At 36.7% G+C, this 72089-nt stretch overlaps 1 protein-coding gene across 1 annotated transcript; it reads right to left on the bottom strand.

The window, feature by feature from the left end:
* Positions 1 to 42458: 42458 nt before the first annotated feature.
* LOC121423020 lies at positions 42459 to 60434 on the bottom strand. Its single transcript, XM_041618291.1, has 2 exons — positions 60242 to 60434; positions 42459 to 44472 (listed from the first exon to the last, which is right to left on the bottom strand). Exons 1-2 carry the CDS (start codon positions 60322 to 60324, stop codon positions 43095 to 43097), a joined length of 1461 nt encoding a protein of 486 aa, XP_041474225.1. The 5' UTR covers positions 60325 to 60434; the 3' UTR covers positions 42459 to 43094.
* Positions 60435 to 72089: the final 11655 nt, after the last annotated feature.

Below are 72089 nucleotides of genomic sequence, written 5' to 3'. Positions count from 1 at the left end.
CCACACCAGTTATTTTACACCAGTGTTAAATTGGTGGTGTTAGTTTTACACCTATAGGTGTTATTACAACACCTATGGTTGTTACATTTACACTCTTTGGTGTTATGTTCAATCTCTAGGGTGTTATTTTAACACCTCAGGGTGTGGTCCCCTATTAACACCAATTGGTGTCAGTTTTAATACCACAGTTTTTACAGTGTACTGGCATCTAATGATCCCTGTGCAAAGCCTATGGGAGTCACAGCATTTAGTCTTCAACAAGTTAAAAGGGATGGTCTGGCCTGAAAATATATCTAAATAAAAAGAGCAAAATGCTGACAATGTCATCAAAATCGGATAACAAATAACAAAGTTATTGAATCTTAAAGTTTATTGTGTGAAAACAGTTATATGCATATAGTCATGAATATTAATTAGGTGGGCTGATGATGTCACATCCCCACTTTCTTTTTTTCTAATGTTGCTACATGAAATCATAAATCTTTTATTTTTTCACACATGTGTAAATGATGTGTCTCTGTTGTGATGAAATAAGTTGAGGCATTAAATAACTATTGCACCTACTCAGTTATCAATCCAATTGTTTTAGTTCTTGGTAGACATAATTTAATAAACATAATTTCATGTAATAAAATACAAAAGAACAAGTGGGGATACGACCTCATCAGCTCACTTAATTCATGAAGACATACATGCCTAGAACTGTTTCACTGGAATAATGCAATTCTTTAAAATTCAATTACTTTGATACTTGCTATCCGATTTTGATCAAATTTTCAGCATATTGCTCGGTGAATTTTACTCTATTTAATGTTAATGAGATTGAAATATCTCCAGCCTGGATCATCCCTTTAAGTAAAATGATGCAACATTTTTTTCCTGAAAGAGACATCTTCAGAAGATGACACCAATTTCCATCATTAATTCCATTATTCAAGCATCGAATCTCTCACAAGACCGCAATTCTCGACCAACATTACATGTGTTTTGGTGATTTATCAGCAACTACAAGGTAAAAGATATTCATCTTCTCATCATCAATACCTACTTCATAAAATTCTTCACATTCGCGATTGAAATTTAATCTATATTTGGTCGACCACAAATCATTCCCATCCTGCATTCTCGGGAGGTATTCGGTCTCAAGCATGTGGGTGAATATTCAATGCATAAACCACCAAGTTGTAGCCTCTAACGACGATAAGTCTTTTCTGATATTTCAGGAACCACAATGTCTTCCTCCAACTATGAATTGTTCTTTTCAAGAACATCTAACATATATCTTCTTTCACTTCATTATTTCAAGCTGTGAAATATTCACTGAAGTCAAGGCCTATGTGACTCTATCCAATTTTTCTTCTCCATATCTATTTCTTTTTGCCCCCCTCCCCCTTCCTTGAAAGAACAGTGTCTTAAAGTGCATTCACAGTGTGGAACACAACATGGAATGATATATCTTCATGTTTTTTCAATTGAGCATATAAAAAGTGTGAACCACACAATACCACAGTCAAGTACATAACCCACTGTGAGCACTCACACTGCATAGGTGTCCACAGTGCAAAAATTTCTTCATACAGTTAAATCTGATCACATCAACAGTGTAAATCACATCTTCACATTAGTCTACAAAGTTAAAACACTGTGTTGAACACCGACGCTGGAGAGGTGTTCAGTTTGAAATATCACACTGTTCAACATATGCACATTTACAGTGTCAATCACATTTTCTCATAGTTTACCATATGAACACACACAGTAAACACACTATGAACACACTGTTAACACTTACACTTTATAGGTGTTCACACTATGAAACTATCTTCACACTGTTGAATCCAATCATATTAACACTGTGAATACCAGCTTTGCATAGTCAACTAAGTGAGTACACTATGACTACCCACACTGTCGAGGTGTCCATAGTGAGAAATTATCTTAACACAGTTAAATTTGAGTATATTAAGAGAGTAAATCACATCTTCACATTAACCAACAAAGTGAACACACTGTAAACACATTACAAACACACTGTAAATACTCACACTGTATAGCCTGTGAAACTTTCTTCACAGTTAAATCTAATCATACTAACAGTGTTAATACTATCTTCACATAGTCAACTAAGAGAACACACTGTGACTGAATACCTTCACTGGAGAGGTGTTCAGTGTGAAATTATTTTACACTGTGTTCAACATGCACACATTTACAGTGTCAATCACATTTTCCATAGTTAACTATGATTTACAGTGTCAATCACATTTTCCATAGTTAACTATGTGAATACTGAGTAAACACACTACTGTGAACACTCATCCTATAGAGGTGTCTACAGTGTGAAATTATTTTCACACAGTTAATGCAAATCCCATTTTCACCTAGTCCACTGGTGACCGCACTGTGAATATACTGTGTTCATTTCCCCTTCCTTCTCTCCCTCTTTCCTTCCTCTGTAACTGTTATTCTCCTTTTCAATACAAAAAATATGAAAAACATACTTCAATTATTCAAGAAGGGACATTTATCAGGTAAATTTAATGGTTTAATGAAACCCAGCTCTGAAAATCAATTGCAGCTTTATTTTCAACCAATCGAAAGCAGGTATTCCATACTTCCACTTGATTCTTTGTTAAAGTTTTAGGACACTGATAGCTTAGGGTCCCATGGCACAAAACTTAGCGACGGATCATATAATTGATTTTAACAATTGCCTGTACATTGTGGTCAATGCAATAAAAATAAACACTTTTTTTTCTAAAATCAATTGCTAAGCATTGTGTTAAGGAGACCTGATGGGTGTTTCATAAAGCTGTTCATAATTTAAGAGCAACTTTAAGAACGACTGTTAAACCTTTCTTATCCGCTAAATAATCACCAAAGAACATTAAATGGTGAATATCATTTACCACAAAAAAGGATCACCACTCGCTCTTAAAATCACTCTTAACATACTTATAACAGCTTTATATCTAGAGTAGATGTTAACATACTAGGAAAATTTTCATGTTAGCCAAGTAGGTCTTTATGATGTTCAACTTTGGCAGTGCATTAGTAAGTTGTTGCATTATATTTTGGATAAACATTTACATACAGAAAAAAAACTCTACCAGGGAGCTGTTTCATAAAGCTGTTTGTAAGTTAGGAGCGACTTTAAGAACAACTGGTGATCCTTTCTTACGCGCTAAACCATCGCCGATGAATATTTCATTTACCACAAGAAAGGATCACCAGTCTTTCTTAAAGTCGCTCTTAACTTACAAACAGCTTTATGAAACACCCACCAGGAGTACAATTGATCATAAACAAAAAGAGCTGAAAATTAGAAAAAAAAGGCTGAAGAGTGTTGAGAAAAGATGAAATTAAAAGAGCTCAATTTAATACTTTTGTATACAAAGGAAAGCTAAAATAAGCTGAAATTGAACAGAAATTCAGAACACCTAAAAAAACTGAAATCAGCAACAACAAAAAACAGAAACAAAAAGGCTGATCTCTCACACCCCTAAACCATAACACAGGTGTATTTCACGGTGGTATATTGCTAAATAAGATGTATAAGCTTCAGACAAAGAATGATTTTATAAGAAAATCAAGACCACTTGTCACCACATCATTACAGATATATATCTAGTTCAATACCTATAACCTATTAAACTCTGTGAAGTCATGAAATCAACGCTGAAAATTATCATACTTGAGAATATCAACACATGATAATCATGGTGGACAATGCATAAGAATGGATTGGAAATAGACACAACACCCCGCTACAAAACCACACTATTTTTTTTCCATTTCTCAAGAATTACACATTTTCTACCAGAATTATTTGGCACATATTCAGTTAAGTTACACATATTTTTCTTCATTGAATCTGTTCAGCTCTACCCATTTAATTGCATAGTTCCAGGCTCCATGTCAATACTATTGAATTGAACATGTGTTTAGATTTGATGTCTGTGCCAGCTTTTCTTGAAATGAAGAAAAATAAAACACTACTGTTAAAATATGTAGTGCTTGGATGGTCATTTAATTGGATTCCATCCAATCTCATTTTTAGATTGTTCCCAAAGCTGATATTCATGTTTAACCTGCCGTTGTGCTGCAGTGACTTATTCACTACATGGACCGCCTCAGGGCACATCCAATAGCGATGACCGATGAGTATAAGGCCGTGTTTATGCTTCAACTTTTCAGGCCAGAATCAGCGTTTCCAAACGTGATTAGTCCAAAACACGGTTGCGTCCATGCTTACTTTCATTTAAACGCTGTTTCAAAACGACAATCGTAAACTCACAAATAGGTGTGTTTGTAAACGTCGTTTGACCAGAATCAGGCTTTCTGGGGAAGTATAAACAGAACCACGATCGTAAACGTGTTTAAATGACGTCATTAAGGTACATGCTTCCGGTGAGATGAAAATCCGCGGGCAAATACAGTCGTATTGCTCCATGTTATCTCCACGCAATAACAACAATCGGAAAAAAAACTTTTGAAAAAAGGCGCGCCCAATTTGACCTCCCTTTACGATGCAAAGCCAGCTGGAGATCATGATTTGCTCTGTAAAGTTAAACATAAACAGCACTCCCAGAACCACGTTTACGATCGGCGTTTTGAATCGACGTTTGAAATCGCTGATTCTGTCCTCGCAATGGAAGCATAAACACACCCTAAGGCAGCAAAGACATGGAATAGGATAATGTCAATCAGCCCGATGGATATGTCAACACAGTAAACCATCCCATTCATTATGCCTGCTAGCGCTATGCTACATCCAATTTCCTGTCCTAAAATATTATCCACTTTAATTTCATCAGATTTGGACCTGAAAGTCAATGATGCGAGGAAGTCGTAACCGCTGCATGAGCAGGGCAAAGTATTCTCTCTACTCTCCCTATTCTCCTCGCTATCCGTTCCCCCCCCCCATATTTCGCTTTCCTGCCTGCCCCCTTCTTTCTTTCTCTTACACTTTTTCTCTTCTCCCCTCCCCCTATTTCACTTTTCTGCCCCCATCTCTCACTCACTTATTCTTTATCCATTTATCCCCCTGCCCTAATTAATATTTCCTGTGACCCCCACCATATACCATAACATTTTTACTTCCCTCGTTTTTAAGTACTTGCATTCTTTTAAAAAATGAAAATATAAATAATAATAATTCATTTTATTGTCAATCAATAATTACAAGGAACCTATTATCTTGAGTCATTTTTTCCTGATCCTGCAAAACTGTCCCCCCCAACAAAAAAATAAACAAATAAATAATAACAAAAAAATATAAAAACATGTAGGATCTTTAAAAACAAATTTAAATCTCTTCGAGTAAATTGTTAGATTCCATTTTTTTTCCTGGCTAGTTGAAACAAACTAGTAAATATGAAATGCAATTAGGCACTAATGATAATGATAATCACGGAAGAACTCCCTAATAACTAGTAATTTCCTTTATGAATACAAATTAGAAATTGAAATATTCAGATTCCTTGTTTAATGAATGGTATTTACAAAAGAGGACGACAAATTGCTTGGATCCAAATCAACATCTTCTAATCTGTATACAAATCATGCACTGCTTTCTAAGACCTTAAGTTCGGTCAAAAAAATTATGTCTTAAAAAATTTAAATGTACAGTGGCTGGTCTTGTTTTTTTTTATCACTTGATATTCCTGAAGGCAAGAAATGATCTAATATCCACCAACAGGGGAGATCATGACATAGAGACTACATAATCACTCTTTCTCACTCCTCTTCTATTCTTTCTTCCTGTCCACCCCCTTTTCCTTTTCTTCTTCTATATCATTATTCAGATACCCCCCTCTCTGTCTCTCTCTCATCATCATCCCCTCCACCAACCCCTTTTCCCCACCCCCCCTTGCTCGCTCTCTCTCTCTCTTTCCCCCAACACTCTTGTCTTTCTGTGTGCATCTGTCTGTATGTGTCTGTCTTTGTGTCTTTTTACCCCTGTAGGACTGTGTCTTTCTTTCTCTGCCCCCCCCCCCACTCTCTGTGCCTATCTTTCTGTGTGTGTCTGTCTGTATGTGTCTATGTCTCTCTTGGTCTCTTTATATCTCTATATGACTCTGTCTCTCTTACTCTGTCTTTCCATCATACTGTCTTTCTGTGTGTCCATCTGTGTGTACGTGTCTATGTCTCTTTATATCTCTGTATGTCTATGCCTCTCTCTCTCTTTCTCTCTTACTCCCTCCCTCCTTTCAAGTTGCCATTTTGAGCGCATTGACAATACAGTGCTTTTTTTTACTGGTGTATATAGGCTAACGAGGGTCCATCCCCTATATTGGTCTCTTGTCCTGTCCTCTAATCTTGTTAAGGGTCTCCCAAGCTAGAAACTGCACAGTAACAAATCCTCATTCTCAATAATGGCTGACTCAGCCCAAATGGGGAAACATTATATTAAGCTAAACGGGGCTTCCATTCACCATTCCCGTATCAAACTACATCTTACCCGGTAATTATGGTTGATGTTTCATATGGAATTCTACAGAATTGTTTGTTTCAGGATATGAAGTGAATTACATTAAGGAAAAAGGAATACGATTCCATTTATTGTCATTTGTAGCAAAACCAAAAAGACAAAGTTTCCGAAGATGAGTCTCCAATCGAATATCAAACCGATGTACGATGCAAAGGCTATTGCACAGTAAAAACGCTGTTTAAATTTTTTATACAATGCTGTTTACTATATGAACCTTACAGTAATTGTTTGAAAAGTTTAAACAAGTGTTTAAAGTTTAAACAACAAAGTTTAATTTTCAATATCTAATCTTCAATAAATTAAACATGATTGTTTAAACTGTTAAACAACTACTGTAAGGTTCATATAGTAAACAGCATTGTATAAAGTCATAAACGTTTTTATTGTGTAGAAAGCCATGCCCATGTTTTTTCAAAAGTTGAAGCAATTGTGTAAATATTACATCATGGAATGTAAAGCATTCATATAGAAAATCATTAACTATCACTTTTCAATGCTGCAAGAGATGACATGACTGGATGGACACTCAATCATTATTCTATACTCTTACAAAACCTACAAAATTAATAACGAAATTTAATAGCTATGGCAGCTGGCCCAAGTAATTGCTTTTAACAGTTTAGTGTGTTATGTACGAATGCCAAACGCTAGCTATAGCATATACTGTATGGGAATGAGAAAGTGAAAGGAGAAAGGAAGGAAGAAAGTAAAACACTAGGAAAAAAGGAGAGATATTTTTTAAAGGGGGATGAAACCTTTGGAACAAGATAGCTTGTGTGAAAACAGAAAAATCAAAGAAACAGATCAACAAATGTTTTAGAAAAATCAGACAAATAATGAGAAAGTTATGAGCATTTGAATATTGCAATCACTAATGCTATGGAGATCCTCCCATTGGCAAAGCGACAAGGATGTGTGATGTCACATGTGAACAACTTTCCCTTTGATGGACTATAAAATACCCCTAAATGTCTCTTTCTGCTTTTTCTTGTGGTGATACAAACTCTTTATCCATGATGTATTCTTTAAAAATCTGTATTACATGCCCTCCTATAGAAATAACACATGATCTACTGATAGATGTGATAAGAAGCAATTTAAGTGAAATATATACAAAAGTAATAGGGAGAGTTGTTCACAAGTGACATCACACATCTCTGTTGCATTGCCAATTTGAGGATCTCCATAGCATTAGTGATCACAATATTCAAATGCTCATAACTTTCTCATTATTTGTCTGATTTTTCTAAAACATTCGTTGATCTGTTTCTTTGATTTTTCTGTTTTCACACAAGCTTGTTCCAAAGGTTACATTCTCCTTTAAGTTGAGGAGAGAAGCGATGGGGAACGTTGGATAATCGTAAAAAGAAATAGAGTATGAATAGAGAAATAGATATAGATAAATCAAAAAGAAAAGGACAAAGAAAATAATAATCAGAAACATAACGTTTGGATCATTAATGGATATAAACTGTTCCCACTGTTACAAACAACAGAATAATACATAGTATGGAAGCAAGTCTCTAGAGCATATATTGTATGGGAGTGAGAAAGTGAAAGGAGAATGGAAGAAAGATAGTAAAGGCCTGGTCACATCGCCCGAGCGTTGTTGGAGCGGTCGTGGAGCGGTAGGGAAAGAGGGTCGAACTTCGCTCTCAAAATTGGGGAAAAAAACGATAACAAAAATCAAACAAAAAAAAACAATCGAAATAAAAAATGATGAACGGTAGCGAGCGGTGATGATTTTTTTTCTCTCCGCTCCACGACCGCTCCAACAACGCTCGGGCGGTGTGACCATGCCTTAAAGCACTAGGAAAAATAGACAGACATTTTTTTAAGTTGACGAGAGGAAGGATGGGGAATGTTGGACCAAAAAATGATAATCAGAATCATAATTGTTGGATCATTAATGGATATCATTACAGAATTACTTATTTCTTTTTGAGCAAGCAGAGGTAAAGGGAAACCATAACACTTATAGAAATCAAACGGACATTGGGATAAGAAAGGAGATATATAATATTATCAGTATCAGTGTAAGCTTCATAAAAGGATGCCCAAATAGGTGCAAATGGTTCTTACTACTTTTTAAAGGTCAAGTCCACCTCAGATAAAATGTTGATTTGAATCAATAGAGAAAAATCAGACAAGCACAATGCTGAAAATTTCATCAAATTTGGATGTAAAATAAGAAAGTTATGACATTTAAAAGTTTCGCTTATTTTTTAACAAAATAGTAAATATGAACGAGCCAGTTACATCCAAATGAGAGAGTCAATGTCATTCACTCACTATTTCTTTTGTTTTTTATTGTTTGAATTATACAATATTTCAATTTTTACGAATTTGACAATTAGGACCTCCTTGCCTGAAGCACAAGATATTGAAATAATGGAATTCCACGTGTTCAAGGAGGAATGAAACTTTATTTCACATGACAATGACGATAAAATCAAAATATTTCATATTCATATCATAAAATACAAAAGAAATAGTGAGTGAGTGATGTCATCAGTTCTCTCATTTGCATACCGACCGAGATGTACATATAACTGTTTTGTGAAATGAAGCGAAACTCTAAAATGTCATAACTTTCTTATTTTACATCCGATTTTGATGAAATTTTCATTGTTATACTTGTTGGATTTTTCTCTTTTTATTAAAATCAAGTTTTTGTTGGGGTGGACTTGTCTTTTAACCAGGGAATTCCCTGCTTTAACGACCAAACCCACGTGATTCCGGGAAACACAGCTAAATCCTGTCCTTACCATGATCCCAGATTTCCATGTAATCCTATCAAGATTGATGTTAGATGGGTTAATGTATTCCAGTCAGACTCCATCCTGGACACAAACTCATCCGTTCCACTTCACCCTTCGGTCGTGAACGCATGTTTAGCCCCCACTTACTGTACCGATATGCTTTTAGGCAAATACTGGCGAAATAAGGAACCTTCCCCCACTATCTTCTTCTATACACGTCTCCAAAACTAGAGGTGCTGGAAGAGCATTATGCACGTGTCGTAAAGCACCATTTATAAGTAGCCATCAGGTTCTGTATACTGCTGAAAGGACAAAGTAGTTGACAGCAAAATTTTGGTCCCTTACTTCTACTCACTAACTTTAAAGATATATTAATAAAATTTTCCTCATTGCTATTCAGTAAAAGTATATACATGTAAGACATAAAAATAACAGATACAAATTATCTAGTACTTGTCATATTAAAAGGTGTCAGATCTGAGGACTTTCAGAGAGTGACGTTGGCTCAGTCGGTAAAGGGTCTGCCCGTCAAACCAAAGATCGTGGGTTCGAATCCACCACAGGCGGATGACTGAAGCCAGTGCATTGTGTGTAGACGTCTCTCCCCTGTTCCATAGATCTAGGCTATGTTACAGTGGAAAACACTCCATCCCTCGGATAGGACATTAAATGGAGGCCCCGTGTATAGGAGAATCACCACCTTTGCACGTTAAAAACCCACTGCACTATTCAAATAAAAGTAGGGGGAAACCCCAGTATAGTGGTCCACCTGCATTCCCCCAACCAGTTATATCGGGAGGAGAGACCTGTGGGTCACAGTTCTGTGTGCCCGGCCTCCTAGGCGACCCAGATTGGCTGACTCCTCTGATGCGCCTTTGAATGTCTTTGACAGATATATGGTGCTGTACAAATGCTGTGCATCATCATCATCATCAGCTACGACAACTTTCCCTGATTTTTATTAGCTGAGAGGCACAGTTCCAATGGTACAGTAACTATTAGATAAAACATATTTTGTCAGGTAAAACAGCCGACAAGTCCTCTCCCATAAACTCCCCCCACACACACACACATATGAATTGATGATTTTCATTTATATATTTCATTATTAGAGGAAATAGTCACCTCCAAAATCGTTTCTAAAATAATACCTGAATCACATGATGACATCTTGCTCGACACATAAAGCCTGTTTGACAATGTACACGACATGAAGCAAGTCGAGAGGTAACTGCTAAATACAACACAAAGCCTTTTACTTCTCAACGAGCATTACACATACAACCTTGTAGCACTACTCTGGAGAAGGTTCAACGCTTCGTTTGAGTGAAGACTAGCAATTCACTATTACATACACAAAGACTATAACTCTGATGAATGAATTTACAGAGTAACTTTGACAGAACATGTTTGGTGCGCCAACCTCTAATGACTGATCTGTCTGGTCATGTGACATACAAACCCCAACAATCGATATGTCAGGTGGCTCGGCTGAAAACATATAGGGAAGGGGGAGGCAGTTCCTCTTGTGGACATTGTTGGATTTAAGGATTTTAAGAAGCAATTGGGGAGTGCAAAGTAAATATTTTGGAGTTGTAATACAAACGACTATGAAAATTGAAATGTATAGTTTTAATCACCATATTTATGAATTTGATAACCTGCATTTTTTTTCCATTCAGATATTCAAACAAAATCTTTTTCTTTTTGCTTGTTTAATCTTTTTCTTTTTCCTTGTTCTCTGCATACTTTTCCAGATAAATCAAAAGTCATTTTAAGAAGCAATTCGACAGATGAAAGATATTTATTTATTTTTGGGGCTAATTTTTCAAAAAGCTACTGCCTAAATCTGGAACATCGATTTAACACTGCAGGAAATGGGGATTTCCTAGGGATTCAGGAGCCCCCTTTTGAGCATTTCGGGGACAAATTTGCCCGAACCCCTGTGTATTCCCCCCCTTTCTTCACACCATATCCTCTTCATTTAAGTTCTCTCATCAGCGCCATCCATTTGACAGTTACTGCAGGTGTTACTATTCAACTTCCTTTGTAGTATTAGCACCATGCAACCATTAAGTGAGGTTATCTTGTAAACAATCATCCCTTTTAATAAGGAGCCATCTACAAAATAAATCAAACTACCTTGTCTTTTGACGAGATAAAGTACACTGCGAGATGTGTGATTAAAGTAGATGGATTCTTGATAGCACTCGGTGAAAATTTATGCCTTTGCCATCTCCAGATCAGAAACATTATATCAAGCACAGAGGGAACTTCTAAAATTTTCAAATAATGACCAATGACCAATAATTGACCTTGCAACCCCCCCCCAACCTATCCAAACCATCATCATTCCAATATGCAAACTTGGACCGAGTTTTAAGTTGATCCCTAAAACATTTCAATAGTTTACTTCACATGAAAATAAAAACAGGATAGACTGATAGGTGGGTGTATAGACAAGTGGACGGACAGATAGACGACTCAAAAACATAGGCCTCCACTGCCCTCCAGCAGCTACTACAGTGGGTGAAGGTACAGAAATGATTTGCGTCATAAATAAATCCATTCAGATCCACCTAGATCAACACAGTTTTCATCAATCTGTCTTCCAGTTTTTTTTTTTTATTGTTTTTCTTAAACTCCGTTCACTTTTCAGTACAGGGGCCAGTTTTCAAAAAGATTTACAATTATTGCAAGTTTGCCATTTATTGCAACTACCATGGTAACCTTGATTTTGATTGGCTGCTGAGCCCTGTTACCATGGTAGTTGCTACAATACAATAGTCCTAACTCTTCATGAAAACCAACCCCAGATCTCATCAAAACATGACCCCATCTAGACAATAATTTCATCAGACTGACATTCATTCAATTTTTATCAAAAAATAATCTAATAATGAACAGTTTCATGATACTGAAGGCAAACACTAGCCATTTTGTTACAAAATATCACTTTTAAGCGGAATACTGCAAAACAAGAAAGGTGGGTTTGTTTAATATGTAGAAAATAGGAAAAGTAAAAAAAAATATATTGAGAGAGTGGTATATATGATTTTCTAAAGTTGAAACCCTTCATACATGAAATGCTACAGTCACAAATACCTTTACAAATGCCATATGAAAAATTTCATACCATTTATTGCTATGTATGAAAATTTTGTTTGTGCGGTGTTCGTAAGGGAATTTGTGACCGAAGCATAACTCTCATACAATAGGCCAGAGTACTTACAGCATTAGTTCCATGTTGAAACAAATACATTGGAAAAATTACAAGAACTTTGAGGGACACAGCAAATAGTTTATAGCATTTTTGCTTAAACAATCAATAATGATGATATTGAACTCTTATGGTAACATCTAAACTAATCAAACAGCAAAATTAATTGAGATGTCATTAACAAATCTGCATAATGGGTACATTTTCCTGAACATAAATATTTACCACCCTACAGGCCCCTTAAAGGTCAAGTCTACCTCAGAAAAATGTTGTTTTGAATCAAAAGAGAAAAATCAGACAAGCACAATGCTGAAGATTTCATCATAATCGGATGTAAAATAAGAAAGTTATGACTTTTCAAAGTTTCGCTTATTTGAACAAAATAGTTATATGAACGAGCCAGCTACATCCAAATGAGATAGTTGATGATCTCATTCACTATTTATTTTGTTTTTTATTGTTTGAATTATACAATATTTCAATTTTTACGAATTTGACGATTAGGACCTCCTTGCCGGAAGCACAAAATGTTAAAATAATGGAATTCCATGTGTTCATGGAGGAATGAAACTTCATTTCACATGACAATGACGAGAAAATCAAAATATTTCATATTTCAAACAATAAAAAACAAAAGAAATAGTGAGTGAATGACATCATCGACTCTCTCATTTGGATGTAGCTGGCTCGTTCATGTAACTGATTTTGTGAAATGAAGCGAAATTCTGAAATGTCATAACTTTCTTATTTTACATCCGATTTGATGAAATTTTCAGTGTTATGCTTGTTGAATTTTTTCTTTTTATTCAAATCAAGTTTTTGTTGGGGTGGACTTGTCCTTTAACATCCATGAAACATTTGGCATAATAAGGACATAAGCCATTTAAACGAATTAGGTTTCAGAGCAAATCGTTTATTTATTGATGTTTCTTCACTTCGGCTTCATGGCAGCTGATCCAAGCCCTAGTTCGTTATTGATGCACATCCACGGATGGGTTAACCGGATGAGTGCAGTGCACATCGTGATTGCAAAATTCAAATGTAACAAGTTACCCCAAAACCAACAATATGCGGTGCTGCACTAGCCCAAGTTTGCTCGATCTCGAGATTTTAGCCCAATCGGCCCTCTTTGCGATTAATCAAGAAACCCCATCTCCACCACTGCGAGAAGAGCGAGGCATCGATGCATTATGGTGTGACGCCATGAATGAACAATGCCGAGTGCGTCTGCACCTGTGAATTAGCGGGATAATTCATGATTTAGCGCGCTAGTTTGCAAATAATCCCAGGTTGACATGGAATTAAGCTCAGAATGAGCTATTAAGCTCAATCAAAATCTCAGAATTCTTTTAAGGTAACTTAAAATTGGTTTGTGGGTGACAGGTCACAAGTGGCATTTAAATTCAACTACTGGTATCCTATCAGTAAACACCATGCATAGAATTTGATATCCAACAACTAATTAGCAATGATAAGATAAAACAAGCCTATACAGATGTCGTGTATGGGAAATAATAAACTGATATTGACTGCTTGAGGGGGCATAGTTAAACAAGCCTATATATATGTGTAGTACAGTCTGGGAAATGATAAACTTATATTGACCACGAGAGGGGGGATAGTTAGAACTATTGCCCACTGTGATTTCAAAACTTACATTAAAACCATAGAGATGAAGTCACATGACAGAGTTCATGGTTACGAACTCCTGCTTCATCCTCGTTTTCCTTTTAATATGTCCTCGTAGGGTATACACCAAGCTAATGTAACCTTGAGTGACTTTGAAATTGAATCAACCAATTGAATTATAGATTGCAACAAGGAATGGTAAGTAAGAGAACAGAGTGAATGTTGATGTTTAGCTCCAGGCGAAGTGCTCCATTCTATCCACAGATCCTTCTGGTTCATTGCTCTAACTGTCCTTTTAACAGGTGTCTGTACCCATGCAGTATGTACTTTTGAGGTCCATCTCAAGTTTTGAGAAAGGGTCAATAGTGTGAATTATATACCCCCGTATCGTCCAATGTTCCAATTTTTGGATAGTGTGGTGGTCATTGGATTTTTCACCCTTTAGAATTCAATTTTTTTTGCTCTCAGAATTTAATTTTGGTTTTCTGTATTCACAGTGTGTTCATAATTATAGTAGACCATGTGAAGTCATTATCCACTTTGTCAAAATGCTCAAATGTAACAGTGTGAAGATATTTTCACACTGTGGACATCTCAACAGTGTGACTGATCACAGCGTGTTCACGCTGTCGACTATGTGAATGCGTGATTCACAATGTTGAAATGCTAAAATTTAACAGTGTGTAGGTTACTTCACATTGTGCTCCACACTGTGAACACACTGTGGCAGTGTAAAGATGTTTTCACACTGTGGACACCTAAACAGCGTGACTGATCACAGTATGTTCACATGGTCGGCTATTTTAATGTGTGATTCACAGTTGAAATGCTGAAATTTAACAGTGCGTAGGTGATTTCACATTGTGCTCCATAATGCACACTGTGAACACACTGGGTGATTTCAAGTACGGTGTTGAAATCTGGTGTTGGTGTTGTGACGACACCAGCACCAGCCACAACACCATACTTGAAATCAGGCTGGCGTTGGGATTGAACTCTAAAATATGACGTATTTCCGGCAGTTCGTGTTGAAAAATGGTGTTGAATGTCGTCTGCTAAACCCAGCACTGCGGCTTGTGTAGACGATCTACGTGCAATTTCCCCATTCAGCAACACCAACCCCCAGGGATTGGGAAAATCATGATTTCAAGTTCAGTGTTGGAGTTGGTATTGGCAATCTCAAGCTCGTAAACAGGCGGTGAACACGATGAAATATCCCTGTAAAATTAGCTTTTACAGTTAAGATGAGTACAAATCATTAGAGCTTCACATATTTTGATGAAGAATAATGTCCACTCTTTCGAATCTTTGAATTAATTAAAGTATTGGTATTCTGTACAATGAGAATTTAATGCATTTCTCTCCGATTTCATTTTCATCGTCGAGACTTCTCGCGTGAAGTTGAGATGATTTAGCAGCGCAGCGGTGTGATGTCATGTGCTATCGATAAACGCAACCGGTATCGTTCCTCTGAACCCAGCTCGGTGTTGGAGCTCGGTTCAGCAGAATTTTTACACTCTCAACACCAACACCGTACTTAAAATCACCCATTGTGGCACACACTGAGGGACACTGCATTCTTTCCAGTAGGGAAATCTTCTACACCAAAAATATTTTTCTCACTAATTATTTCTTTTCAAATCCTGAATGAATATCAATTTCTAATCCTGTGAATGTAGAAATTCAAAGAAGCTCACTATCTATGCACTCAAAAAAAATAATCAGCATAAATCAAGTACACTAGCAATCTGTCTGGCAGAAAGAAAAATGACTGGTATTCGCATGAATAAAAGATGCACTGTGCCACCCACCATTATTATCACTTCATGTATACTGTATGATATTGTGAATCGGGCAAAAAAGGACAATAAATAATACAAACATTTCATGCATATATGATTTAATTAAAACAAGTGGAGCGCCTGCATTATGCAATTCAATACAGCAGCAGTGCTAACTTTGAAATTTACCAAAAAACAAGTATTCACAAAAAAACATTCATATAATGATATAATACTATGTTCATTGACCCTAAATGACTTTTGACTTTGATGTGACTAACTTGAAATTTTGCTTGCAAACTGAAATCTTCTCACAAAATTCTTCCAACAAGCCATACTCTGGTGAAAAATGACTACAACAATGCTCATTCATGGGCTTGAAATTTCTCAAGTTACATGTAAGTAGAATATGGAAATTAAGATGATATCATATTTCACGACACCTTGCTATCTTGGAGTCAGTGCCCTTTTCAATTGGGCAATCATTATTTTAAATACTGTTTTGTATTACAGTTTAGGTGCATCACATTTCTGCAAGGACATAATATATTTTGAATTTAGACTACAATGGCCGACACCATCTTCACAGAAGGGTCATAATAATCCAAACTCAATTAAAAATAAAATTAGATGATTCAATTTTTATCATATATAAAGTCATAATATGTTAAGAACTGACATTTGATTTTAAAAAAATCATATAGAAAGGAGTCATCCTTGTCAAGCTTCTGGCTTTAATACTTCTTCCCCCCAAAGAAATGTTATTGAATTTTGATATGTATTTTTTATGATCTGTTTTTTAATGTAATTCAAACAAATAAATAAATTTCTGCCTTGGTGTGAGGCTGAGTGCACTACACTCTGCAATTATCTATAGATTCACAGAATGCTATCATTTTTTTCAATCTGATAGCGATTGCCTTACAGTTGTCAACAGGGTTAGGTGCTAGAGGGGATGTCCACAGTAAAATCATCAAACAATTTCTCCTCATCTGATGGCATCGACGTACCCTACGCACGCTCTGCACCTTAACTAGTTCTTTCCTTTAAAACCTAAAAATACTCCCCAAGATATAGAAAGATTGATAGCCATCTCTTCCCCACACCTATTCCTGCAGCAAGTGTCTCAGGGATGGAATATATACACAACAAAAAAGTATAAAAAAAAAAATAAGTGGAACCGTCACAGATCTCTGAAACCCTACCGACCATGCCAATCTTAATGTAATAGAAATGAAACCCAATCACGTATTGCCGTGGCCAGCCCGGAGTCTTGGGAGCACCCAGCGATGTCCACCTTGGCACAAGAATCATGCACGGCCTCTGCGATTGCAACTTTATGCGATGCCTGGAGATAAAGCTCGCACGGTCCCTAATCCCGCTCTAACTGGAAGCGCTGCTCGTCTAGGATTCCATTGCCTTGGAAGGTAGGGTGGATCACAACAAAAAGCTTTCCTGTTTGGGGGACATTTTCCACAAGCAGGTAGGTGTATGAATGTGATCACCACACTGCAAAAATTCCGGTGTTGATTTAACACATGCCCGGAATCTATATATGTCCACACCAGATAAGAATTGAAACAACACCAGTTTGAAATCAAACCGATGCTGTTTTAATATTAATTGGTGTTGTATAAACACCTTTCTGGGGTTAGACCAAAACGAAACTGGTGTTGTTTAACACGTCTGTGGTGTGGAAATATATAGATAGATTCCGGATGGTGTTAAATAAACACCCAAGGTTTCGCTGTGCATACAATTTACACTTTGCTGCATGCATGACCCCTAGGAAGGAACACTGTTTCTGTTTTATCACAACACTTTGCTCAAGATAATCGATATCCGATTTGCTTGAATTTACTTGCAATCTGTCCATCAGTCATGATTACAGGCCATGAATGTTGTTCTTGAACATAATTTCTCTTCTCTAGAATTCGTCGCACAGCTGGCAGAAGGGTGCAAATTGCTCGCCAACCCGAAGGGCGCACACACTAAATCCCATCTAACCTATAGAAATATCAACTTTATATTTCAGACCAAATTTACTATGCATGTTCTATTTCATCCTTTTATTAATTCAAAGTTCGGGCTGAAATAAGTTGGGAAAATGTAACTTACAAGGGGAATATAATGTTTTATATATATAGTATGGTCCGAAAAATTGCTTCGGCTGTGTTATTATGTATTGGTCTTGCAGCTCCCATCAATTGATTACATCTAACTTGGTGTAAAATAGCATGGTGAATGCACAGGAGAACTAAAACCAAATTAATTTCCCCTCAAGAGAAGTAAAGGTATCAAACACAAATGAAGGCATCTTATAAAGGACAATGCCCCCATCAATACAAATTACATTTCCCATTTCCTCCATGGAAAACCTTTCACACTGAGAAATTAAGTTGCTATTTTTCAGTTTGATGTTTTGCGTTGAGGTGTGAACTGGGTTGAGCTTTCCCATTAAAAGGGTGCAAACATTTATTTTCAGCTACATGTAACTCCAGAACACTGCCAACTGTAAGAAGGTCAATGATGAAAATATATTTTAAAAAAAGGTAATTGAAGAGTATCTTGAATTATTTTCTATTTCAAATTCTTATTTCTACATTCCTGACAATAGGGGAAAAAGTAATATTTCTGTCTTAGGAAATTCCCTGGCTCAGTACAAGCATTCTGATTTGTATCATTGGGAACTGTTCACATGGAAAATGTTAAGCAAAGTCATTTGCTTCTTTGAAATTTTATTCAAGATTTTTTTTCAATTTTAAACAATACAGCAACCATACAATGCGAAATGAAGTTTACATATGAGTAAAAATTTACCGGGCTATTATAGGATTTTTGTATATTTGAATCAATAATCACAATCTTTACAGATTAATCAATCTATGAAATATTGTCCACCGAATATATGTGTATAGCTTCGCTGAATCGTCATAGAAACAATACAGCTGTGGACTGGAGTCTGATAAAAAAAATCTTCTAATGTGAGAGGGAAAAGTGAACCACAGTTTCTATCCATCCAACCACAGCAAAACACTGTGGCCTGTTCCTAGTCTTGAACAAATTTTGATTTGATCTTTGATAACACTGTACTTTTGATTTGTCACCGAAATGCCCCCCTCCCCTCCCAAAGGGTACACGATGAGGGTGAACATTCATCTAAGCGTGCCTATATACTCTGATAATTTGCAATCTAGTTTCTACTGTACACAGATCAATGAAGATCTCGTTGGACATGCTCATTACCATTCGTTACTCTTCAGGTCAGTGAGCAAGTCAAGTTTAGTCAGGTATACGGCGAGTCGTTCACACTTACAAAGAAAAAGTGTGCAGACGTAAAATAAACTGGTTGAAGAGTTTGCTTTTAAATGGGAATCAATGAATTCTTAGCTCAGGAGTTTGAATGTGCGATCAAATCAGACGCTGATGTAGCTTCCCTTGGCAAGGCATCAACCACACTTTGCCGTTCTCTACCCAGGTGCTAAATGAGTACCCAGTTTGGATACGAAAGCATGTGTGGTATACCTCGCAACTGAGTGTGGAAACTCTTCCTTGGATGCTACCCAGGAAGTGGAGAAGGGGGTGAATATCTGATACAAATATTACTAAGCGCTGCATACTATTGCCCTGGCTTTAGCACAACTACCCTAATCGGGCGCACAAGCATTCAGCGAATTCCTTCCTACCGGGTACCCATTTACCACACCTGGGAGAAGAGTGGCAAATGTAGATAAACGCCTTGCCAAAGGACGCAGGTGTTGCAGCGGGATTTGAACCTCAGACCTTGTGGTTCAAAGTCTGTTGACTTATATCCACTGAGCCACATCACCTCTACGATACATATGAATTTGAACACTCCAAAATACCTTTGATTTGCTAGTCTGAATGAGTTTTAATTTCAATTTCAAGTTTGACCTGAGAAAAGGAATCACTTGGGTCAACGTGTCTCTCTACTTCATCAAAAATAGCCATGACACTGTTCCCAGACTGTCGACCCCAAGGTAACTGTCATACTGTCTTTTTCAACAGACTGGATTAAGACATCCACCAGGTGTCGAAACAAGATTTCAGCTATAAAGTTCAAATCAAAATTGAAAGCTGAAGCCTGCAATGCTAAATTTAGCATCATATCATATAAGTAGCAAACATGATTCATCACATACAACGCAAAAATTATGTTTAAATTTTCAACGACACTGTTTGAACTTTACAGTAGTTAAACAGTCTAAACAAGTGTTTAAAATCTTAAACAACAAAGTTTGATTTTTGTAACTTAATATTCAATAAATTGAGAATAGTTGTTAAACAACTACAGTAAAATTCATATGATAAAGAATGTTTTATAAAAATTTAAACAATATGGTTTACTGTGCATTACATATACCATTTATTGGAGTAAATCTTTTTCGACACAAACAAGAATGTCACTTTGTCAATGATACGGGACAAATCATACAAGATTTGATCACTTACAAGATAGCAAACAAAATTGGGTAATTACACATTTTTCCAAAGTCATTTAGCACATATTTTTTTATACAAACACATGTATGGTCATTATATTTGATTTTGTTCGAACTTATTTTGATATGAATGAATGAATTTATTTATTATCCAATGCAATGATAATACCAATTTACAAGTTTACAGACAATAATTTATGAATACATAAAAAAGCAAGGATAATAGGAACCAGAAAACAGCATGAATGCTAGTCAAGTCTGGCCCCTTCTAGTCTAGATAGTACAAGTTCAATTTAACAGCTTATTAAACATTCAAATAATTCAGAACTATCTGGATAAAGTTACTTTTCTTTATCATTATAATAACAAAAGAGGCAGTTAATACTGAAAATATACAAAGTAAACAAAGTTATGACATTTTTGGCTTTCCATAATTTAGCACAGATTGGATTTCTTTTGTGGTATATGATTGCACTTGTCTGACTCTTCAATATTCAAATGACTGAATAATGCGATATATATCTGATATACCACTCCGGTGCTTTCAGTATCATATAAATGTCAATCACAAACTGATATATTATTCAAGATGAATATATTCACATTATAAACACTCTCATTTCTGCGAGGGTGATATATATATACTCACATATCAACACAGCTATTAATCGGGTGTATAAATCCAGATGGGATTACATTTTACTTCTTGAAATTATTCTCAATCATAGACCTAGAAGCGATATTATCTCTAAATCTGTTCTGCCCTAAAAACTTCGGACATTTTGAACCTGTGCTACCTACTTTTTATAACCCCAGCCCAGCTCTGCCAACCTCAGAACATATAAGGATTCTCTATCTCCAAAATAACATATATTTCATGATTTATCAGCCATTTTCATGCAGCACCAATCGTTGTCTCGGTGCAAGAACACCCTTTGCAAAACAATTCACGGCACGCACCACATCACTGCAGAAAGAAATGCCCTTGCACAATGCAGAAAGAAATGCCCTTGCACAATGCAGTTACCATGCTTACTAAAGGTGCTGCTAAAGGTGTTTATGCACACGTGGGATACACGCAAGTGTGGTGTTAAGGGCGTTCTTGCACTGACACGATGAAAAGCACTATCAAATTGCTTTACAATCAACAACATAATTAACATCTATTACTATAACAGATTCTAACTAATTAGTATATTCTCGGATTGAAGTAAATGATAATAAATTCAATTCAATTCAAAATTCTATTATACCCATACAGAAAATGCCTTTTCTCTCTCTCTCTCTCTCTTTTTTCTCATTTTCGTCTCATATTTTTCATTACAATTGCTTATTTTTTCCCTTATGGTTGGCGTTCATAGAATATTGTGGTTTAATAGACACCCCCAAAAATGCACCTGTTGACAAGGTGTATTATCTTGTCATTGTTTTAAAAGGATTTACATAGATTATTCATATTTCATTTACATTTTAGAAGCCCTGACAAATTTCAAATCAGTGTGCCACTAAATGCTATAATAACCCCGAAGCCTGGCTTAACAGACATAGATTTGCCATAAAAAAAATCAAAGAAAATACAACATTTACCTGTGAATTAAAGGACAAGTCAACCCCAACAAAAAGTTGATTTGAATAAAATTAGAAAAATCCAATGAGCATAATAACACTGAATATTTCATCAAAATCAGATGTAAAATAAGAAAGTTCTGACATTTTAAAGTTTCGCTTTAATAATTTCACAAAACAGTTATATGCACATCCTGGTCGGTATGCAAATGAGGAGACTGATGACATCATCCACTCACTATTTCTTTTGTATTTTATTATATGAAATGTGAAATATTCTAATTTTCCCCTCATTGTCAAGTGAAACAATGATTAATTTCTCCCTGAACATGTGGAATTAGCATTGTTTAATAGTATATGGTTCATTCAAGTTGATCTTTATTGCCAAATCTGCAAAAAAATGAAATATTGTATTTATAATTCAAAGTTTCAAACAATAGAAAATAAAATAAATAGTGAGTGATGGACATCATCTGCATGTCACTGAGTTGTGCATATCACTGTTTTGTGAAAAATAAGGGAAATTTTAACATGCAATAACTTTCTTATTCTACATCCGATTTTAATGAAATTTTCAGTGTTCTGCTAGTTTAATTTTTCTATATTTATACAAATCAACATTTTTCAAGGGTGGACTTGACCTTTAAGTGCCATGCAAGGGAGCAGGAGGTACCCCCCCCCCCGAAGCATATGATAGGTAGGAGAGCATTACACAACTTTGGTTCTAGACAACTAATTGGTAAAAAAAATCATATAATTTCATAATCCTTAGCACTATTCATTACTTTAAACTAATATTTAGTGCTTTAAGTCAGGATAATGAATGAAGTTACTATGCCTGTGGTCAGCTGTATAGGCCTTTAATTTGAACCTACTATCACTCAATATTTATGAAAGACCTAACATGTATACTGCAACATTGCACCCACCGCCTTAAAGCCCCCTCACACCTGACCGAATGTAGGTGGACGAAGGGGAAAAATGAATGAAATGCAAGCGAATTCAACGAATTCAAATAAAATTTCATTCAAATCATAGCGATCAGTATCTACTGTTAAACTTTATCAACGAACGGTAAGCAAAGGATAAATATGACATGCATAGGATATCGATTTTTGGGTTCACCTCTTTGACAAAATTGCAGCCGAAGGCGAGCAAAGGGTTGATATAACCGAATAAGACGAACGAACAGTGAGCAATGGTTTTATATGGCGTACGATTAGAAACGAAGACGAGGGAATAGATCGGGCAATCTTGTTTGTTGTGTCATCGTGTTGCTTCATTACAGGTTCTTTCGAGATCGGTTCACTTTGGCAAGAGCGCGATGAGGGACTATGCGCAACAATAAAACACGAACGATAGACCAACTTTTACCGCAGACTAAAGAAGAGATGCGAATTCAAACAGACAACAGATTTCTCAATTCGTCGTGAAATTTTAAACATGTTCAAAGTTTTTGCGCAAATTTGAATAATTGCAGGGTAGGGTAAATATGATTTACTATCAGTTACCATTGAAAGCGATTTCTTACACAATGCCTTTCGCCAGCCATCGCAAGGCATATTTCAGGCAATTCGTTTAGGTGTGAGGGGGCCTTTACACTAATTCTACATTGACAAAGAAACAAAATAGTACAATTTTGACCAACAAACAAGTAATCTTGGTTTAAGGGAGATATTCCAAACATTTTAACCCTGAAAATCAACTAGTTTTAGTCCCCCCAGATGCTCATAGTAATTGGTATTACTAGAAAGATTTGGGTTACAAAATGCCTGTGTCTAAAAACCCATGAATGTTACGATTTATCCAGTAAATTTGAAATAGTAATCGGTTAGGAATCTTTTACTGAAATTTGTGAATTGTGAGTTTTTACTTTGCATTTTTCACAAATATCCAGTAAAAGATTACTCACTATGCCTGTGTCTATAGCATTCTAGAAAAAAAAAATGAAGTCATGTAACTGCTAAATGACAATAGACTGTTATAATAATAAACAGTACCAAAACAAACAATATTATATGTGTACTTGACCTGTTAGCAGTGATGTCATATTTGAATGCATTGATGCAGTATGTTTATCTTCACCACCTACAGTATATGTGATTCATTAAACTGTACTCAAAACGCCCCCAAGAAATAGATGCCATGCGTTTCTCACTGAATTGACTAGTAGGCCTATACAATAAGATATTTTTAATGCTACATACATCCTTTTATTTTCATTATAAGAAATCAATGAAGATCGATTGATTATTTTATGATTTCCACGGGTAATAGACAATGACATCATGATTATTTTTTACGAGAGCGAAGGTAGTCATAGAACTAGATGTTTTGCAAGATCTCAAAGAGAAAATAATTGTGTTTCTCGTTTGGCTGGTAAATTGGACCCAACGGACATAGCTAAGATATTGAAGGTGCCAAGGTCGGAGTATACAATATGCCAAAAATGGCAACCTGAAGACAGTCTCCTAATCAGGGATGTAGAAATGGAGGGATGATTTGACCCCACCCTCTTTCTCTCTCCTTTGTCACTAACCATACAGAAACATAAAAATGGCCATCAAGTTGTGATTTCATGAATGCTCAGCCCCCCCCCCCACGTATTACTCCCCACTTTTGGCTCAGCCCCCCCCCCCCCTTACATTCAAAAGAACTCCACATTCCCTGCCCAATTCCTACAGAGAAATTGTTCTGGGCAAATGAAAGTTGCTACTTTTGTCATTACTCTAAAATCCAGCTTTTTCTGAGCTGACTCAAAATCTTTAAATGTTGAGATAAACAAGTTTTCCAAACAGAGTACATTGATGATATTATATACATTGCAAACCATCAAGCAGGGGTGATACCAACACAATATCTAAACGCTTGAAGCATTTGGTATATACTCTCTATGACTTTATGTATCATAGAGACCTTTAAGGAACATAAGTGTTGAAAACCAAGACCTTTTCAAGAAATTAATTAAGTTAAATAGAAATTATTTTCTTTAATTACCTGAGTCTGTTCCTCGGTGATAGCCTTAATGGGAACATCTTCCATTAGAGGAGAAATGTATATACACAATCCACAAGATAATAAAGTTCATATCACAAGCAAAACACCTGAAATATCCATAACATAATGTCCAGGAGAGGTGCGAGAGCGTCAGAGAGAGAGAGAGAGAGGGAGGGAGAGAGTGGGAGGTATGAAAGGTTCAACAACAAGGCTCATGAATGAGAGTGAGGGGAGGTGTGCCAAGTGACGCTGAGCGATAAACTGTCCTGCTTTTCGACTTGCCGCTTGTCTTATTTCTATGGGTTCGTCAGCTGATTGTAGGCACCGTGAGGGGGGGGGTGTTAGTAGGGGATGGTGGAAAGGTTGGGCAGAGGGAGAGGGAAGAGAGATGGTGAAGGAGAGGGATAAATGGAGGGCAGGGGGGAGGGGTTAGGAAGGAGGGATTGATGGAGGATGGGAGGGGAGGGCAGGGAAAGGGGAGAGAGAGGGGAGGGGTATCAAATTACCTGGTTTCAAATTTTGAAAGGGTATTTCAATCAGACATCTTAATCCAATGTCTTTCTGATATCAAAAATTACGATGATTGCAAAAAGTATGTGATCAAACAGAACATTCCATCAACTAAATAATTGACCTGCCCATGAGCTTTCAGACTGTCTCTTTCTTCTATACATTAATTTCGATCAGTGTGATAGCATATGACAAAATATTACTAGTTTCACATCAGCAATAGATTTCAAGGGTTGATAAAGAAAAAGAAGGGAATAGACATAATTTACACTTTTAGTATAAGTATGGATATCAAAGGGAATATTTAAATGAGATGAACACTACAGCCTACAAAGAACGTGATCAAGATTAGTCTCAAGCAAGACCTATGTTCCCAATGATAGTCTTTACACAAACCTTTTTGAAAAAAATTGAAATATATTGTGACTTCTGTAAAGAGAAAACTATGATAGTCATTTGATCTTCATTGAAAAGAGGGAATGCTTGAAGCTAATCATTTTGCTCCTTGGCAAAATATTGTGATACAAGTGTTGTTACGAAAAGCAGAAAATAATGTCCTTGTTGTATCGGGGCATATATCAACAGGATTTCATTGTCAGAGTGTTGCATGGGGGGGGGGGGGCAGTCAGTTCTGTTTGCAAATCAGCTGAAGCAATGACAATTCAGCGTAGTAAACTTTGAGAATGCAATTCCAAAGCAAAATAAAAGATAAGGGATCTTTAGATAATAGACCACCCTCTTGAGTCTAATCAACACTGGAACAATATGCAAAGGATTATTACGGACAACTGAAATTACAGCCCCAAATTAGAGCCTTAAATCTCATAAATTTCCATTAGCGATGTTATCCCTTTTAGGATGGTTTATGATTAAATTGCACGGAATCGAGATCCTTTTCCTTTGCCGTCTTGAATTGATAATGATATGGGAGATATCAAAAGATTTCCGCTTGGATCAGTCAGTGTGTGTTTGAAAAAACAAACATCGCTTCAAAGTTCAAACTCAATGTCACTGTTTCTTTTTTTTATAATATTAATTAAATTCCATCTTCGAGCACACAATCACATACTTTACTAATATTGAAGCTCGTTTGGAAAATCAACCAACTCAAAATATAAAAGAGGAGGTATTCGGAGATATATAACAATAATCATAGTGCACAAATCATATAGTTCATTTCGAAAATCAACTCTATCAAAATGGGAATGAGAAGGGGTGTTTTGACAGGGATTCTTTCTTTAGCTAAGGTATGCAACTTTTTTTCTTTAAAATGTTTCCTTTAAATGAATATTTGTGGAGCATTGTGGCCCAGTGGATAAGTCTCCGCACCTTAAAACATAGATTCGTTGGTTCGTATCCCAGCCATGGCACAATTCCCTCCCGCAAGAAATCAATCAACATTGTGCTGCAATCAACCCAGGTGAGGTAACTGGGTACCTGATAGGAATCAATTCCTTTAAAATGCATACTTGTGCATTGTAAATTATTACTGCTGCCAGGCTTAAGCTTTGGTAATAGTATCCAAGTCCTTTGGAAGTGCATAAAGATGTTACATCACAATTGGATAGAACCCATAACCTTCCATTCCGGCAGTAGGGGCTCTACCTTGCCCCTACCACTGAGCCACTATGTCAGCATATGAATATTTTGATGAATATAAAAGTTTTATATTGTGAGTAAATTTAAACCGCAATTCAAAATCGATGAGTCAAAATAAAACATTTAAATGAAGAGACACAACTGTCTTGGGGTGGTGCAAAAAAATATTTTCAATCAATTCCAATTTCTATTGCTAATTTACAATTGATTTATCAATTATAGAGGTGGTATGGCTCAGTGGATAAGTCTCCGGATTTTGAACCACAAGGTCAGGGGTTCAAATCCCACCGCAGCACTTGCATCCTTTGGCAAGGCGTTTATCTACATTTGCCACTCTCCACCCAGGTGTAGTAAATGGGCACCTGGTAGGAAGGAATTCCTTCCAAGGTCGAGCGTCCAATTAGGATAGCCTTGCTAAAGCCAGGGTAATAGTATGCAGTGCTTAGAAACATTTGTCTTAAGCGCTGTATAAATGTTGCATATCATCATTATCATTAATTGTTACTACAGCAAAACTGATTTTCATTTCTTCTTTCAAGAAGCAGTGCAATCAGGTGCAAATTTACTATTGACTTAATATTGATTTCCAACTGATTGCAAATTTCTTGCAACATCCCCTTATAGTGTGCATTCAACATTCTGGATTTGCAATCATATAAATTGAATTTTCCCAATCGGCGTATTAGTTTGAATCTAGTGAACATCTCTCATCCAGAGTAAAATGGCATTTCATCGTGTTCCTAGTGGATCCATGTCAATGATAAAACTACTAATTCAATTAGAATATAATTCAATTTGAATCCATGTCTCGGTGAATGACCGATTATGATGCCGATCTATTAACTGTGAGATTTTGGGAACACTTTGACAGATAATCAGTTTAATTTGATGATTACACTCTGAGTTTTGACAAAATGTGGTATTTATCAGAGAAAACAGAAATGAAAATGTTAAAAAAGTTATCCTAAAAATATCTTTTCTGCAACGGGCCTAGGTTGGAATAGGCAGGGTAAGTTTTTGTGTAAAATTGATTTTTCTTGACCTCATTAGGATGAATATAATCCTTCTTTTCTTTAATGATCGATACAATCCAGGTCAATGGGAAGAGATAGCCCTTGAGAAATCTTGACCAAACTCTCTTACATTGTTGACCTTCCTGCAACCCGAGAACCCTTGACGGGATCTGGAAAGATTCACTTCCAACTTGAAAAACACTCGCAGGAAGCACCAAGAATGACTTAAACCCTCATCTCTCCTATATTTCATTTTCAAATATTATTCTATCACTAAACTGTTGTTACAATGTCAAAGGTGTGATAAAATGGAAACTATCTGGGTATATTTTACAATTTCTTTCAGGGTTTTGGAAACCTCCGGCAATGTCATACCCCTGACTCTTGAAACAAGAATACAGTGACATAGGGTTTCTCTTAATAGGTCTTCAAGAAAATGTGAATTATGCTTCTAGTCGTCATAAAAATAATATGCAAATTTTATATATTCCTCAGCAATAAATTTTTAATCACTTTTGAAGATAGGGAAACTACTGGTGAAAACTAAGATAAGACGAGTTTCGAGATCTAAACCACTATTTTCTTCTTATTCTTTGAAGCTCTCACTGAAATTCTTGTACATTGAATAAAGTGTTTTTGTCTGTGATTGTACATCAATTTTGACAAGTTTGTGTATTTATGATTTCATTTTTTACAATGAATAAAGGATTAAAATGTGTCATGTTTTGTTTGTTTGTATTTCTTTTTTTATCTCAATGTATATTAGTGATAAAATTACCAAATGATGCGTTATGTCTTCTGCTCATTTTTTTAATTCTAAAATTTAATTTATGTGTAATACATTGCCTTATGTTTTAATGATCTTTCATCTTTTTTAATGTTTTTTAAAATATAATCACAGAGCCCTGAGGAAGACCAGCTTTTAATGTTAATATTTTGCATATTTATATCATGTATCTTGCCATCTGTATCTCGTAGCATATTCTTGTATTTTTACTTTGTATTTCTTCCTTTTTTCTCTAACTCATAATGTCATGTTACTATATTTTTTGTATATTGTATGTTTTTATGCTGATCAGGCCACCCAGTTTAAATATTCAAGAATAAATAAATAGATGAATAAATAATTGATTAAATAAACAAACACACAAATAAATAAATAAAAATAAATATGGTGTTGTAGATTAATTTTGACAAGTTATGTGTGATTTTTATAATTAAGATCTGCCTTTTTCATGCTCAATGGAAAATCTGATTACTTCTGACCGACTTGATTGTGGGTTTGGAGGTAGACAATCAGTTATGTATATTCATTTTTGTGTTCTCCTTTAATACAGCCCACTGATTCTGAACGTAAAAATGTCCTATTACTTTGCTGCATCAGTCTGCTGCAGTATTTGCATGAGTTTAATCAACAAGAGTCACTCATCATCACCTTTAAAAAATCATTGCCAGTGATCTATAGTGCTGCAACATATATCTAGTTGACATTCATAATCATAATGCACAGAAATAAGCTATTTTTGATCTTTTTTATCTTCCACGATAGATTTATAATGACTATCTTGTCTGAGTAGATGACAGCTGGAAGAACTATCAAGCTATGGACCAGAATACAGTGATTGTCTTTTCATCATCGTTGAATGATCCCTGGTAAATGTACTACTGGTAAATTCACCAACATTGTCAAACCTGGGGAGTTAATGGTGGTAATGATGGTGATGATGGTGGTAATGATGGTGATGATGGTGATGGTGATGAGGGGATGATGAGGGGACTGAACGTTGCGTTAACAAAGTTTGTCTCTTCAACAACATATCTTCAGCCAAATTTCTGCTAATTCTCTGTTTTATCTACAACTACATACTGCTTGATTTTGTAAGAAAGCATGCCTGTTTCTTCCTGTAAGTACTGTAGCTGCTCTAGTGTCATCCTTGTTGGAGTAAACTCATTAAAACCACTATTTATGAGGAATGATCTGTGCTGACTTTCACCATCAGTTTGCCTACGGTCCCACGCCTACACTTTTATGGTGGATGCATTCTGTATTCTACAGTAGCCTATATGTATGTGACATAGGCCTCTTAATCTTGATCTTGCTCGTGTTCAGCTATCAATGCCAATGGAGATCATGTTTAAGCTGTTTTTGTTGGCCCTCCTTTTCGTCGGGACAACAGACTGCATTATTAGTGCCTGTAACATGATGCACTTGAAAGGAATTTGTTTGACTCAAAATAAACTTCGACCAGCTGGTAAGCCTATGCCATATTATTCAAATAGTTATTCAACATTTCGCTGCTTGTTATACACTGCTGGTGACATCGAATGCAATCCTGGACCTGATCCGATGCTTACTGGAGTGTGTGATGACAACATAAACATTAATAGAGGAAGAAACAAACTGTTGTCTTGTACATTATTTAATGCAAGGAGTATAAGTAGCAAACTAGCTGAGCTGATAGTTTTTCTTCAGACCTCGAAACCAGATTTCCTATGCATAACCGAAACTTGGTTGGGGGCTGACACTGATGACTGTGCACTTGGTTTCCCAGATGATTATTTGATACTGCGTCGTGATCGAGGTGGTAGACGTCGGGGTGGCGGTGTTCTCCTTGCTGCAAAACTTTCCCTCAAGCCGCAAGTCATTACTTCTGTTATTCAAGGTGACAGAGCAGAACTTTTATGGGTATCGTTATCCTTTACCCCAGGATCCTCTTGGCTAGTTGGATTGTTGTACAGGCCTCCGAACAGTTCAAGTTCCTACTGGAATATCTTGAGAGCTGAGATTGAAGCTGTAGGTGTTGACAATTATGATGGTTGCCTACTGTTGGGTGATTTTAATGTCAACATGTCCGCCGGTAACTTCTCTTCTAATCGGAACCAACTGTCAGAGCTTATGGAGGAGTTCAACTTTGATCAGATGGTGAAGCAGTCTACTAGAATCATGGTCAATGGAGATGTCGCTTCTTCGTCTGCAGAGAAATAAGTCTCCTGGACCTGACGGCATTCTTCCCAGTATACTTCTTGAACTTGCAGAAGAAATTTCACTTCCTATTTCTATTCTTTTCAATACATCCTTAGGTTGTGGGAAAGTTCCATTTTCCTGGAAACGGGCACATATTACACCCGTTTTCAAGGGTGGGGACAAATCACTTGTCACGAACTATCGTCCTGTTGCTCTAACCTCGGTTCTTTGTAAACTCCTTGAGGGTTTCATCGTTAAGAACATCCAGGAACATATTTATGCAAATGGCCTTCTCAACCCTGGGCAGCATGGTTTTGTCTCTGGTAAGAGCTGTGTAACACAATTGACAAATGTTTATCACCAGTGGAGTTGTACCTTGGACAAAACCCGTGCACCCAGGATTGATGCAGTCTTCTTGGATATGTCGAAGGCATTCGACAGAATGCCACACACACAGCTTTTGTATAAACTTGCCAAATCATTTAACATTCAAGGTAGTTTATGGAACTGGATTCACTCTTTTCTCTCCAACAGATCTCAGCGAGTTTTTGTTTTTAGGCTCTTCATCGGACTGGATTGATGTCCCAAGCGGCGTTCCCCAAGGGAGTGTCCTGGGCCCACACTTTTTAACTTGTTTGTCAATGATATCTCCTATAATGCTCTATCTCCTTGTGTTCTGTTTGCAGATGATGTTCTTATTTTTAGGAACATCTATTCATCTGCAGATGAACATCAACTTCAATCAGATCTTGTTGCTTTGAATTCTTGGTGTGCAATAAATGGAATGACTTTTAACACCTCGAAGACAAAGGTGATGCATATCACAAGAAGTAGACAAGTTAACCCACCTACATATTACTTAAGCAATACTGCTCTAAGTTCTGATTCTTCCATCAGATACCTGGGACTGATCCTCTCTTCCGATCTCTCCTGGAAAACCCACATTGACTCTGTTGTATCACGTGCTAATCGTCTGTTGGGATTCATAAGACTGGTGGCACGTGGTGCTTCTGCATCCTCTATATTCTGCTTATACAAGTCAATAGTATTACCAATCTTAGAGTATGGTGTGCCTGCATGGCATCCCACAACCTCAAAACAGGTGGATAAGCTTGAGCGTGTACAGAGGACAGCCACTAGACTTGCCTTAAAACAGCGACGTGGTGAGATGTCCTACGAAGATAGGCTCAAGCTTCTCGACTGGTCTTCACTTGCCTCCCGACGAGATTATCTCTTATGTTCCTTTGCAATCAAGTGTCTTCGTGGAATTTGTAACTGTGAACAGCTCAGTGCAAATATCTATATCAACCCCCGCCATCCTGAAACGCTTTCTTTCCGTCATCTGCCTTCCAGAACTCAGTCTTTTTTCTACTCACCCTCTAGGCGCCTTCCAAGACTTTGGGACACTCTTCCTCTAAGTGTAAGAGATGATGCTGTTTCAACTTCCCTCTCTTCATTTCTTTCTTCTTTAAAGGGAGCACTCTTGTCCAACTCATAAATACCTCCATTTTCTTTCCATTTTTTTATTTGCTTTCTTTTCACCACCTCATTATTTGTGCTATGATTCCAACAACGACATTTCTTTAAGAATTATTTTTGTCTGCTGCAATATCAGTGCATATAGCTCTTCCCCCTCTTTTCTCCTCTATTTAGTTGGACCTTTATTAACTCTAGAACAGTTATACTAAATTAATTTTTGCCATTACACTTTTCCTGTGATTTGATTTGCTGCCATATTACCTGAATAATTACATGTACTTTGCATATTTAATTCTATGATGTGCATCCAACAATTGTGTTTTCCTTATTTTGATTTGATTCAATTATCTGTCAGTAAGGATTTAATGTATAATTAAATCTTTTTTTTTTTTTTTATATTTCAGAATAATGCTCAAGTAGTACAGGCTGTATGATCTGTTATATCCATTTGGTACATTAGATTTTTTTTTTATTCCTCTTTAGCAAAACTGTTGGGGGCACATAAAAATCTAAGAATATCAATATCATTACTATATTTTTAAATTATTATTACTTTGCAGTTCTTTATAATTTCTCTTCTTTTTCTTTATCAAAGGAGGCGAGTTTCCTGTAATTTTACTATTTGTTGTCTTTATGAGTGTTATGTATTAGGTGCTGGAGCCTGGCGAGTACACATGCCATTAATAGGAATGTGGAGGCATGCTCTTGCTGTTGTCTAGGGCATTCCTCCTTATTTCATTTCATTTCATTGTTGCTTTTCGGGCTCTAGTACCTCACACAATTCTAAGTTATTTTTGTGCTATATTATGTTAAGCATTACAAACATTCCTTAATCAGTCCGGCATGGGTATTCAAATTCTTTCTAATACCCGTCTTTATTTCTTTTACTGTATCTTGCCTGGCGTTACATACTTTTTAGAATGTTTGTCAATGTGTTTTATTTGAATTTTAATAATGTGCAATTTTTTATATCGAATGTGCAATATTCTCTCAACGGTTTTTCCGTGAGGGCTCGCATGCCTCTGGGCAATAGTACTGAATTTTACTTTTGCGAGCCCTGGCCCACGGAAAAACCGTTTTCTTACTCTTTTCTTTTTCATTTCTACTTTATCTATATTTAATTATTCAATTTCAAATTGTATTTATGTAATTGCATTGTACAATTTTTGTATGTTTTTATGGCCAAATAAATAATAATAATAATAATAATAAAATGGGAGTGATTAAAGGACAAGTACACCCCATGATGATCATCATGATGATGAGGATGATGATGGTAATGATGGTTATGATGGTGGTAATGATGGTGATGATGGTGATGATGATGATGATGATAATAATAATGATGAGATGATGATATCACTTGTGATAAGAATGATGATGATGATAATGATGATGATGATGATGATGGTGATGATGATAATGATGATGATGAAGATGATGGTGGTGATGATCACGATGAAGATGATAATGATGATGATGATGATGATGATGGTGATAATGATGATGATAATGATGGTGTTGTTGATGCTGGTGATGGTAATAATAATGGTTTTTATTTTGATATCGCTGGTGATGAGAATGATGATGAAGATGATGATGATGATGATGATGATGAAGATGATGATGATGATGGTGATAATGATGATGATGATGATGATGGTGTTGTTGATGCTGGTGATGATGATGATGATGATGATGGTAATAATAATGGTGAGTTGATGAGAATGATGATAATGATGATGATGATCAGAGTCTAAAACGACGATGATAACAAAAGTATAGAAGGGAGTGAGTTATGCTACTCAGTTACTCCTAATCTTTAACTTTCTCGACCACTTTTTAAAAAGAAAACTAGTAAATTTGGAAATCATGAAATACACAGGAACAGTTAAAGGTCACATTTGAAATTGAAGTGACTACCTTGGAAATAAAATATATGCTACAATTCCAAATGGGACTGCAATAACAATTGCTTTGAAGTATGGGCCTCAGCTGTAGCTGAGATGCCTTTTCTGTTTATACTGTTTATGCATCTACATTATTGAGCTCCCTTTCTATAATATAACGTAAAAAATTTGGAAGCAAAAAAAATATTAATTCTAACCACTGACATGATTTTTTTTATTTTGCCCCATTTATCTTAATTACATAAAAAAATATCCCAAAGTGAAATCCTATCTGATATGAGAAGAATGATTAGATACAAAATAAACTTATTCGGTCAGTTGGAATCGATCAAATAAGAACAATGAAAGAAACACACATCTACATGTACATATTTAACAATAAATGCAATTTTAAGCTCATTTTTTGGTCAAAACTACAAAAGTTCCAAATTCTGACCACAAAGATTGCAATGCGCACTCAAACTACATGTAAGGTGGTTTCAGACCGCCTCGAAGTTCGCCAGTTCCAGGTATTCTCTGATCGGGAAATTTACCCCGATCAGAAAATACCAGGTATTTTGGTAATGTGAAAGCAAACTACGCGTAATTTCCCCGAAAGAAAATGACCGCTAAATAGTAGGTACTTGGCGAAATTACGAGAACTTTCGTGGGGATTTTTTCAAGGTCGCAGGTATTTTGGCAATGTGAAAGCAAATTACGGGAACTTTTAGCCCAGTGTGTCGTTGGGCGTGGCGGAGTGGGTGGCTGCTGGGCTAGTGATTTTGAATCTCGCGCCTTGCCTGCTTATCAGACCATGCTACGCATGCTCGTAACTTCGGGAACTTATCCCGATGTGTTTCGGGGCGGTGTGAATGCAGGAATAATTAACGGGTATTTTTTAGCCTTAAAAAGTTCTCGTAATTTAACGGGGATTCTTGTGATCGAGGCGGTTTGAAACCACCTGTAGATGCATATTACTATTTACAAGGGGTAATCATACAAGACTCTCTTCTAAATCCTCCTTGTAATTCTATCCCAACAATTTTCTACCTGATGGGAAAATTAATATATGCTGTCAAAGCCACCCAAGAGAGATGGATACAGTTTATGGATTTACATGTAATAACAGTAATATTAAAGGGGCACTCCAGACTGAAAATAATTATATCTAAATAAATAGAGTAAAATTTTTCCAGCAAAATGCTGAAAATTACATCAAAATCTGATATATAATATTAAAAACAAAGCTATTGAAATCTAAAGTTCAGCAATATTTGGTAAAAACGGTTATATGAAAGCTGTCATGAATATGCAATAGGCAGGCTGATGAGGTCATGTCCCCTCTTCCCCCCCCCCCCCACCTCTTTGCTCTTTCTTATACTATTACATGTACATGAAATCATTATTATTTCATACTTCATACATGTGAGTACAATATGTCTACCAAGGTGTAACAAAATATAGGGACAGTGATTTTCCGCGATCGCGGAAAACGGACGGAATTCACGGAAAGGGCCTTTTGAAACGGAAAGTGGCATTTCAAACGGAAAATCACGGAAAACGTATTTTCCCTCAAAATACACAGAATAGCAACAGAAATTACTCCAAAGTAACAACAAAATGAGAATATTAAATGGCCACAAAACCCCAGAAAACACGATCTCACTTCGCTACAATCATGACAATTCACACATCGTGACTGCACTCGACATTAGAACACTCGATTGTACCCTGCGCCGCGCCAGTACCCGGCCGGCCGGGTTGGGCTTCACTGCATATTGTTCCAACTACACGGTCCTGTATTGCTGCCCTCTACGTTTGAAGATGTAACAGCACGATATCGTGGTCTTAAAATCCAAGATGGCGGATTGGCAAAAGCCGTTGACTAATGATAACGATGTCAAAAACCCCCCAAAATTATCGATGAAATATCATTTTACCGTGAAATAATGCTGATAATGTGAAAGGTGAGGATGTATGCATGCTAAATATCTCTGAAAAATATTATATACGCCCGCATAGATCCGATTAGAACGGATTCTATTCTGATTTTGGTACAGTAGCAGATACAAATTTTGACCAGTGCGAGTGTACGTGTGATTTTGCTATTCAATGTGTAAACGGAATTGTCACTTTTCCGTGTGTACAAAGTCTATGGGGAAACGGAAATTCCGTTTTCTGACATGCCCGAAACGGAATTTATGATTTTCTGAAACGGAAAAGACAATTCTTTGAAACGGAAAATCACTGTCCCTAAAAATAAGATTTAGCAATTTGACTAAATATAATTTCATAAAAATAAAATGCAAAAGAAAATAAGTGGAGATATATGACACTGAACTGCTATAACATAAATAATGCAAAAGTTTGAAATGTCATACTTTGTTATTCCTCATCCGATTTTGATGAAATTGTCAGTGTTTTATTTGTCTGATTTTACTCTTTCTGTTCAAATTACATTATTTTTAAGCCTGGAGTGTCCCTTTAACAATAAATACATGAGGAGAAGAAAAATCTGACCCTAGTTTTTCTAGGAATTTATAAACCTGAGGCAGTGTAACAAAGGTAGAAAAAAATGGAAATTGGGGTTTTAGGAAGCGATCCAATGTAATCTGCATATGATCATCGGTAAATACAGAAACCTGGGGAGCGTTTCATCAACATTTCTGTCCGACAAGTTGTCAGACCTGACAACTTTCCTTGATTTTGATTGGCTGAGAAGCACTGTTACTATGGTAACTGTTGGGTAAAACAGGACTTGTCGGATAAAACGTCCGACAAGTCCTTTCATGAAACACTCCCGGGACCCTGTGACATAAACTATAGTGACTGATCACAAGGCTGATTTCTAAGATTGATTGCATTCATTATTGTGTATAATCAATCGTAACTTCAGCCCCACAATCGATCTATAAGGTTTGTGTTACAGTCCCCTGGAGTTTCTATACGAAAGACCAAGCTTACTCCAACTGAAAGTTGAAATGAAGATATCTTTAGAGAAAATCAAAGAACTATTAATACACTGAACGTTTTATATAAAATGGGAGTGATTAAAGGACAAGTACGCCCCAACAAAAGTTGATTTGAAGAAAAAAGAGAAAAATCCAACATACATAACGCTGAAAATTTCATCAAAATCGGATGTAAAATAAGAAAGTTATGACATTTTTAAGTATCGCTTAATTTTGCAAAATAGTTATATGCACATCCCGGTCAGTATGTAAATTAGGGAACCGATGACATCACTCACTCATTATTTTTTTTGGAGTTTATTATATGAAATATTCTAATTTTCTCCTCATTGTCCTGTGAAACAATGTTTTATTTCTCCCTGAACTTGTGGAATTACCATTGTTTAACATTTTATGGTTCAGTCAAGTTGGTCCTTATTGTCAAATCTGTTAAAATAGAAATATTGTATAATTCAAAAAATAGAAAACAAAAGAAATAGTGAGTGAGGGACATCATCGATTCTTTCATTTGCATGCAACTAAATTGTGCATATAACTATTTTGTAAAAAAATAAGCGTAACTTTAAAATGTCATAACTTTCTTATTTTACATCCGATTTTGATGAAATTTTCAGCATTATGCTTGTCTGATTTTTCTCTCTAAATCCAAATTAACATTTTTCTGAGGTGGACTTGATTTTTAAATTGGAAAGTTATGACTCTTGTAAGGTTGGCTACATTTCATGAAACATATCTGCAACTAAGAGACCCAATGGATGATTTCAAGTCCGGTGTTGGTGTTGGAATTTGGATTGCTTCCCCTAGCTCCAAAAAAGCCTACAAATGAATGATTGCTCCTGCATCTTATTTACACACTCTAAAATAAAAGTCATAGAATACCTTATCTCATTATGAATTAAAAACCTGCTACAAAGGTTCTGAAGATCTGCCTTCACAAAAAATAGTATACAATATCAACCTGTAAGCGAGGAGCTTAACTTGACCAATTGTTGTAATATTGAAACTTTGAGTCAAATCAAAACTGAAAGAGGGTGGATGATAAAAACATGCTGCTGCCCTCTGGAGTTGAAAAAATCACATTTGTCCTGACAGAAGATAATAATCCTCTTTTCCTCTCTCTAACTCTCTCATTCCCAAATTTTGAAACCTGACGTAGGGTACCGATGACTAACAATTCAGTTTTTCTATCATTCAACATTATCTTATTTCGAAGCATCCATGTTCTAATATATGCCACACAATCTTCTAATGATTTATCCCCGGGGGGGGGGGGGGGCACTCAGTATATAATCCATAGTGGGTATGTGCCGCGGAGGGGACCCCCATTTTTACACCCAAATTTCTGTTCCAAGGCATAGCATTTTTGCCTTATTAAGAAAAATTTTCCATCTTAATTTAATTTCTATTGAAAATTAGTATACTTATTTAAAACCTCCAATGTGTTGCCCAAATTGTGTGTTTTTCACAACATATGAATTATTATTTTTGTTTCTTTCCAACGGATACAAATACTTATGTTTATATATGGTATACAATTTGTTTTTGTTTGATGGAAATGAAATAAATAAAATTGAAAAACAACAAAGAAAGCTGCTCCAAGGCATAGCATTTTGTTCTAATCAAGAAAAAAGAAGAAAGAAATCCGATCCAAAGCTTCGCATATTTTTCGTTACGCCGTTCCAGTCGCATTGATCTGCTGCAATTTTGGTGAAAAGCGGCTGCCGAGCGGTGTCTAACCATCGACTCTGCGCGAGCGCACCCGGCGGAGACCGCGCTAGCTGCATCATGCACACATGCCCGTTCCATAGGGGGGCATACGCACGTACTCACATGCTGGCGATCCGTTCCAAGGACCCCCGTTTTCACAAAATTGTAGTTCAGAAGCCCGTTCCGAGGACCCTCCTTTAGTACAATAAGCCCGCTCCAAGGCCCCCGCGGCACACCCCTACCACTTTTTTGGTCGAGTGCCCCCCCCCTGGATTTTTCATCTCGTGATGCATTTGGGGAGAAAGATAAGTATAGTTGTGTGTCGTCTGCATGGCAGTGGGAAGTGATACTGGGAAACTCTCTTTTTATACTGTTAAGAATTCTACTTGTGTACATAGTAAACAATAATGCTATTGCAATGTCAAATATGCAAATATGTCAAATATGCATTTGTAATGACATATTGAGAATAATAATTATAATTTCTAGCAAAGTAACTGTCGGGGGAAACAAACAGATCAAGACAAAGTATCAATTCACTTTATTAATTTATTTACACTTTTCTTCTCAAGTCACTGTAATAAGCACCTTTACAGTTCATGTTTTTATCAAAACTGAAGAGAATGGTTTGATATCAAACAAGGTTATGATGAAGGAAGGTTCAAAGTATAATCATCTTCCTGATAATAATCAAGATTTTGTGAAACAATCTGTTTTGGTTATTAAAATGTGATACAGTGTATTTTATATTGTTCATGGTATGGAGAATTTTGTCATCAACTTTCTCCATCATCATCCTCCTTTTCTTTAGTTTCTCTTTCTTTGTATGTTCACTCTTTCATACATCAAATATTATGGTCCTATATGATATTTTCCTATATCTTCAGTTATCTGAAGTTTCTTTTCTCTCCCCCCCCCCCCTTGTCTCTCTCTATCTCCCTTTCTCTGTGTGTCTATCTGTCTGTTTGCCCATCCATCAATTCTTCCTTCCATCCCTCTATCCATTCATCCATCCTTCCATCCATCCATCCATCCACCCATATGCATATCACCCTCCCTCCCATCCATCCTTTCTTCCATCCATCCTTCCTTCCATCATTCTATCCATCCATCCAGCCAGCCAGCCATCATTCTATCCATCCATCCAGCCATCCATCCATCCTTTCATCCATCCATCCATCCTGTCATCCGTCCATCCTTCATCCATCCATCCATCCATCCTTCCTTCCATCCATCCTTCATCCATCCTTCCTCCCATCCATCCATCAAGCAAGCAAGCAAGCAGTCTATCTGTAGCAAACTCCAGTTCTTTGTAGCTTTATTGGAATTCAGAAAACTGCTTAAAAAATGAGCCTATGCTGTTTTCACATTGACTTATACAGTGCGTCCCAAAAAAAACTATACACTTTTGAAATGGCTGCCAAATAAGAAATGTAGCACTTTGGGGGAAAAGACTTATAGATATGGAAAGCCAATAAAGTCAACTTTCAAATGACACCAAAAAGTTGGAAAATTATTCATGCTTGAGCGAGCACTGCCCACTGAAACAGAGGGTATGCAAATTAGGGTGGGCTGGAATTAGCCTTCCAATTTCTTTCAGATTTTTTGTTTGGTACTTGCAAAGTTGAAGGTTATTTGGTGAGTTAAAGATCAGATGTTATCAGTTTGATGTTTGTGAAAATTTCATACGTTATTAAATTGAAATTTAATGCATGAGTGATCATGAATTGCAATTTTTAGTGCAGCTTTATCATGTGGATCTTAACAATGTGTTCATGACAGTCAGGAGAAGAGGGGGTAATATGACTTAGGTAGGTGAAGTAAGTTGATGGGCTTAAGGTCAACAGAACATTTAGCAACCCCTCCCTCCATCTTTACCCCCTCCCCCCACTTCTCTCCTCCTGGGAGACTAAGCTTGGCTAGGCTGGGCAGGAATTAGTCATGCAGTTTTTTGAGAGGTTAGTCCTTTGGAACTTACAAAGCTAAGGGTGTTCTGCTATTCATGAGTGAGATAAGTTTTGGTTTTAATAGGCAAATTTCATGAATTTCTCAATTGAAATGTACTGCATGAGTGAACAGGAATTGCAATTTTAGTGTAGCATATTCATCTTGTGGACATCAGAAGTGTGTTCATGAGAGTCAGAGTAATGTGATGGTACATGTACCTGTTACAAGTAAGAGGGCGAGGTATGCTAAGACTTGGTTAAAAGGGCATTCCTCTTCATTTTGTCCTTTTACAAATCAAAAGTCATAGGTACCCTCCCCTCTTCACCTCCATTTTCCAGCCCCCCCCCCCTCTCTCTCTCTGTCTCATCTCCTGGATTGTAGCCTTTTCAAAACTTAACTGCCAAGTGACCGGTGGCTGATGGTCAGTTTGAATGATTACCAAAAAAATTTAATGATTATGATGATTAATGAAATAATTTATTGGAAAAAATGAATGTTTTATTGATCATATTGCACATTGAATGAGTTAATGTACTGATAAATTGTTGATTGAATGATTGATAGGAAAAAAGTTGATGCCCTAATTCAGAATTAATCATTAAACCAACATTCTGCTCTGGACTTAATTCACACGTACATAATAGCCATCAGTCTCTCAACAGGAGGGGAGGGTGGGAAAGAGGGAGGGGGCGGGGCTGAATGTTCTGTTGACCCTTATTCCATCAACCTACTTCTCCCACTTAAGCCCTATCTCACCCCCTATTCTCCCGACTGGCCGACTCCCATGAACACATTGCTGAGATCGCCATGATAAAGTTGAAATGCTGCCCAAAAAGAGATCCAAATGATAAAGCTGAAGTGCTGCTCCAAAAGTGTAATTTGTGTTCACTCATGCATAAAAGTTCAATTTAATAACTTAAAAAATTTGCTTAAGCTATCAAAACTGATCAAGGCTGATCATCAATTTATCACAACGCCCTTAACTTTGCAAGTTCGAAATGATTTGCCTCTCAACATCTGAAATAAATTGGAAGGCTAATTCCAGCCCACCCTAATTTTCATACCCTTTGTTTCAGTGGGCAGTGCTCGCTCAAGCATTAATATTTTTCCAACTTTTTGGTGTCATTTGAAAGTTGACTTCATTGGCTTTCCATATATGAGAGTCTTTTTCCCCAAAGTGCTAGATTTTTTATTTGGCGGCCATTTCAAAAGTGCATAGTTTTTTTTGGGACGCGCTGTAGAGGGCGCTATTACAGGCAAATCTTAGGAGAGAGTTGAGTTGATGGTTGCTTGTCCAATACAATGTTTGTTGCTGGATATAAATGAAGTTTCATTCATTATGTATTTAAAAATAAATGTAAATCTCAGATAGCAATCTGCTCAGCAATGAACATTACCCACAAATCTTTTGCAGTATGATTTTTTTGCTCACAGAAATAAGCTACATTCAAGAATTCATGACGTATGGAAATGTTGCTTTTGATAAAGAGTATACCAAACCAAAAAAAAGCCTTTAGCTCCACCAATTCCTGTATTGGAAGTGAACTAATGGGTGTGGTTTGTGAACATGACTGGCATAAGATGGGGAGTTTTCATGGCGAACTTGGAGATATTACCAGTCTCTAATTGGTCACTGTCCTCCCTTCATCAAAACTCATGAGTTTTGTGACACACATGGTTTTGCTTGGCATCAAACCTTTGGCCAACAAGGGGGGGGGGAGATTCAGTTTTTGTTTTTGGTTTCATGGATTTTGTGTTCCATGTGAACATTTTATTTGGAGCTGCTAGCCAAGCCTTCAAATCTTATAATTTGCAGATTTTTCTTAAATACCAGTTCTGGCAAATCATACATAGATCACAATGCATTTTTATGTTTTTTTGCTATAATAAAGAATGAATCTTTCAATCTATTTTTGTAGTCATGTTTATCATTTGTTTTCAATGATGAAGTGAAAAGAGAGTACAGTCATCTCGCAAGACTAAGATTTCATATTTCAGCTGGTATGTCACAATAAAACTTCAATAATTCTTGATTTTGTTGACTTGGGAAGCATTCCACAACACACTTTAAAGATTTTAATGAAAACTGACTGGGCAGGTACTTACCAGTGATAAGAAGCTGGCCTTGGTCTTACTTCATTCATCTCTCCTTGTCCAAGGTTGTCACCTGATCCTTTCTCTCCTGAAGCAGCCTGTCTCCCACTCGGAGGTAGCCCCAGCACCTTGTCCAAGGCTGTCTGGGTGTCCCCGTGCCTTCCGCTTGGAGGAATCCCAAGTGCCTTGTCCAGGGCACCAGGATTGTCTGATGGTAAGACAATGGGCTTCCTCTTCAACTTACTGGCTGCAGGACTGAGACTGGCTGGGGGGATGTCCATCAAGAGCTGTCGAGCCATCTCTGGCTCCAGAGATTCCAGAGATTCAACAGTTGTTGACACACTCACCCCAGAGTCTGTACTACTGGCAAGGTCCAAGGGAGAGTTTCTGGAAGGCAATTCAAGCTGTCCACCTTGTGTGTTCAGGTCGTAGATGAGGTCTTTAGGACCAAATAAGCGGATTCTCTCTGCTGCCGATGGCAGGCTGTCAAGGCTTTGGCCTTTCATTTGGTGAGGTAGTCTATTCTGGAGGACTGGGCCAAAGCCATCTGAGGTGCGCTGCGAGTGGAGCTCACCGTGCATAGTGGACTGGTAGCGGTCCTTGCGGTCTATGAGCCCCGCAGGACGGATTGGACTAGATTGGTTTGGAGGGAGTGATGAATCCACACTCGCTGAATGTAAAAGTTTGGGTCCTCCATTGTATATGTGAGGATTCGACCTGTAAATATGCTTTGTTGTCAATGCGTTTGCTCTCCATCTGACATGATGGACATTGTTTCGAGTTCTTACACTAAATTTATCCTCCTGCTGGCGCTGCTCCCCAATAGGCTCTAGATCAGTCCGTTCCTTGATGTTACTGTCACTACTCTGGCGTTGATTTTGGCTGACTGCACCAACCCGATTCTGAAGGATACCTCGAACTGACTGACCATCTTTTCCTGTCCCACCTTGACCTGTCCTTACAAAGCCATTATCAACATCAGGTTCTTCGTATTCTTTCATATCACCACTACCTGAATCCTCAAAGTCCCATGACCTGCTCCTACCATGGGTGAAAAATGCTTTGCTCTTTGACCCTGCCCAAGATGATCTTTGGACAGCCTTTGCACTTCTAAACGCAGATCTTCCACTGCTTCCCAGTCTTACATAGTTCCTGGGGCCATCTTTACTTTCTTCTGCGGCCTTCTCAATCGAGGCTTGCCTCTCCTTGATATGATTCAACTGTTTACAGGCAGTTTTTGTTTCTTCGGTCTGTGATTCCTTCAACCGATCCTCCGTCAGCGTTACGTCTGCAGAGGAATCCCAGTCGCTGCTCTGGTCAAAAGACGTGCTGGGCTCTGGCTCGTCAAAATCGAAATCTTCAAAGCTGTACTGCTCAGCATCCATCCTGTATATAAAAAGAGGAAACACAATGTAAAGATCATAAGTTTTTTGCAAACAAAACTTGACGGGTTTTCAAAACGTTTGAAATTAAGAATGCAAAAACAAATGCACAATTGTAGATATATTGTTAATGTTCACTTTATGTGCCTAATCATTTGCAAGCTAGAAATCATTTTCTTTGTCACTAATATGCTTTTCACACTGCACATACCTGCAAAAAAGCAGGGCAAGCCGGGTAATTGTGGTGCTAGCAACACAATTGCGGTGCTAAGAGATGCAGTGTGAAACGAAACCGGGCTAAGCATTAGCCAATCACAAAATTGTACGTTAATCACGCGCTGTGTGGCAAAATCATTAATATTCATGAGCTGTTTGATAGTCCACGGTCAAGGCGTTAACCCCGGCTAAGCAAATAGTATGGGGTTTATAAGAAAGACAGTGTGAAACAAACAAAAAATAGTATGGGGTTGAGAATAGTCCGGGTTAAGGAAAATTTAGGGTTATTAAGGAAATGCTGTGTGAAAAGCATAATGGATGAATAAAAAAATAATGCTTTGCTTTGGTATATGTAGCACATTGGATGTGTAATAGCTTTTTGGAGGACCATAGTTTATATTTGAAGAGCCATAAAATTGTGGTATTCTGAGGCATACCTGAACATGGGTTTTGGAAAGTGCTTTTAGATAAGCATCTGTAAATTATTGTAGTATTAATCTATTTGCATATACATGTATGACACGGCTTATGACTATTTTGATGATGTCACAATTAGTAATTACATTGTTGAAATGTACCCCCCCCCCCTCACCCCAAGATCAGGTGGAATGAATGTTGAATATTCAGCCCTAAAGATAAATGCCAGTTGTGGTAATGATTTCAAAATGAGTTCGTACAGAATCCCATGAAATGACCACCAAAGTGTCAGTTTGTATAAATAAAAAATATGTGGCAAAGGATTCTGGAAGAAATTGTGTAATTGCTGAGAAATTGGCAAATAAGCACGGGATTTGGGCCAAGCATCGGGCCGACATTCAAAGCAATAATGATACACTGTCCCACGTGCGCCTATCTGTGTTGGTGATCTTCAGTGTGAACATTTTTCAGCGTAGATTTCAAGATTTCACAAAGTTCAGTGTATGTAACTGTACCAGATCTAGATCCTCGATGATATAGTGACAATAAGCTTGGTTTTACACACTATCTTGTGAAATCAATATTTACTGCAACTAAATCTTTAAGCTGCCTTACCAAACTTCCACAAAACAGAAAAGCAAATGTTTTACTACACTTCTGATAAAGCATTCGAGGCTTGCTCAATATACTGAAAAGAAAAATCTCTTTTAATCCTGTCATTGTTTTAAAGAGAGCTAAAAAGAAATGATCATATTTTATAAACAGCTTCATTCATAATCAATGAAGAGTAGGAGTGAAAACCATTCATGCTTGCCAACCAATTATCAGCTAATTATCGACGATCATAGAAAAGACGAGTTCAATTTTTCATCACTTTAGAATCAATTCACTGTAGAGGTGCGGGGATGGGTAATCAAGCGTTCAACGCCACTGAGGTCACTATAAAGTACAATCACGGGGAGAGTTTACTCCTCGGGATTATCAGAGCAAAGATGCGTTAAATGTCTCCATAGCACAGGTCAGGCAAGGTCAGTAGAGCAGGAAAATTGCTTGCAATAAGGTAACCACTGCCAGATATTGAAAAATAAATTGAATCTTATGACAATTTAAATGGATTAAGTTCAATTTTAATGTCCTCAATTTGGGAATTCCCTAACGCCCTCCTACCAAAAAGAAAAAAAAAAGAAAATTATAGTATATGATAAGTAAAAAAACAAATAAATAAATACATGTACATATGAAATAAATGAATGAAAAATTAAATAAAGGATTGTATTCATGAATCAATTAAATAAATGAATAAATCAGCAAATAAATATATCAACCAAGAAATATATTAGTAAGTTAATCAATAAACAAATCAACAGATAAATAAGACAAATAAATATTATAATCATCATTGTTAGATAAAATGAAATAAAAAAAATCCAAAATATTCAAATGACCATAGGAATAATAAAAAAGTGTTCTTTGGAGCAAACTGAAAAAGAAAAAAAGGCCACAAGACAATTTTGTCCCCTGATATATATCCATATGCATGTAAATTATACTTTGATTGCTATTTTGTTTCCTTTATTTATTCATTCATTCATTTATTCATTAATTTATTCATTTATTTACTTATTTATTTATTCATTTTACTACATTGGAGGAAGGTTGTTGTTTTTTTTTCTGCAAACATGCATCACTTCCAGTAGATAGTAAATCAGATACTTGTTGAACTATGTGGCAGTGTGAACAGTCCTAAATGTGTTAATTGTCAACAATCAAAGTGTAGAAATATGAATAGGAAGCTTACCACCTGTCTGTGGAGACACTAGACCTCCCATGGGGGTATATTTATAAGTGCAAAATGGTGGAACATGCTCCTTTTCACTATACGACCCCCTATTGAAAAATCATTCCTTTCATCAACCCATCAGTCATTTCTGGGAGCTCCTAGCCAAGGAGATATCTTGTCCTAGCTAAAGGATCCCATGCTGTGTGTACAAATTGTATTACGCTGTTCGGTTGGAGGCAAAAGGATGTTAAATGACTGTAAAATGGTATTGTTAATGCCCTTTTGGCTTTCAGGGAGGGGGGATGTGTTCATCGATTCATCATGCTCAAACATGAACATCAAATAACGGTTTTCCCTTTCAAAAGATTTCATTTGATCCTCACAACAAGGCCACTTTCGTGACACGTTGGTTGTTCAAAATAAAAGACATTATTTTTTTAAATAAAAGGAGAAATTGACTGCTATATATTTCAAATAATTCCTTAAAGACAAATGTGAAGGCTTTGATGTAAAAAGAAAGCCTTAATATAGACTTTTTAAAAAATGTACATGATTTTGATACTTCTGAGAATGACTAAACACACTATTAAAGGCCCATACTCTGCAATCAGGTTTAACCGAGGCCATGATCTTTGTCACACCCAAGTCAACCCAAGAGGACATACAATAAATTCTCGCAACCAATTGTCACACCCAAGTAACTCAAGAGGACATAAAATGAATTACATGAACAATAAAAATACAGTTCAAAGAATTTATTAAAACTGTATTCAGGTTCTTGTAGAACAATGATTCAATGGCTTTGTTTCTGAGTACAAATAACATAAAATAAGTCTTTGGAATAACATACAAAGTAACCCACTTTATAAGGTGATATAATCATTCAAGTTCAATGTTCATCGATACTGACGAATCGTTATATAGTTACATCAACTGACGACGGATCTGTCTTCCCTCTGACTCTCTTCACAAATCTTGTCCATAGCGGAATTTGACAGTCATAATCATGGTGGATCCGGATCCGGAAATGGGACCGGAACGGCTACTGGAATGGCGGTTGGAACCAAACTCAGAACCAGAATTGGAATAACCAGTGGAACCACGAGTGGAATAGGAACCGGAATCGGAATCCGAACCGGAATCAGAACCCATCTAAAAACAAACATTACCCAAACTATGAATAATCTAAGGAATAATAATATCTTCACATCTTCACAATATTGAGATATATATATATATACTTCCCTAGATTAATTCTCGACTGTATACTATAAACAATCTAAGGAATATTATCTGTAAATCTTCACAATATTCATACAGGTGATTCCCTAGATTAATTCCAGTATTAAAAGGAATAATTTCTTCCAATCTTCATAATACTCATATGTCTTTAATCTCACATCAGTCCTCAAAATGTTTTACATATAACAAGAAAAATGACTCCTTCCTAAAAAGCATTTCTTTTAGTACAAAATCCTTTCTGATTTCTGAGATTCAAAAGTTACTAAATCTGTGTCCTGGAATAACTCAACTCCTTCACATTAATTATTAATTAACATGACATTAATTAAATTGGAGATAGTTTTAGTATAAACTAATACTCTTCTCTTTTATATAGAATTCAATGGTCCCTTTTAATGACCTTGCCTTTCTCAATGACACAATCATAATATAAAATGAACAGTAATCAAAAATCATTTTCACTTACAGTTTGACGTCTGTGACTAAAGGCAGGAAATCATCAGGAAGGCCTCAATTCTCAGCAGTCATGTTCTTGATGCTTAAAATTGAAAATGCAGCGCTATCTGCCCTAAATCCAAGTCTAAAACTTCAATTTTCTAATAGCATTTCTGAACCAATGACCCATAGGTCCTCCCTGTTTGACTTCTGAGCAGATAGTGAAGCCTTAATGCTTGGTAAGGCAACACACCCAATACAAAAATGTTACACCTGTTAAGCCAGGGAGAGTGCACTGGAGCCTAACAATGGTTTATTCAGTCCAGGACTTAATTGAGCATAACAATAGGGGATAGCATAGGAGCATAACAAAGTTTGAATCCTTAACAATCTGATTCTGTGCTAAAATTATGGGGTGCTAAAATTATGGGAAGCCGAATATGTCAACAATTTTGTGAACATTGTGAGTCTTATGTTCCCTGTGATATTTTATTATACTCCATGTATAATGGTGAACTAATTAAGTTATTATTCCCAGTTACGAATTGATAATACTACTATTCCCAGTTACTCTTGATAATACTATCAAAGATTCCCCAAGCCTAAATTCTTTTAAATTTAAGTTGAAAAAGTTTCTCCAAGATACTCGTTAGTTTTTTAACTCTTCATCACTCATACATTATATTTTTCATATATACTCAGCACTACGAGCTGTGAAATATGAAATTTTTCGTTTTCCTGTTGATCCGTAAATTCGCTTTGAGTGTTGGGGCAAGAATCTGGAGACCACTGATCTTGCTATTTTCTCTCATTTTCTATTTCTTTCTTTTTATTTCTTTTAAACTATTCATTCAGATAGATTTAAGTTCAAATTTCTACCATGTTGTGTTTTGTTTACATTCTTCATACGTATCTTATAGGAGGCTGCATCCTACAAGCTTCGCTTTTTAGCAGCCTCCTCCGTTTCCGACCTGTTATCTTGATTATTATACATAATAAGTTTCTTTGTTTTATTGATTATAATTATATCAAGATGTATGTAACAAAACTATTGTAAATGTAAACGATTGTTGGAAATGGAAAATAAATGAAATGAAATGAAATGATTGGTTCGAGTAACAAATGAGCTGCTAAATAGATTCTGTGCTGTTAAAGATTTGTGCCAGAATTGGCCATCCATAGTTAATCCAAAACTTTGGATCAGACCAGTTTTGATAATAAGAATAATAATAACAGGCATTTATATAGCGCCATCTATCTAGAAATATTCTATTCCGAGGCGCATTATTATTATTATCACCCCAGGTTTAGCTCGAGCTGCCTTTCAGCGCTAATGCATTCAAGGAAATAATCCTGCCGGGTACCCATTCACCTCACCTGGTTCGAGTGCAGCACATTGTGGATCAGTTTCTTGCTGAAGGAAATTACGCCATGGCTGGGATTCGAACCCACGACCCTCTGTTTCAAAGTCAGAAGACTTATCCACTGGGCCACAACGCTCCACATACAGGAATACAGGACAGAATAAGAATACAGGTAAGCTTGTAACATACAAGATTACATTTATCTATTTTTCTGCAAGAATTTTATTTGTAATTTTGATACCTCTTCAAGGAAACTGCTGTGAGATCTGTTTACTGGTACTTAAAAGCAAAAAAAAAAAGCTCTGAACAGCTCTGCTGAATATATCAATATAAATGCTGCACTACAGGAATTTATATATATATTAATAATAATAATAATAATAGGCATTTATATAGCGCCATCTATCTAGAAAAATAATCTATTCCGAGGCGCGTTGTTATTATTATTATTACCCCGCCTTAAGCCAATATACATTGGCGGCGGAAGCCAATAAATTTAGGGGATGTCCACCTGAAATTTTGGGATGGACACATGTAAAAAATAGGACAAGCGCCCCAAAAATTTTTGACAAGCCCCCCCCCAAAAAAAAGCAAAAAAAAAAGGTCATCAACCTAAATTTTAGGGGGGGACAACACACGTTTCAGGGGGGGGGCCACGTCAATTTAGGGGGGACGCAGGAAAAAAATTGACAAGCAAAAAAAAAAAAGGTTATCAAAAAAAAATTTAGGGGGGGGGGACATGTCCCCCCCCCCCCGCTTCCGCCGCCTATGTATATATATATATTATAATAATTTCTCAATTACACGCATTAAACATGTGACACACCATGTACATGTAGCTTGGATCAGATTAGATGAAATTCTTAACTTTTAAAATGTCAGTTTTTCCATTTTCAAATTTATACAATATGTATGTGATACCACATGTAAGATGGAACATCTAGAAGTGTATCATCATGCCTGCATATATTATAAAATTGATACATTTCATATACCTGTAATATTTGAATATTTTATATTTTGGAGGTATGATTATAATTATACCTGCGGTTTTAGACAGACAATAAAACAACTTGAATCTTGAATCTGATCACCTAATGACAGAAGTTACTGGGTCAGTAAAACTTTACGCGCTATTTAACGACTATTAATACTTAAAATAACCACGTTCTTTGACTGCTCAGCTGTAGTTCCTTTGCATTCACCAATTAAATATCTTGGCAGCATGTGAGGGCTCTCAGACGACACACAAGGATACCAAATGCTTGATGTCACACAGCACTGACTAAAACAGTGCTTAGACAATATCTAAAGGACAATTAAGAATTGATTTTCTCTGATCTGGACGTTTGTCACAGATCATCCATACAATAATCAATACATCCTGTAATCTTGTACAACATGTAGAGTTTAAATGGCGCCTTAATCAAAGCGCTAGAGCGTAAACAAAGGTAAGAACTAATGATTCACGTTTCAAGCCTGTATAATCACGATAATCATGTTTCACCACGTGAATTGAATTGGGAATGGTTTTAATTGCTTTTTTTTTAAGTCGGCCATAGCTAGGCAGAAGAGCTAATTGTTCCCAAAGAACATCAACATGAACAACATACTTAAGTACAAAATGTTCATCTTTATTTTGAAAGTCCTTCTTCCCTACTGAACTTACGTAGAAACTGGGAAAGTTATACCCCTTTCATAAACCCCATTAAAATGAATTAGGCGGCTAATAGCAGCATAATTTGGTCGTAAAATTGGAGGAGGACAAGAGTTATCCGCATTACTCTGATGCTGCTATTATCCGCATAATAGCAGCATCGGGACAAGATTTTGAGTTTATGAACGCATTTCCAAATAATGCGGATAATTGCCATGGTGCGGTCACAAGGTCACCCTTTTCCAACACAACCGCATCGGAGGGGGCGTGTCCAGTTGTCATGGCGATTATCCGCCTTTTTCAGGACGGGCGCTCGTAAAAATAATGGAGCTTATTTTCGGAGTTTATGAACGCAATTTTTATTGAATTATCCGCATTACTCTTAGGCGGCTAATTGGAGGATAGGTTTATGAAAAGGGTAAAAGTCTAACTTGCAGTAGTTTGCTGTGCAAACCCTTCAGCTAAGGAATATGGTCTGAAAATGCTACCTAAAGTCCCTGATATTGACCTGTGCACTGTACATTCTTTTCTTCTTTTTCTTTGGTTTTGATGGCAGAAAGTACTGTTTATTGGCACATTTTAAGAAAGAATATAATGGCTCCTTTCATACATATATTTTTTAATCATTTTTCTTTTCTCTCTTTCTCCCTCAGTTTTTTTTCTGTTTTTTTTTATGACAAAACCCACTGGTTGATCAAAGTTTCAATCAGGGTCTGTGCCTGCAGACTAGGGGAAAAGTTATCTGCTTCAGTCAATGAGAAGATTTCACATGGATCTTCTATACTGCACCTTTCATCACATAGACTTCAACTTTTTTCCCTTTCTCATGTTCAACAGGAAAAAGCACAGTATAAAGGGCACTAGCATACCTACGTGGGGGGGGCAGGGTAGACTGCCCCCCTGACGAGTCAACCCATGCAAGGGACCTATCCCTGTCCCCCCCCCCTGACGAGAAGTTGAAGACCTTTTTTTTTTGCTCCTCAATTTTTCTTCGGCTGTGGAATGTCCTTTATATCCTGTTTTTTCTGACACGAGATCCTTTATCTACATGTATGGTTGAAGACCTTTTTTTGTCCAACTTTCTGTGGACAATCTTCCCCCCCCCTGTGGAAAATCCTAGGTACGCCACTGATAAAGGGGTCCATAAGATGTGGAATGAACGGCAGGCAACACGCTATTCTTCTGTGCAAAAAAAAACCTTCACGAGAATTAAGAGGTCTGACTTGCGTAATGAAGGCACTCTCGGCTCATGAAGTAAGTTTGTAGGGATGCTAGTTGGAATTGATCAGAGGGCCTGAAAATCACCTAGAATACAATATTTTGTACACAAAAATGCTAAAACTATGGCCTGAAAATAAATTGCCAGAGCCTGAATTCAGGCTTTTGCCTGAAAACTGGCATGTGTGTGTGTATTTGAGTTTTGTCAGACGTGTATCAATCAGATATGATTATTAACATCTGGGACCGACCTTTAACGTCACCATCCGAAAGACGTGACCAGGGCTCGAACCTCGAACCTCTGCATCAATTTGTAACTTCCCCACAGCTTGGATTACAGGCGCATGCCACACCGCATCCCCGTATATGTGCTAGTCTATTGTGAAGACCCACTTGTTGATCAAAAGTTTCCATCAGGGTCTGTGTCTGCAGACTACACACACACAGCCAGGCTAATGTTTTGCTGGTATGCAATTGTGCAATTAAGATGAACTGGTATCTGATATTACTATGGCAACCTCCAATGATTATGAGCTGTGATGATAAACCACCTGCCATTTTATTTTATAATGCAGACATAACACCTTTTTACAATGTAATAACCATGATAACACTCAGGCCAAGACCCACTCTACAAAATATTACCACTCATCAAATAAAAACTGTACAAAATGGACCAGTCCATAATGAATAATATTAATAGTATCATTATTATATAATGCCTGTATAGCGCATATCATTTAACATCTCTAAATGTACAGTGCATGTGCTTAAAATTTTTAATTTTTGCTGATTAAAAGGGGAATGAAACCTTTAGAACAATTAGGCTTGTGTTGAAACAGAAAAATCAAAGAATAAGAACAAAGAAAGTTTGAGAAAAATCAGACAAATAATGAGAGAGTTATGAGCATTTGAATATTGCAGTCACTAATGCTATAAAGATCCTCCCACCAGCAATGCGACAAGGATGTGTGATGTTACATGTGAACAACTTTCCCTTTGATGAACTATAAGATACCCAAAGAATGTTTCTTTTTGCTTTTATTATGGCGATGCAATTTCTTTATCCATGATCTTACTACATGCCCTCCTATAGAAAGAACACATGATCTACTGATAGATGTGATAAAAGAGGCAGTTTAAGTGAATTACATACTAAAGTAATAGGGAGGGTTGTTCACAAGTGACACACATTTTTGTTGCATTGCAAATGTGAGGATCTCCATAGAATTAGGGATTAAAATATTCAAATGCACATAACTTTTTTATTATTTGTCCGATTTTCTCAAACTTTCGTTGGTCTGTTTCTTTGATTTTTTTGTTTTCACACAAGCTATCTTGTTCTAAAGGTTTCCTTCTCCTTTAAATGACAAGTCCACCTAACAAAAACTTGATTTGAATAAAAAGAGAAAAATTCAACAAGCATAACACTGAAAATTTCATCAAAATCGGATGTAAAATAAGGAAGTTATGCATTTTAGAGTTATATGCACATCTCGGTTGGTATGCAAATGGGGAACTGATGACATCACTCACTCACTATTTCTTTTGTATTTTATTACATGAAATATGAAATAGCTTTATTTTCTCATCATTGTCATGTGAAATGAAGTTTCATTCCTCCCTGAACACGTGGAATTCCATTATTTTAACATTTTGTGCTTCAGGCAAGAAGGTCCTAATCATCAAATTCGTAAAAATTGAAATATTGTATCATTCAAAAAATAAAAAAACAAAAGAAATAGTGAGTGAGTGACATCATCGACTCTCTCATTTGGATGTAACTGGCTCGTTCATATAACTATTTTGTAAAAAATATTAAGCGAAACTTTGAAATATCATAACTTTCTTATTTTACATCCGATTTTGATGAAATTTTCAGCATTGTGCTTGTCTGATTTTTCTCTATTGATTCAAATCAACTTTTTTCTGAGGTGGACTTGACCTTAAAGGATCCGATAGGGAAGCATGTTCATGAATCATAATCAGTCACAATGGCAATCCCACATAATCAAGGAGGAATCAAACCTTGTTTCACAGTATAATGCGAAAAATTGCGATATTTTATATTTCATTTATAACATGAAAGATATAGTAAGCGGGTGACGTCCTCGGTCCCCTCATTTACATACCAACATGGATGTGCCTCCTACTGTTCAAGGGAAAGTCTTCCCCAGCAAGAAAGATGCATGTTAAAGAGAAATTCCAGTAGTTGCAGTAAACACTAGGTGGTTTCAGACCGCCTCGAAGTTCGCCAGTTCCAGGTATTCTCTGATCGGGAAATTTACCCCGATCAGAAAATACCAGGTATTTTGGTAATGTGAAAGCAAACTACGCGTAATTTCCCCGAAAGAAAATACCCGCTAAATAGTAGGTACTTGGCGAAATTACGAGAACTTTCGTGGGGATTTTTCCAAGGTCGCAGGTATTTTGGCGATGTGAAAGCAAATTACGGGAACTTTTAGCCCAGCGTGTCGTTGGGCGCGGCGGCGTGGGTGGCTGCTGGGCTAGTGATTTTGAATTTCGCGCCTTGCCTGCTTATCAGACCATAATGCGCATGCTCGTAACTTCGGGAACTTATCCCGAAGGATGTGTTTCGGGGCGGTGTGAATGCAGGAATAATCAACGGGTATTTTTTAGCCGTAAACAGTTCTCGTAATTTAACGGGGATACTTGTGATCGAGGCGGTTTGAAACCGCCTACTGATTTCATGAGAAAGTCTGTAAGACAAGGCTTAATTGTCAGTATATCATCGAGGATCTAGATCTGGTACAGTCACATAACTGAACTTTGTGAAATCTTGAAATCTACCCTGAAAAATATTCACACTGAAGATCACCAACACAGATAAGAGCACGTGGGACAGTGTATTATTATTGCTTTGAATGTCGTGCCTGACGCTTGACCCGAATCCTGTGCTTATTTGCTAATTTCACAGCAATTACACAATTTCTCCAGAATCCTTTGGCACATATTCTTTATTTATACAAACGGACACTTTGGTGGTCATTTCATTGGATTCTGTACGAACTCATTTTGATATCGTTACCAAAACTGGCATTTACCTTTAAGTGAAATTCAGCAAAACTCTGAAACATCATAACTTTCTTATTTTACATCAAATTAGTAATCTTAGAGTTATCTAGTTTGATTTTTCTCTTTTTCATTCATATCGTCTTTTTTGCTGGGTTGAACTTTCCCTTTAAACAGTATGATGTATGACTTGTATTATGCTTGTGCGAGGTGAGTTTGTCTAAATGTAGGCCTATTGTATCATAAATAGGGTCATGAACAATGTCACTTGAATGAGACAGGAGACAGGGCTATACTTCTATTTAAATATATAGGCATAATAGTATAATATGTATTCATAGACCACGGAGCAGTCTGACACAGCTGAGGGCTGAACTTAACACTTACCTTGAAAATATTGACTTCAACAGCCATAAGACATAATATTTTTTTTTAATTAAGGTGTTTCCCTCCGTCAGGTGGGAAATGATGGAGAAAAACAAACCCTTTTCTCAGCTCTAAAAATCAATTCCTGAACACTACTACATTTTAGGATATTTTTTATTTTCAAATAATAAAGTTGATAGAGACTCATATTTTCATAGAATCTAAAAACACAAGGCCAACTGCTCATCCATACAATTTCGATTCAATTCAATCTTTATTTCGCAAAATAGGATAAAAGTACAAAGAAACATCAAATAATGTGATTAGATAATAAAATAAATTGGGTAGCTTTCCATGAAGGTTATAAGAAACCTGTAAGGCTGGATCGCCAAAACATAGTAAAAAGACAACAATATTGAATTAAAAAAAACAGATTATTTCCTGAAGAGATATTTTTTTAAAAATGAGCAATAAATGATCAGGCATCTTCAAACAGGAAAAAAAGCTATGCAGCTTTGACACATTTGACACTGAAATTTGCCATTGTAGTAGCCATTTCATCTACTGTAAAGCCTACCCACTATTAAGCACTAAATTAAATTGATAAAATTTGCTGTTATGGCCAATATAAGAAAGGGCTACAAAAAAAGCTTTTGACTAAAAAGGCTACAAAACAGCTACGAAATGGCAAGTTGCAATCCGTTACATATCTCCTTCCCATATAAATTCATCATTTCTATCAATTGCCATAATTTATACGTCCCTAATCTCTTACTTTCCGCCCACCAGTTGAACACAGACACCATTTAGCAGGTAGCACGCATCAATATTTCTAAATAACTACCAACAAGTAAAACAGAACGAGGTATTTTCAGCCCAAAGGATTAACACTCGCTATGATTGCTGAGTACAAAAGCCAAGCCGTTATTATCCTTTGGGTATCCCATATGACACTTTCGCACCAGGCCTGTTCGCAAAAATACTCATATATCATGAAAACACATGTCAGTGAAGCATTTAATGATATATTGTAGTTTGTTAGTCATTGTTACTGATAATAGGTATAAGTTCCCCCAAATCCTTGCACCTGATTGGCTCAGAGCAAAGCAGTTGGTAAAAATCACAGACTTTTTTTTGTGAAGCACTGCCTAGGTCTCAAGATCTATTCTATAAATCACATCTGTTAAATCCTAATAGAGCTCTTGTAATCATGAACCAGTAAATAAAGAAAGACTCACATTCATATTAGAAATCTTTTGTATTTTTTTTGTGCATGTGTGTGCTATTGATTTTTCTTTTATCTTGATGACTGAAAACAGTCAACAGTACAACATATTGTCATAAAATGATAAATTGATATAAAATTTTGCCTATTCTTCTGTACCAGCCAGACAGAAACATTGCCAGCGCTAATTTTGCACCAACAGAGGCCTCTGTTACGACCAGTACATCGGGGTCCAGTTTACACAAAATTACAACTATGGTAACTCTACCACACATGATAACCTTAATTGTGATTGGCCGCTGAGCCCTGTCACCATGGTAGTTACCATAATGGCCAAGTTACAACAGTTGTAAAGTCTTTTATGATGAAACAGGGGGCCCCAGGTATTTTTATTATGACCGGGTGGGTGTGAGAGCGTCCATAGATTGTTTGTCGGCTGCCGCTTTCACCGCCAAGGTATTGATCGGATCGCGGCAGGCCGACCGGAGGTTGAATGACACTCGGGGAATAACATTGATTGGTCTTGTGGGCAGTTTCAAATAGGGATGATTTGATAATGCTACTGGTAGTACTTGCATTGGAAATACAAGATAGCGAGAGGGAAAACAAGTTTATAATGTTAGTGGTCGGTATCATCAGGCTATAAAACCTTTTGCCTGGGGCATTGATAAACTGCCGCCAGTCAAATGGGAGCTAACTTTTGGCCTTACACTTATAGATTTGTAGTAGTAGTAGTAGTAGTAGTAGTAGTAGTACACGTATATGTACTAGTAGTACTACTAATAATATTGATAATATTGATAATTGATAATAATTATAATGATGATAATAACAGTAATCATAAATGATAATAATAATAATGATAATAACAACAGCAACAACAACAACAATATTAATAATAATAATAAGCATCGTCATGATCATCATCATAATAATAACAATAATAATAAATGATAATAATAATAACCATAATAATAATAATAGCTATCTATCTACATGTACATGTAGATATATGCTACATAATTGGTAAGCGAAAAGAAATTAAGAAGTTTGTGATGAGACATCCATGAGTGGTTGACTTTCTTAGCTCGTCGGGTCAGACCAAGCTAGATATAAATTCACACTTTATTTTACACTACATATTGAGGAGCTGATCATCTGCGACGTCACAAAATCAATATCTTAAAACTTCATCACTCTGTTACTCTCTTGATCAAACCTTCACCATATTTTCCTGTTTTTCTGCTCTTATTAAAACCGACAAATTATCAGGATGAACTGCCCCTTTAAGCCCACTAGATTTCCATGTATTAGCTTTATGTAACCAAATAAACATGTTCATCCAAGTACCACATGGATTATAGAATGATTATTTCTATTATCTAACAATATTTGACTTAAATGTTTCCCAGCATTATTCCTCAAAAAAAAAAAAAATGTGTAGTCATGCTAATACATCAGTGGAGTGGTATAATGCATATGATTATTAAAAGGCTTATTGAGCTGTTACAAACATAACATTATTTAAGTCAAGATAATAAGGTATCCATAACAACAGAATATAAACAATTTCATTTTCATTTCACTGTCAAATTCATTCATTCTTATCTCTGGAATTAAAGATGTTCACACAAAAAATAACTGTGAATTGTAAATTTACTCTCTACACGTTAAAGGTACATGGCAAGTGAATAATTCTGTTATTTTCACAGAATTTACAGGTAAATTTCACAACACCTGAGGTAAATTTGACAATGCTTGTTAACTGCACATACAAGTACCAGTAAAAAAAAAGAGAGAGAGAGTACCAACAAGATAGTGTGTCCAGTGGTGGATACAGGAGGCATGTCCAGCCCCCGGGGGGGGGGGGGCACTCAGTATATAATGCATAGCGGGTATGTGCCGCGGAGGGGACCCCCATTTTCACACTCAAATTTCCGTTCCAAGGCATAGCATTTTTGCCTTGTTGAGAAAAAGAACAAAGAAAGCCGCTCCAAGGCATAGCATTTTCTTCTTATCGAGAAAAAAGAAGAGGGAAATCCGCTCCAAAGCTTCGCATATTTTTCGTTACGCCGCTCCGATCGCATTGAATGAGTCGAATTTTGGTGAAAAGCGGCCGCAGAGCTCCCCCGGCGGAGGCCGCGCTAGCTGCATCATGCACGCATGACCGTTCCATAGGGATGCATACGCACTCACACGCTGGCAATCCGTTCCAAGGACCCCCGTTTTCACAAACATTTGTCGTTCCGAAGCCCGTTCCGAGGACCCTCCTTTTTACAATAAGCCCGCTCCAAGGCCCCCGTTTTTTGTCTCGCCCGCGGCACACCCCCACCACATTTTTGGTCGAGTGCCCCCCCCCCCGGGGTCCAGCCCATGCCCCCCCTTTTTTGAGAGCCATAATCAACATTTATAAAGTAAAATATGCCGTTCTTACATAAGTGTGACCCCCCCTTTCGAAAGTCACAGCATATATTTTCAATGGGAATATGTCGTTCACACACAAATGAGGACTTCTTTTTTTATTGTCAAATATTCCTCAGGAAAAAATGCCACCCCCCGACTTTGGAAAATCCTGGATCCGCCCGTGACTGTGTCTGTTAATGTAAATCGAGACACTTGATCAATCTTCAAGTTATCATCTGTGATCAAAATTATCATTTGAAGGAGAAATGAAATTGAAAAGGTCATCTTCAAAAACGACCTTTCACAAAAACACCTGGTATATTCTGATAGGGAAATGTATACCCCAATCTACTCAGATTAGAAAATATGGATGCAGAGAATGTGAACACTTTACCCAGCCTCATTTTTTTTACTTACCGATTTACGCAAAATAGACGTGGGTGTTTCTTCACTTTCCGAATCAACCAAACATACTCTGATTCTTTGACTCCAAAATCCATATTGCCCTTTCCGCAGTTTGATAAATCACAAAGAAATTATCTAAAATGCAGAGGCAATGTTGTTCAATCAATATTCCTATCACAGTAATAAAGCTATATTACAGTATATTTTTTGTAAGTTTGGATACAGTTTAAGATTCCTTGAAGTTGAACACGAAAAAAATAATCAATATCTCATCAAGGTAAACTATTCAAAAGAGAAAATAAAAGTATGCTATATTTGTGATTTTTTGTGTGCTGTCAATCATGTGTTTCCCATCAAATTAATAAATGACATGAGATTGTTCATACAATCATACAGAGAGCCTGTCTTTTGTGTCCTTTGAACGATCTTTGTACGTGTATGCAGGTATCCCAGACACATAGTTCATAATCATTTCACAATGTCCTCCAAAGCACAAAACACTCCAATCTCAAGTAATTACATCAAAATCCACAATTACATGTACCCCAAAAAAGGAATCACGATACGAATGGATGTCGAGGGCAATTAAAAAATGACTTGACCGTTTGCGTCCTTAGAATTTCCAATCTCTGCCTTGTTCTGAATATTAAATTGCCCAGGTGTCTCGAGGTCGATAACCCTTCGCAGGACACACTGCCCGACACAGCTAATAAAGACAAAGAGTTATTATAAACTGATCAAAGCCTCCAACAATATCCATGTATATATACATTAATACCATGAAAAATAGCATGTACAGTAATACTGGTGTAATCAGAGAGGACTGAAGTTTCTACTTGTTTTTTGTATCAAGTGAATACAAAGAACACTAAAATATTTCCTCATTCCTAACTAACATGCTTGAAGTAAATCATGGCTTCTGACCTGAAGGTACATTGGAGGAAAGGAAAAGGTAAAACTTAGTAATCTTAATCTTGTTACATAATGTCCTGGTGGTTGTACAAGGAAAAAGAATACAAATGAATTTAAAAAAAAAACTTAATTATTGCAATTTTCAAGCAAAACTCACAGCTAGCAAAGGAATAATCTTCATATTCATAGTACCTTGCTGTCCAGCAAGGAAACGTATTCTTACAATTACTGCAGACAAAATTAATGTAGCAAAATAATGGAACTACATGTAGCTGAAAAATCAGGATATGCTGCAAAGAAAAAAAAATTTGCCAACACAAGAAAGAGTACATGGTCAGACTCAATGGAGAAAAGACCAAAATACAAGTACGGCAGAATTCCTTTGCAATAATGCAATTGCTTCTTTTCTCCCAAAACCATTTGGAACCAAGAGCAGTACAGTATAGGCCTTAAAGGGGAAGTTCACCCTGAAAAAAACTTTGTTGCAAAAATAGCAGAAAAAATAGTAAACAGTATTGGTGAAGGTTTGAGGAAAATCCGTTAAAGAGTAAGAAAGTTATTAGAGTTCAAAGTTTTGGATTTGTGACGTCATAAACGAGCAGCTGCCCCATGTGTTATGTAATATAAATTGCATGAATTTCAAATTTTGCATGGTTCCTGATGACTTAATTTTGTTTTCTATTCATGATCGGGTGTGAAATGATTTGTCTATTGATATACAAAACGTACAGTGAAAACCATTTTCAATTTTCTGAGAAAATGACATTTCATTGATTTTTTACCATTCGCTATGTAGGAATGCTGCTCGCATATGACGTCACAAATCAAATAATTGATATTCTAATAACTTTTTCAAAATTTGATGAATTTTCTCAAACCTTTGGCAATATTTTTTATTATTTTTTCTGCTATTTTTACAATAAAGTTTTTGTCAAGGTGAACTTCCCCTTTAATACAAGGTAACACTTACTTTGTATTATTCTTTTATTACTAATATAATTATTTTGTTATTGTTCAGCACAATTGCACTTTGTCTGCAATTCGATTGCTCTCATCTTCATATTATCGCCGTGCATGTAGATATACTTCAAGTGCTCAAACTCTGTGTAAATCAAGTTTGATACTAGAAAATAAGTATGAAAGTTCAGTGTAGCAAATTTCATCGAGGTCAGATATAGATTGCACATTTTGAACAAATCTGAGAAACAATTTTTCAATATTCTTACAGTGAGAAAGACATAGAGTAATGAAGATGTGCATATACTTTATCAATATCATTAACACTTTCTTTGATCTACATGTAGGGGCTAGGGGCAGTGTTTTTGGGGGGTATAGAGTAGGATAATTGAAATTTAACAAGACTACATGTACACTCTGATCAAGGAGATATCACCTCATTCTGAATGACACGCGCCTCAAAACCCAAGATAACAACAACAACAGTTCAATTTGTAAAGCAAAGTATACTGATGAAATGTAAATAAAATGTTTTCTTTTCATTTCCCTGCCAATAAGAATGTACCAGAGCCCAGAAGAACTTATACTATCACCTTAAGAAAACCTGTAAATTTACCCACAGGAGATTAAAAGTCAATTAGCAAACAAAGTCTGGAGATAAAAGACAAATGTCTTTAATCCCAATGAACTTCTGGTTTACAGACAATGCAGGAGTACACATTCACAATCAATGATTGGGGCAATCAAGGAATTAATTACAAATCCAAATAAAACAAATGTTTAACATTAATTTCATGGACTACTTTCATATTTTAGGGAAAAGTGTAAATTTAAATCGGGGGAAAATCAGAAATTTATGGGGCCCGGTCGCTGGAAATGTAAGAGCTTGAATGTTCATTCCTGTACATGCCTGAAATCAACCCATTCCTGACAAATTTACATTCATGAAAAATTGAAAGGAAAAAAAAATCGATTAGAAATTCCCTCCTCGTGAGAGACACCTGTTGAGAATACTACGTAATTAATAATTTGCACCTGTTTTTTGAAATCATATAGAATCTGCAAACAATCAGTTATGAATTAATTTCATGTTTTCTTTTTTAATCTCTTATTCATGATCTCTTGTTTTGTGCAAATAAGTGAAACTTTGAAAATCAAACTTCTTATTTCATACCAAATTTCAATTAAATTTTTAGTGTTATGCTTGTTTGAATTTTGCTATTAAGTCATATAGACTTTCTGTTGGGGTAGATAAGCAGACTACATTATAAACCGCATACATTCGTAATTCCGAAGCTTAGTTATTCCGAAGGTTGATTATTCCGAAGGTTTGTATTTCCGAAGATTCGTAATTCCTTAGTATCAGAAGTCCAAAAACGAAATGACGTTCATAATTCCGAAGGTTCGTTAATCCGAAAACGAAATGAGGTTCCTAATTCCAAAGGTTCGTTAGTCCGAAAACAAAATGATTTACGAACCTTACTTCGTTTTCGGACTAACTAACCTTCGGAAGAACGAACCTTATTTCCTTTTCAGATTAACAAATCTTCAGAACAACGAACCTTATTTCGTTTTTGGAATAACGAACTTTCGGAATAATGCCACAAATGTTCGGATTAACGAACATCGAGGTATAGGCAATTTACGTGTTTCGGAATTACGAACCTTCGGAATTATTAAGTGTAACCATCATAAACTGAAAATAACACATTTCTTAATTTCTGACTTTACAAATTGTGGCAAATTTGTAGCGAATTGAAACCAATTAAATCCCTTCATTAATTTTGAGGTCCTTCCATCCTTCTACAAATCCATAAACCAAGCCCCACCCCCCCCCCTGACTAAAATCCTGTATTTCTCGTCCATCTTATTTCAAAACCCTTAATTATCCAATCTCCTTTCATACAATCACTAATCTTCCTGCCCACACCCCCCTCCCTTCATTCCTCCATTCCCCTTCTCCCCCTCCCCCTTCTTCTAGTCTAATGTGGAGCATTGTGGCCCAGTTGATTAGTCTTCGGACTTTGAAACAGAGGGTTGTGGGTTCGAATCCCAGCCATGGCATAATTTCCTTCAGCAAGAAACTGATCCACAATGTGCTGCATTCAACCCATGTGAGGTGGTAGGAAGTAATTCCTTAAAAAGCTGTGTGCGCTATGAACGCCTAGCTTAGCCGCGTAATATTTTACCCCTGTTACATCTGAAATTTTCCTACCCGAGACCCGACCGAGTCCACTTGCAACCTTGACTGGACTATTGGTGGATTAGCTTCGCGAACAGACCGAGTCCGAAATGTGGTCTGTTTACATCACAGCGTTCATTCCTCCCCTATCGGTACGGTTTCGAGCAGTATCCAATTGCTAACACCAAAGGGCGCTCTCGATCTAAATATCTGAATAATTTGCGCACGCTAATTGAAGTTGTTGCCGATCACTTCCAGAGAGTCGAAATGACTCTTTATAGTCCAGGATAGAAGAGGCATAACCTTGTTTTTTTATATATACAATATTTTTTGATGGTTTCTTGTCAATTCGAGGGTGCTGATTACGAATCTGAATGATGCCACTCGTGTAACCTTGAGCATTTTCCTCAAATTGGCAAAATCCAATATGGCCGCCAAAATATGCAAATTACCAATAAAAATCCTAAAATTGTCGCACATTTGCTGTGAAATGCATGAAATTGTGTGGCAGGAGTGAAATACAATCTTAAAGAATAATTTTTGACAAAATATTTACTTTCCTGATATTCAAAATGGCCGCCATAGACCATTGTATACACTATCATGTACAATATGAATAGGGAAAACTAATTTTCACAAAAATGAGCACTAAACTGCAAAAAATCGCGATGTATGAACGAAGTAATATATGCAAATTACCATTACTAACGAGATATATAATTTGTAATGTCATATATGGGAAAATTGCAGTATTTTGATATCTAAAATAGCCGCCACTGGCCCAAACAGTATTGCGTACAATGGCAATGGAGGCCAAAAAATTCTCAAGAGTGATCACTAAAATGCTTATTACGAAGATTAAACAATTGGAATACTGACTATAAACATAATTATTAACGAAATATATTATTAATATGCTATGTATGTGGTAAATGTTGTATTCTGATATTCAAAATGGCTGCCAAATGCCCTAAAAGTATTATACACAATGAGAAATGGGAGAAAAGAAATCACAAGAGTGAGCACTAAAATGCATATATATGTGATAAATTAATTGGATACTGTCTAAAAACGAATTTTCTAACGAAATATATCATTCAGGTTTCAAGTTTGTGGTAAATACTGTATTTCGACTTTTAAAATGGCCGCCATCGACATTTACCGTATTATGTACAATGCAAAGTGGGAAACCAATATTCACAGGAGTGAGCACCATAAATGCACGTAATAGTGATCTATAAGTAAAATATTGTCTGAAAGCATCATTTCTATTAAGATATATCATTTATTCTGCCAGTTAGGTGATAAATACGGTTATTTTAAAGTCAAAATGGCCGCTACAGTCCCTTACGGTATTATACACAATATGAATGGGAACAAATCATTTGAACAGAATTTGGCTTTGCTTGGTCAAATGGCTGGTCAAATGGTGATGTATGAGTGGAATATTGTCTGAAAACGTGATTTATAACAAAATATATAATATCTTATGTAATTTAGGTGATAAATACTGTATTTCAACAATCAAAATGGCTGTCATATGCCCTTTTTGTGAACTGAACATTGTCTCCACCGAAATTGTATATACACGATAAGTGCTTATGGTGGCCATTTTAAGTTTAAAAATGCAGCATTTATTACCTTAATTACACAACATTATGATATATCTAGTTAGAAACCATGGTTTTAGACATTAATTCACCTTTACATCAATTGCCACACAATTTCATGCATTTCACAACCAATGTCAGGACAATTTTATGAGTTTCATGGGTAATTTGCATATTTTGGCGGCCATATTGGATTTTGCCAATTTGCGGAAAATGCTCAAGGTTACACGAGTGGCATCATTCAGATTCGTAATCAGCACTCTCGAATTGACAAGAAACCATCAAAAAATATTGTATATATAAAAAAACAAGGTTCGGTCAATTTTCTATGGGGCCTATCCTGGACTATTACCTTTACCCGAGATTCTGGAAGAATGCTGATGATCCCAGCAGTCGTTAAAGATATGATCGACTTGAAAAGGATACGTTTAAAATGCTTTCTTCTTTCCACTCAAATCAAAGACTTTATAAATCACAATTCCCATGTCGCATGCCGCTAAACATTCGAAGAACGACGGGGCTGGGGAGGGGATAGCGCGCGCTATGACGTAATTTGACAGCTGGTGAACGGACCGAGAAGGTTCGAAAGCTTGTGTGCGTTTACATCTACGAATCGGTGGACCGGGGCCGGCCCGATACCTACCCGAGACTACCTCTGGATGTGGTCTCGGGTAGGTTCTCTAAAAGGTGGCCCGAGGTAGGTTTGGGTCTTGGGATGTTTACATCTGATTTCTTTCCGACCCGAGGTAGGGAATCTCTCAGATGTAACAAGGGTCTAAGAGCACCTTGAGCACCTAACAAGGTGGATATGTGCGCAATATAAAGAGCCTACAGTATTATTATTAATGTACAAACTCTTCACTTGAGTTATAAAGTGGTCTGAATATACAGCCTACAATGTACAATGTACTGAATTCTGAAACTGCAAGTTTCAAATGTGCTAGTCTTTTGTGAGGACGGTCAAGACCCACTTGTTGATTAAAGTTTCAATCATGGTATTATGTGCCTGCAGATGACCTTCCAACCATTTATATTTCACACCCCCTTCATCTAGTCTGCTATGCAAACCCTTCACTCAAATTTAAAGGACGAGTCCACCCCAACAAAAACTTGATTTGAATAAAAAGAGAAAAATTCAACAAGCATAACACTGAAAATTTCATCAAAATCGGATGTAAGATAAGAAAGTTATGGCATTTTAAAGTTTCGCTTATTTTCAACAAAATAGTTATATGAACAAGCCAGTTACATCCAAATGAGAGAGTTGATGACATCACTCACTCACTATTTCTTTTGTATTTTATTATATGAAATATGAAATATTCTAATTTTCTCCTCATTGTCCTGTGAAACAAAGTTTTATTTTGCCCTGAACACGTGGAATTCCATTAGTTTAACATTTTGTGCTTCAGGCAAGGAGGTCCTAATCGTCAAATTCGTAAAAATTGAAATATTGTATAATTCAAACAATAAAAAACAAAAGAAATAGTGAGTGAGTGACATCATCGACTCTCTCATTTGGATGTAACTGGCTCGTTCATATAACTATTTTGTTGAAAATAAGCGAAACTTTGAAATGTCATAACTTTCTTATTTTACATCCGATTTTGATGAAATTTTCAGCATTGTGCTTGTCTGATTTTTCTCTATTGATTCAAATCAACATTTTTCTGAGGTGGACTTGACCTTTAAAGGTCTGAATTGCAGCCTACTCATGCCTTGTATACTGAAACTGAAACAGCAAGTTTTGTATGTGCTAGTCTTTGCGTGGAGACACACATGTTGATAAAAGTTTCAATCAGGGTCTGTACCTGCAGAATACCCTTCACTTACCTCCCTTTTATTCCCCTTCCCCTCTCCTTTACCCTTTCTCACTAAACCTCCCTGCCCACTCTCCTGAATATTGGTCTACTCTTTACCCAATTTCTCACAATTTAATGATGGATTTTGGATTAAGTCAGATTACTCTTTCAACTGAATACAGCTAATGCAGTAATTTCCTAATTCCCATAATCTAGCTTTAATCCAGATATATGTCAGGATCAACAATCACCATCATTCATTATCAGCGAGGGGGTATTATCCCTCACCTCAACAAAGGTTACTTACAGCATAAGAGATTCAATATACCGTAGTCCTTCAGTCAATATACACTGTACCTATCCTCATTGGCGCCAATTTTCAAACAGATTCTAATATGCTTTTTACTCTAACCTGATACCTGACCCATTACAACATCTATCTTTAGTCCCATTCTATTCTTCATCAGGCTGTATTTTATTTTTACTTTTTTTAATTTTGCTCTGCACACTTAATACTTATAGTCACGTACCGACTGTTAAGCCCGGGTTAAGACTCGGGGGGGGGCACTCCCATATATTGGTGGTACAAAGACGAGCCGCTTTGATGACCCCCTTTTTCAGACCTAATTTTCAGTTCTCTGGATACTCTGAATGACGAAAATGCAGTTCAGGAGCCGCCCAGCCCCACTCGCAAGACCCCAGTTACGAGACATCTCAGTTCCCAAGCCATTCCAAAGTTAACAAGCATGGGCGCTACATGCGAAAGATCTATGCACTGCTTCGCAACTCACTCCATGTAACTAGTAGCCACTCCATGAAAGGCTGGTGCATGCACAGCACTAGCATGCACCGTACTTACAGTGCCGCCATCCCGTATCCAAGACCGTTTTTCACACCTCTCGGTAGGCCTATATATTTAATTCCCAAGATCCTGTACTTTACCCTTGTAGTCAGTCCCTAAAAGACATCATGCATGTCTGAGGGTGGTGTGCTGAAAAACAAAATCATTCTATGAATACATGCCTACATATTACTTGACCTAATTCATGTACAGAGAACTTGTGTATCAGTGGATATCCTGAACTTTGAGCCACAAGGTCCAGGATTCAAATCCCATCAAGGTACTAATGCCATTTATTTACATTTGCCACTCTCCACCCAGGTGAACATGTTTACCTGACATGAGTGCTTGCAACTTGGACAGGGGTAAAAAGTAACATCTGAGCGTTGCATAATGATGTGAAAGATATCAGTGCTCCACAAGTGACAATTATTATGAATGTTGATGTGCTACAAAGGCCCCCTCGCATTATATCCATGTGTAGATGGAAGTGTGGCACTTCAAGGTATGTTCAATTTTATTACACTTTAAGAACTGAGGTGTTAAAACTGACACCAGTTAGTTGGTGTCCCCAAAGGACCACACCCTAAAGTGTTAACATTACACCCTAGAGATTGAACATAACACCAGTGTAAAAGTAATAAGAAATTGGCAATGGTGTTTTGATAAAACACCCAAAAGTGTGGAGTTAACAACACAAATTTAATACCACACTAAAATGTCTGATGTGGTCCTGTGTACATGTAAAGTACACCCAACACACCAGTTTTTGCAATGTATGGAAGAACAATGTACTTCCAACATTTAAAAAAAAAGAAAACTATAACACAATACCAGTATAAATCTAGCTAGGTCAATCATCATAATAAGAACCAACCGGTATTTCATTTAATTTCAATAGGCAGTCAAAATGTAAAGAAAATACTCCCAACAAGGGTAAAGTGCTTAGAAAGTTCCTTCATGCTAAATACCATTCTAAATCATTTCCCATTTTTTGATTAAGCACGTTAGGCTTTTTGCTTCGTGTTTCAGCCGGCCAGGAATCTTTTAAGCCAGCCGAATGTTTATGCCGCAGATTATTCCAGTAGCTTTGACCTTTTCGCTGATTAATTTGCGTTCATGGGCAGGAAAAACAAGATTTTGACATCCAGCCTCTCGACCAACCCATTCCGTCAAACAATGGCTTAGCCTACTGGGGTAAAACCAACATGAAACATTCAAATTGCACAGGTATCAGACATTCCCCCGAAGGTTTGCTCAGGGTCGCAAGAATGCCTGTGGATGGGAAATAATTTCAAGCACCAAAAACACATGATAGTTTGTAACCTACACTTGATTGGATTAAGGGAATATAATTCAATCAACATTTAGGTGCATATTTTCGTGACATTATGGAATTTCCGCATGTACCCTAACCTGCCCTCCTTCTTGAAGTTCATAACAAAATATTTTCATAAGAAATTGCCAGTTCTCCAGGAATCATCAAGGCATTAAAATGTTAGAGTAGATATTGATCATAGAGGGAAAGCAAAGAGCTCAAATTAAAGCAAAGTAAAATTTTAAGTAGAGTCTAATAACAAATCACATGTTCATTTTTTAAGGCAGCTTTATTGCAGATGACATTATGCTACTAACAAAACCAGAACACAAGAAGAAAAAAAATCAAAAATCAATTCCAGGAAAAATTGCATAAAAATAAAAATCAATATACACAATACTTCGCAAATAAAAAGCATCAGTGCTCCCTCAAGTGAATGATGTTATCACCACTTGTGATGGATAGCTCTATCAATCATAAATTAGGGAGGTGTCGAGGTGAGCACTGGCCGAGTGGCCCCAGCCGCTCGACTTCAACGTAGTACGGGGTTCAATTGCAGCATGGCTTTGACAAAGGCAATTTTATCTACTGTACGTTGTTCTTTTATCTTGCATTAAAAAATGAAAATATTAATACCAGCATGTGCATAAGTTTTTTTTTAAATTAATAACTGTTCATGATAGATCATTCATCTGACTTCTCCTTTATTGGGATAGGTGATTGACACCCAAGATTGGCAACCATTAGTAACCATTAGCAACGATGTTTGTGGTATGACGGACAAGTCATGATGTGTACTGTGGCGCAATGCCATCAGCAACGAAACGTACATACATGCTACCTAATGAGAGCATTTAATTTTCATCAACAATGTTCATTTGACAGGTTGTCAGATCTGACAACAGTCCAAGATTTTGATTGGCTGAGAAGCACTGTTGCTATGGTAACTGTCAGAAGAAACAGTGCTTGTCGGATAAAACGTCTGACAAGTCATTATGAATATGATACACTCTCTTGGATCACTAGTTGTTACCGATCCCCGGGGGGGGGGGGCGAGGGCCACTTACATTGACGAGTGGATACCATGCGCGACCAAACACACATAAAAAGGATGTCTTTTTCAAGATAGGGCATGTTACGCACGTAAAGGTGATAAGGGTATCAAAAACACAAAAATAATGAAAAAAGGGTATCTATTTCACTAGGAAAGCTACATGTTTAGGGTCAAATTTGCGGAGATGATAAAACAAAATTAAAATGTTTTATAAAGGATGTCCTCTTGCCCAGCCCAACACTACGTGTTTAGAATCCAATTTGTGCGAGGTGTGGAAGGTGGGCAGTACTAAAAGTAAAACCGACGACCGACGGACCCGTGACATATCGCTGTACTTGTTAAGGGGTTCATTTCAGGGAATACTTGTCAAGAGTATCGTTTTGTTTCCAATACTTGTTAAGGGTAGAGTTTCACACGCCAATACTTGTTAAGGGGTGCATTTTCAGATTATGGAAAATACCTGTTTAGGCTGCTTTTCGAGACCCCATGGTCGCGCATGGTATCCACTCGTCAATGGAAGTGCCCCCCGTACCGACCACCAGTGACCATCTTTTTCAGGTAGCATATAATGTGTTGATGACAAGTTAAAGACCACTTGCTGATAGCACCCCTTCCTATCTCCATGTCATGTAAAATACTCCATAAAAAGCCTAGGGCCTTTATTCATTACTGGATCAAACCGATACAAATTTTTAATTCCACTCAAAATGTCCGTACATAATATGATTGAACAGTGAGAAAGAGATACAAATGAAAAATGGTCTGGTGCATTTTACACCCATTCGCATGTTCAGTGAAGTATATCTTTTCTTCGAAAATAATTTGACATAACACACATATACACATGGAATCAAGGACTTTTTCCAGCTTTTAGCATTTTTTCTGCTTTGAGGGAAAATGTGTCATTTCAATTCACCATTCTACTTCTACTAATGCAAATATTTGTTGAGAGACCCCAAACCTCTTTAAATGAAAACAGACAAATTGAGTTCTCTCAAACTGAGATCTGTAGTTTCTGGGCTTGTTGATGAATGAGCTTTTGACCCCATTTACACTACAGGGAAAAAGAAACTTGGCATTCGGGATCGTGAAACACGCTAGCAAATGTGCGGGATGGTCTAACGGGATTTGAACGGATTTGTAGCGGGAAACTCAAAAGTGAGACGCAAATTCTAGCGTGCTCG

Source organism: Lytechinus variegatus, chromosome 10 (assembly GCF_018143015.1).
Source record: "Lytechinus variegatus isolate NC3 chromosome 10, Lvar_3.0, whole genome shotgun sequence".
NCBI lineage: Eukaryota > Metazoa > Echinodermata > Echinoidea > Temnopleuroida > Toxopneustidae > Lytechinus > Lytechinus variegatus.
Note: the sequence above shows the minus strand (reverse complement) of the source record. Positions and strands in the feature narration are given on the sequence as shown.

What these genes read in the sequence shown, in the direction of transcription:
- LOC121423020 (XM_041618291.1), bottom strand. Translation starts at nt 60,324, where the DNA reads ATGGATTTTGGAGTCAAAGAATCAGAGTATGTTTGGTTGATTCGGAAA. An exon ending in CGTCTATTTTGCGTAAATCG is followed by an intron (nt 44,473 to 60,241) that starts GTAAGTAAAAAA and finishes TTTTATATACAG; the next exon opens with GATGGATGCTGAGCAGTACA.